Source organism: Lampetra fluviatilis, unplaced genomic scaffold, assembly GCF_964198595.1.
Source record: "Lampetra fluviatilis unplaced genomic scaffold, kcLamFluv1.1 SCAFFOLD_684, whole genome shotgun sequence".
Lineage (NCBI taxonomy): Eukaryota > Metazoa > Chordata > Hyperoartia > Petromyzontiformes > Petromyzontidae > Lampetra > Lampetra fluviatilis.
Window position 1 is genome coordinate 1 of NW_027621660.1, and position 56,152 is coordinate 56,152.

Sequence of the window (56,152 nt, forward strand, 5' to 3'; positions counted from 1 at the left end):
GGTGGGACACTCCCACTGACACTCACTCACTCACCCCCACTCAACAACACACTCACTCATACACTCACCCACCCGCTCACCCGCCCACCTGCTGACCCACTCAGCCACCCACCCACTCAGCCACCCACCCACCCACCCACTCACCCACCCACACTCACCCACTCACCCACCCACCCACCCACCCACTCACCCACCCACCACCCACCCGACCCACCCACTCACCCACCCACTCACCCACTCACCCACCCACCCACCCACCACCCACCCACCCCACCCACTCACCCACCACCCACCCACCCACCCACCCACCCACCCCACCCACCCACTCACCCACCCACCCCCCCACCCCCACCCACTCACCCACCCACCCACCCACCACCCACCCACCCACTCCACCCACCACCCACCCACCACCCACCCACCCACCCACCACACCCACCCACCCACCCACTCACCCACCCACCCACCCACCCACCCACGCACCCACCCACCCACCCACTCACCCACCCACCCACTCCCCCACCCACCCACCCACCCACCCACTCACCCCACCCACCCACCCACTCACCCACCCACCACCCACCCCACCACACACCCACCACCCACCCACCCACTCACCCACCCACCCACCCACCCACTCCCCACCCACCCCACCCCACTCACCCACCCACCCACCCACCACCACCACCCACTCACCCACCCACCCACTCACCCACCCACCCACCCACTCACCCACCCACCCACTCACCCACCACCCACCCCACCCACTCACCCACCCACCCACCCACCACTCACCCACTCACCCACCACCCACCCACCCACCACCACCCACCCACCCACCCACCACACCCACCCACTCCACCCACCCACTCACCCACTCACCCACTCACCCACCCACTCACCCACCACTCACCCACCCACCACTCACCCACTCACACCACCACCCACTCACCCACCACCCACCCACTCACCCACCCACCACTCACCCACCACCCACCCACCACTCACCCACCACCCACCCCACCCACTCACCCACCACCCACCCACCCACTCACTCACCCACCACCCACCCACTCACCCACCCACTCACCCACCCACTCACCCACTCACCCACCCACCCACCCACTCACCCACCCACCCACTCACCCACCCACCACTCACCCACCACCCACCCACCCACTCACCCACACCCACCCACCCACCCACCACCCACCCACCACTCACCCACCACCCACCCACCCACTCACCCACCACCCACTCACCCACCACCCACCCACCCACCCACCCACTTTCCCACCCACCCACCCACTCACCCACCCACTCACCCACTCACCCACCCACCCACTCACCACCCACCCACTCACCCACCCACCCACTCACCCACCCACTCACCCCACCCACCCACCCACTCACCCCACCCACCCACCCACTCTCCCACCCACCACTCACCCACTCACCCACCCACCACTCACCCACTCACCCACCCACCCACTCACCCACCCACCCACTCACCCACCATCCACTCACTCACTCACCCACTCACCCACCCACCACTCACCCACTCACCCACCCACCACTCACCCACTCACCCACCCACCCACTCACCCACCCACCCACCCACTCACCCACCCACCACTCACCCACCACCCACCCACTCACTCACCCACCACCCACCCACTCACTCACCCACTCACCCACCCACCCACCCACCACTCACCCACTCACCCACCTACCCACTCACCCTCCCACCCACTCACTCACCCACCCACCACTCACCCACCACCCACCCACTCACTCACCCACCACCCACTCACCCACCCACTCACCCACTCACCCACCCACCACTCACCCACTCACCCACCCACCACCCACCCACCCACTCACCCACCCACTCACTCTCCCACCCACCCACCCACCCACTCACTCTCCCACCCACCCACCCACTCACCCACCCACCCACCCACCCACTCACCCACCCACTCACCCCACCCACTCACCCACCCACTCACCCACCCACCCACTCACCCACCCACCCACCACCCACCACCCACCGAAATCTCTCCGCGTCCTCCTCCTCCGCAACCTCCATCACTCGCAGCGCCGAGGAGCCGGGAGGGACGCGGACGCTCACCGCTCGCTGAAGACGCCCCGCTCACCGCGTCGCTCACCCGGTACTCCACGTTCACCGCGTCGCTCACCGCGTCGCTCACCACCGCTCCGTGTCGCCCGGCGTCTCGGCGGGCGAGCGGTTCACCTGGGGGGGGGGGGGGGGGGGGGTAGAGGGCTCAGCAACGCGACGTAGACTCAACACTGAGACTCAATACTGAGACTCAATACTGAGACTCAACACTGAGACTCAGCACTGAGACTCAATACTGAGACTCAGCACTGAGACTCAATACTGAGACTCAACACTGAGACTCAATACTGAGACTCAACACTGAGACTCAACACTGAGACTCACTGAGACTCAATACTGAGACTCAGCACTGAGACTCAGCACTGAGACTCAACACTGAGACTCAACACTGAGACTCACTGAGACTCAATACTGAGACTCAGCACTGAGACTCAGCACTGAGACTCAACACTGAGACTCAATACTGAGACTCAACACTGAGACTCAACACTGAGACTCACTGAGACTCAATACTGAGACTCAGCACTGAGACTCAGCACTGAGACTCAACACTGAGACTCAACACTGAGACTCACTGAGACTCAATACTGAGACTCAGCACTGAGACTCAGCACTGAGACTCAACACTGAGACTCAGCACTGAGACTCACTGAGACTCAATACTGAGACTCAGCACTGAGACTCAGCACTGAGACTCAACACTGAGACTCAGCACTGAGACTCAGCACTGAGACTCAACACTGAGACTCAGCACTGAGACTCAACACTGAGACTCAACACTGAGACTCAGCACTGAGACTCAACACTGAGACTCAACACTGAGACTCAGCACTGAGACTCAGCACTGAGACTCAACACTGAGACTCAGCACTGAGACTCAGCACTGAGACTCAACACTGAGACTCAGCACTGAGACTCAACACTGAGACTCAACACTGAGACTCAACACTGAGACTCAGCACTGAGACTCAACACTGAGACTCTGCACTGAGACTCAGCACTGAGACTCAGCACTGAGACTCAACACTGAGACTCAACACTGAGACTCAGCACTGAGACTCAACACTGAGACTCAACACTGAGACTCAACACTGAGACTCAGCACTGAGACTCAATACTGAGACTCAGCACTGAGACTCAACACTGAGACTCAGCACTGAGACTCAACACTGAGACTCAGCACTGAGACTCAACACTGAGACTCAGCACTGAGACTCAACACTGAGACTCAACACTGAGACTCAGCACTGCACCATAGACTCAACACTGCACCATAGACTCAACACTGGGACTCAACACTACCCACAGACTCAACACTGCCCCATAGACTCAACACTGAGACTCAACACTGAGACTCAACACTGCACCACAGACTCAACACTGCACCACAGACTCAACACTGCACCATAGACTCAACACTGCACCATAGACTCAACGCTGCACCACAGACTCAACACTGCACCACAGACTCAACACTGCACCATAGACTCAACACTGCACCATAGACTCAACACTGCACCATAGACTCAACACTGCACCATAGACTCAACACTGCACCATAGACTCAACACTGCACCATAGACTCAACACTGCACCATAGACTCAACACTGCACCCTAGACTCAACACTACCCATAGACTCAACACTGCACCACAGACTCAACACTGCACCACAGACTCAACACTGCACCACAGACTCAACACTGCACCATAGACTCAACACTGCACCATAGACTCAACACTGCACCATAGACTCAACACTGCCCATAGACTCAACACTGCACCATAGACTCAGCACTGCACCACAGACTCAACACTGCACCATAGACTCAACACTGCACCATAGACTCAACCCTGCCCATAGACTCAACACTGCACCACAGACTCAACACTGCACCACAGACTCAACACTGCACCATAGACTCAACACTGCACCATAGACTCAACACTGCACCATAGACTCAACACTGCACCACAGACTCAACACTGCACCACAGACTCAACACTGCACCATAGACTCAACACTGCCCCATAGACTCAACACTGCACCATAGACTCAACACTGCACCACAGACTCAACACTGCACCATAGACTCAACACTGCACCATAGACTCAACACTGCACCATAGACTCAACACTGCCCCATAGACTCAACACTGCACCACAGACTCAACACTGCACCACAGACTCAACACTGCACCACAGACTCAACACTGCACCATAGACTCAACACTGCACCACAGACTCAACACTGCACCACAGACTCAACACTGCACCATAGACTCAACACTACCCATAGACTCAACACTGCACCACAGACTCAACACTGCACCATAGACTCAACACTGCACCATAGACTCAACACTGCACCACAGACTCAACACTGCACCATAGACTCAACACTGCACCATAGACTCAACACTGCACCATAGGCTCAACACTGAGACTCAACACTGCACCACAGACTCAACACTGCACCACAGACTCAACACTGCACCATAGACTCAACACTGCACCACAGACTCAACACTGCACCATAGACTCAACACTGCACCATAGTCTCAACACTGCACCACAGACTCAACACTGCACCATAGACTCAACACTGCACCACAGACTCAACACTGCACCACAGACTCAACACTGCACCATAGACTCAACACTGCACCACAGACTCAACACTGCACCATAGACTCAACACTGCACCATAGACTCAACACTGCACCATAGGCTCAACACTGAGACTCAACACTGCACCACAGACTCAACACTGCACCACAGACTCAACACTGCACCATAGACTCAACACTGAGACTCAACACTGCACCACAGACTCAACACTGCACCATAGACTCAACACTGCACCATAGACTCAACACTGCCCATAGACTCAACACTGCACCACAGACTCAACACTGCACCATAGACTCAACACTGCACCATAGACTCAACACTGCACCACAGACTCAACACTGCACCACAGACTCAACACTGCACCATAGACTCAACACTGCACCACAGACTCAACACTGCACCATAGACTCAACACTGCACCATAGACTCAACACTGCACCATAGGCTCAACACTGAGACTCAACACTGCACCACAGACTCAACACTGCACCACAGACTCAACACTGCACCATAGACTCAACACTGAGACTCAACACTGCACCACAGACTCAACACTGCACCATAGACTCAACACTGCACCATAGACTCAACACTGCACCACAGACTCAACACTGCACCACAGACTCAACACTGCCCATAGACTCAACACTGCACCATAGACTCAACACTGCACCATAGACTCAACACTGCACCACAGACTCAACACTGCACCACAGACTCAACACTGCACCACAGACTCAACACTGCACCATAGACTCAACACTGCACCATAGGCTCAACACTGAGACTCAACACTGCACCATAGACTCAACACTGCACCACAGACTCAACACTGCACCACACACCCCGCGCAGCGCCTGCTACCTGTGTTCCGTGTCTCCGCCTCCTCCGCCTCCTCGTCCCCGTCGACCGCCGCGCTCCCACGCCGGACGAGGTGCGGCTCAAGCGGACCTCCGTCGCCGCCGCGACGGCCAACGCCGTGGTTGCCGTGGTCACCGTGGCCACCGTGGCTAGTGCCGTGGCGGTTACCGTGGTCACCGCCGCGACGGCCGCCGTGGTTACCGTGGTCACCGTGGCCACCGTGGCTAGTGCCGTGGCGGTCACCGTGGTCACCGCCGCGACGGCCGCCGTGGTTACCGTGGTCACCGTGGCCACCGTGGCTAGTGCCGTGGCGGTCACCGTGGTCACCGCCCCGACGGCCGCCGTGGTTACCGTGGTCACCGTGGCCACCGTGGCTAGTGCCGTGGCGGTCACCGTGGTCACCGCAGGTGTGTGTCGCAGCGTCGTAGAAGCTGCGTCCGCTCAGTGCCAGCAGCGCGTGGGCCGCCGCGGCCGGGTTGCCGAAGCGACCGGCCAGAGCGGCGGCCACGAGGCGGCGCTCGCTGGCGCCGCAGTCCCAGCCCGGCGGGGAGATACCCAGCAGGCGCACGCCTGCTGTGAGAGCCTGTGGTGGCGGGTGGCGGGTGGTGGGTGGGTGGGTGAGTGGGTGGGTGGGTGGAGGGGGTGGTGAGTGGGTGAGTGGTGGGTGGGTGAGGGGGTGGTGGGTGGGTGGGTGGAGGGGTGGGTGGGTGGGTGAGTGGGTGGGTGGGTGAGTGGCTGGGTGGGTGGCTGGCTGGTTGTGTGGGTGGCTGGCTGGCTGGGTGGCTGGGTGGGTGGCTGAGTGAGTGGCTGAGTGAGTGACTGAGTGAGTGGCTGAGTGAGTGGCTGAGTGAGTGGCTGAGTGAGTGGCTGAGTGAGTGGCTGAGTGAGTGGCAGGGTGAGTGGCTGGGTGAGTGACTGAGTGAGTGGCTGGGTGAGTGACTGAGTGAGTGACTGAGTGAGTGGCTGAGTGAGTGACTGAGTGAGTGGCTGAGTGAGTGACTGAGTGAGTGGCTGAGTGAGTGGCTGAGTGAGTGGCTGAGTGAGTGGGTGCCTGAGTGACTGAGTGAGTGGCTGAGTGAGTGGCTGAGTGAGTGGCTGAGTGAATGACTGAGTGAGTGGCTGAGTGAGTGGCTGAGTGAGTGGCTGAGTGAGTGGCTGAGTGAGTGACTGAGTGAGTGACTGAGTGAGTGGCTGAGTGAGTGGCTGAGTGAGTGGCTGGGTGAGTGGCTGGGTGAGTGGGTGCCTGAGTGACTGAGTGAGTGGCTGAGTGAGTGACTGAGTGAGTGACTGAGTGAGTGGCTGAGTGAGTGACTGAGTGAGTGAGTGGCTGAGTGAGTGACTGAGTGAGTGGCTGAGTGAGTGGGTGCCTGGGTGAGTGGCTGAGTGAGTGGCTGAGTGAGTGACTGAGTGAGTGGCTGAGTGAGTGGCTGAGTGAGTGGCTGAGTGAGTGGGTGCCTGGGTGAGTGACTGAGTGAGTGACTGAGTGAGTGGCTGAGTGAGTGGCTGGGTGAGTGGCTGAGTGAGTGGCTGAGTGAGTGGCTGAGTGAGTGGCTGAGTGAGTGACTGAGTGAGTGGCTGAGTGAGTGGCTGAGTGAGTGACTGAGTGAGTGGCTGAGTGAGTGGGTGGCTGAGTGAGTGGCTGAGTGAGTGGCTGAGTGAGTGACTGAGTGAGTGGCTGGGTGAGTGGGTGGCGCCCCCCCTCCGTCTCACCTGCATGGCCACTGCGGATCCGTAGACGGACGTCGTCCGCTCGAAGGCCTCCTCCTCCTTCTCATCCTTCTCATCCTTCTCATCATTCTTCTCATCCTCATCCTCCTCCTCCGCCGCCGCCGCCGCCTCCGCCGCCTGGAGCCGGCGCAGGAGGCGGCGGGCGGCCTGCTCCACGTCGCCCGCCAGCTTCGGCGAGAGGCCGGAGCGGGCGGCGGGGCGCGACGAGACGCAGGAGAGGGCCAGCGAGCACATGGACATCGTGCCTGGGCAGAGAGACGCGCGGGGAGAGAGAGACACGGGGAGACACGGGGAGAGAGACACGGGGGGAGAGACACATGGACATCGTGCCTGGGCAGAGAGACGCGCGGGGAGAGAGAGACACGGGGAGACACGGGGAGAGAGACACGGGGGGAGAGACACATGGACATCGTGCCTGGGCAGAGAGACGCGCGGGGAGAGAGAGACACGGGGAGACACGGGGAGAGAGACACGGGGGGAGAGACACATGGACATCGTGCCTGGGCAGAGAGACGCGCGGGGAGACAGAGACACGGGGAGACACGGGGAGAGAGACACGGGGGGAGAGACACATGGACATCGTGCCTGGGCAGAGAGACGCGCGGGGAGAGAGAGACACGGGGAGACACGGGGAGAGAGACACGGGGGGAGAGACACATGGACATCGTGCCTGGGCAGAGAGACGCGCGGGGAGAGAGAGACACGGGGAGACACGGGGAGAGAGACACGGGGGGAGAGACACATGGACATCGTGCCTGGGCAGATAGACGCGGGGAGAGAGAGACACGGGGAGACACGGGGAGAGAGACACGGGGGGAGAGACACATGGACATCGTGCCTGGGCAGAGAGACGCGGGGAGAGAGAGACACGGGGAGACACGGGGAGACACGGGGAGAGAGAGACGGGGAGAGAGACGTGGTGAGAGAGAGACGTGGTGAGAGAGAGACACGGGGAGAGACACGGGGAGAGAGACACGGGCAGAGAGACGCGGGGAGGAGAGACACATGGACATCGTGCCTGGGCAGAGAGACACGCGGGGAGAGAGACACGGGGGGAGAGACACGGGGGGAGAGACGCGGGGAGAGAGACACGGGGGGAGAGACACGGGCAGAGAGACACGCGGGGAGAGAGACACATGGACATCGTGCCTGCGCAGAGAGACGCGGGGAGACACGGGGAGACACGCGGGGAGAGAGACACATGGACATCGTGCCTGGGCAGAGAGACACGCGTGGAGAGAGACACGGGGAGACACGGGGAGAGACGCGGGGAGAGACGCTGGGAGAGAGATGCAGGGAGACACGTGGTGTCTGTGGGTCTCTGTGGGTGTCTGTGGGTCTCTGTGGGTGTCTGTGGATGTCTGTGGGTCTCTGTTGGTGTCTGTGGGTGTCTGTGGGTCTCTGTGGATGTCTGTGGGTCTCTGTGGATGTCTGTGGGTCTCTGTGGGTCTCTGTGGGTGTCTGTGGGTCTCTGTGGGTGTCTGTGGGTCTCTGTGGGTCTCTGTGGGTCTCTGTGGGTGTCTGTGGGTCTCTGTGGGTGTCTGTGGGTCTCTGTGGGTCTCTGTGGGTCTCTGTGGGTGTCTGTGGGTCTCTGTGGGTCTCTGTGGGTGTCTGTGGGTCTCTGTGGGTCTCTGTGGGTGTCTGTGGGTCTCTGTGGGTGTCTGTGGGTCTCTGTGGGTCTCTGTGGGTCTCTGTGGGTGTCTGTGGGTCTCTGTGGGTGTCTGTGGGTCTCTGTGGGTCTCTGTGGGTCTCTGTGGGTCTCTGTGGGTCTCTGTGGGTCTCTGTGGGTCTCTGTGGGTGTCTGTGGGTGTCTGTGGGTCTCTGTGGGTCTCTGTGGGTGTCTGTGGGTCTCTGTGGGTCTCTGTGGGTGTCTGTGGGTGTCTGTGGGTCTCTGTGGGTGTCTGTGGGTCTCTGTGGGTCTCTGTGGGTGTCTGTGGGTCTCTGTGGGTCTCTGTGGGTCTCTGTGGGTCTCTGTGGGTGTCTGTGGGTGTCTGTGGGTCTCTGTGGGTCTCTGTGGGTCTCTGTGGGTGTCTGTGGGTCTCTGTGGGTGTCTGTGGGTCTCTATGAGTCTCTGTGGGTCTCTGTGGGTCTCTGTGGGTCTCTGTGGGTCTCTGTGGGTCTCTATGAGTCTCTGTGGGTGTCTGTGGGTGTCTGTGGGTCTCTGTGGGTGTCTGTGGGTCTCTGTGGGTCTCTGTGGGTCTCTGTGGGTCTCTGTGGGTGTCTGTGGGTCTCTGTGGGTCTCTGTGGGTGTCTGTGGGTGTCTGTGGGTGTCTGTGGGTCTCTGTGGGTGTCTGTGGGTCTCTGTGGGTCTCTGTGGGTGTCTGTGGGTCTCTGTGGGTCTCTGTGGGTCTCTGTGGGTGTCTGTGGGTCTCTGTGAGTCTCTGTGGGTGTCTGTGGGTCTCTGTGAGTCTCTGTGGGTGTCTGTGGGTGTCTGTGGGTGTCTGTGGGTCTCTGTGGGTCTCTGTGGGTCTCTGCGTGTGTCTGTGTATCTCTGCGTGTATCTGTGTGTGTGTGTCTCTGTGTGTCTCTGTGCGTGTCTGTGTGTGTCTCTGTGGGTCTGTCGCCTCATGTGTGTGTCTGCGTGTGTCTGTGTGTCTGTGTGTGCCTGTGTGTCTCTGTGGGTCTCTGTGTGTCTCTGTGTGTGACTGTGTCTCTGCGTGTCTCTGTGTGTCTCTGTGGGTCTCTGTGGGTCTCTGCGTGTGTCTGTGTGTCTCTGTGGGTCTCTGTGTGTGTCTGCGTGTGTCTGTGTGTCTCTGTGTGTCTCTGTGTGTCTCTGCGTGTGTCTGTGTGTCTCTGTGGGTGTCTGTGTGTGTCTCTGTGTGTCTGTCGCCTCACTGTGTGCGTCCCCGGGGCATCGCGTGAAGGCTTCCCGTGATGCGTCGACGAGGATTGAGGCGACGTCGGGATCCACGGGCAGGTCGGAGACGCAGAGAGACAGCGCCGACAGGGACAGCTCGTAGAAGCTGCTCAGCGGACACGCGTCTAGACAGAGACACGGGGGGGAGACACAGGGGGAGACACACGTCTAGACAGACACGCGTCTAGACAGAGACACGGGGAGAGAGACACAGGGGGAGACACACGTCTAGACGGAGACACGCAGAGAGACAGCGCGGACAGGGACAGCTCGTAGAAGCTGCTCAGCGGACACGCGTCTAGACAGAGACACGGGGGGGAGACACAGGGGGAGACACACGTCTAGACAGAGACACGCGTCTAGACAGAGACACGGGGAGAGAGACACAGGGGGAGACACACGTCTAGACGGAGACACGCAGAGAGACAGCGCGGACAGGGACAGCTCGTAGAAGCTGCTCAGCGGACACGCGTCTAGACAGAGACACGGGGGGGAGAGACACAGGGGGAGACACACGTCTAGACAGACACGCGTCTAGACAGAGACACGGGGAGAGAGACACAGGGGGAGACACACGTCTAGACGGAGACACGCAGAGAGACAGCGCGGACAGGGACAGCTCGTAGAAGCTGCTCAGCGGACACGCGTCTAGACAGAGACACGGGGGGGAGACACAGGGGGAGACACACGTCTAGACAGAGACACGCGTCTAGACAGAGACACGGGGAGAGAGACACAGGGGGAGACACACGTCTAGACGGAGACACGCAGAGAGACAGCGCGGACAGGGACAGCTCGTAGAAGCTGCTCAGCGGACACGCGTCTAGACAGAGACACGGGGGGGAGACACAGGGGGAGACACACGTCTAGACAGAGACACGCGTCTAGACAGAGACACGGGGAGAGAGACACAGGGGGAGACACACGTCTAGACGGAGACACGCAGAGAGACAGCGCGGACAGGGACAGCTCGTAGAAGCTGCTCAGCGGACACGCGTCTAGACAGAGACACGGGGGGGAGAGACACAGGGGGAGACACACGTCTAGACGGAGACACGCAGAGAGACAGCGCCGACAGGGACAGCTCGTAGAAGCTGCTCAGCGGACACGCGTCTAGACAGAGACACGGGGGGGAGAGACACAGGGGGGAGACACACGTCTAGACGGAGACACGCAGAGAGACAGCGCCGACAGGGACAGCTCGTAGAAGCTGCTCAGCGGACACGCGTCTAGACGGAGACGCGGGGGGGAGACACGCGTCTAGACAGAGACACGGGGGGGAGACACGCGTCTAGACAGAGACACGGGGAGAAGACACGCGTCTAGATGGAGACACGGGGGGGGGAGACGCGTCTAGACAGAGACACGGGGAGACACGCGTCTAGACGGAGACACGGGGGGGGGAGACGCGTCTAGACGGAGACATGGGGAGACACGCGTCTAGACGGAGACACGGGGAGACACGCGTCTAGACAGAGACACGGGGGGGGGAGACACACGTCTAGACGGAGACACGGGGAGACACGCGTCTAGACGGGGACACGGGGAGACACGCGTCTAGACGGAAACACGGGGAGACACGTCTAGACAGAGACACGGGGGGGAGACACGTCTAGACAGAGACACGGGGGGGGAGACACGTCTAGACGGAGACACGGGGAGACACGCGTCTAGACGGAGACACGGGGAGACACGCGTCTAGACGGAGACACGGGGAGACACGTCTAGACGGAGACACGGGGAGACACGCGTCTAGACGGAGACACGGGGGAGACACGCGTCTAGACGGAGACACGGGGAGACACGTCTAGACGGAGACACGGGGAGACACGTCTAGACAGAGACACGGGAGGGAGACACGTCATGACAGAGACACGGGGGGGGAGACACGTCTAGACGGAGACACGGGGGAGACACGTCTAGACGGAGACACGCGTCTAGACAGAGACACGGGGAGACACGCGTCTAGACGGAGACACGGGGGGGGAGACACGCGTCTAGACAGAGACACGGGGAGACACGCGTCTAGACGGGGACACGGGGGGGGAGACACGCGTCTAGACAGAGACACACGGGGAGACACACGTCTAGACGGAGACACGGGGGGGGGGAGACACGTGTCTAGACGGAGACACGGGGAGACACGCGTCTAGACGGGGACACGGGGGGGGAGACACGTGTCTAGACGGAGACACGGGGAGACACGCGTCTAGACGGGGACACGGGGGGGGAGACACGCGTCTAGACAGAGACACACGGGGAGACACACGTCTAGACGGAGACACGGGGGGGGGAGACACGTGTCTAGACGGAGACACGGGGAGACACGCGTCTAGACGGGGACACGGGGGGGGAGACACGTGTCTAGACGGAGACACGGGGAGACAGCGCGGACAGGGACAGCTCGTAGGAGCTGCTGAGTTGACACTCATCTAGACGGACACACGCATGGCGGAGACACGGGGGGAGACACGCGTCTAGACGGACACGGGGAGACACGTCTAGATGGACACGGGGAGACACGTCTAGACGGAGACACGGGGAGACAGGTCTAGACGGAGACACGGGGGAGACACGTCTAGACGGAGACACGGGGAGACACGTCTAGACAAAGACACGGGGAGACACGTCTAGACGGAGACACACGGGGGGACACGTCTAGACGGAGACACGGGGAGACACGTCTAGACGGACATGGGGAGACACGTCTAGACGGAGACACGGGGAGACACACGTCTAGACGGAGACACGGGGAGACACGTCTAGACGGAGACACGGGGAGACACGTCTAGACGGACACAGGGAGACACGTCTAGACGGAGACACGGGGGAGACACGTCTAGACGGAGACACGGGGAGACACGTCTAGACGGACACGGGGAGACACGTCTAGACGGACACGGGGAGACACGTCTAGACAGAGACACGGGGAGACACGTCTAGACGGACACGGGGAGACACGTCTAGACGGAGACACAGGGAGACACGTCTAGACGGAGACACGGGGGACACGTCTAGACGGAGACACGGGGGACACGTCTAGACGGAGACACGGGGAGACACGTCTAGACGGACACGGGGAGACACGTCTAGACGGAGACACGGGGGGAGACACGTCTAGACGGAGACACGGGGAGACACGTCTAGACGGAGACACGGGGAGACACGTCTAGACGGACACGGGGAGACACGGCTAGATGGAGACACGGGGAGACACGTCTAGACGGACGCGGGGGAGACACGTCTAGACGGAGACACGGGGAGACACGTCTAGACAGAGACACGGGGAGACACGTCTAGACGGAGACACGGGGAGACACGTCTAGACAGAGACACGGGGAGACGCGTCTAGACGGAGACACGGGGAGACACGTCTAGACGGAGACACACGGGGAGACACGTCTAGACGGAGACACACGGGGAGACGCGTCTAGACGGAGACACGGGGAGACACGTCTAGACGGAGACACGGGGAGACACGTCTAGACGGAGACACGGGGAGACACGTCTAGACGGACATGGGGAGACATGTCTAGACGGAGACACGGGGAGACACGTCTAGACGGAGACACGGGGAGACACGTCTAGACGGACATGGGGAGACACGTCTAGACGGAGACACGGGGGGAGACACGTCTAGACGGACACGGGGAGACACGTCTAGACGGAGACACGGGGAGACACGTCTAGACGGACACAGGGAGACACGTCTAGACGGAGACACGGAGAGACACGTCTAGACGGAGACACGGGGAGACACGTCTAGACGGAGACACGGGGGGACACGTCTAGACGGAGACACGGGGAGACACGTCTAGACGGAGACACGGGGAGACACGTCTAGACGGAGACACGGAGAGACACGTCTAGACGGAGACACGGGGAGACGCGTCTAGACGGAGACACGGGGAGACACGTCTAGACGGAGACACGGGGAGACACGTCTAGACGGAGACACGGGGAGACACGTCTAGACAGACACAGGGAGACACGTCTAGACGGAGACACGGGGAGACACGTCTAGACGGAGACACGGGGAGACACGTCTAGACAGACACAGGGAGACACGTCTAGACGGAGACACGGGGAGACACGTCTAGACGGAGACACGGGGAGACGCGTCTAGACAGAGACACGGGGGAGACACGTCTAGACGGAGACACACGGGGGGACACGTCTAGACGGAGACACACGGGGGGACACGCCTAGACGGAGACACGGGGAGACACGTCTAGACGGAGACACGGGGAGACACGTCTAGACAGAGACACGGGGGAGACACGTCTAGACGGAGACACACGGGGGGACACGTCTAGACGGAGACACACGGGGGGACACGTCTAGACGGAGACACGGGGAGACACGTCTAGACGGAGACACGGGGAGACACGTCTAGATGGAGACACGGGGGAGACACGTCTAGACGGAGACACGGGGAAACACGTCTAGACGGAGACACGGGGGGGGAGACACGCGTCTAGACAGAGACACACGGGGAGACACGCGTCTAGACGGGGACACGGGGGGGGAGACACGCGTCTAGACAGAGACACACGGGGAGACACGTCTAGACGGAGACACGGGGAGACACGTCTAGACGGAGACACGGGGAGACACGTCTAGACGGACACGGGGAGACACGCGTCTAGACAGAGACAAACGGGGAGACACGTCTAGACGGAGACACAGGGAGACACGTCTAGACGGAGACACGGGGAGACACGTCTAGACGGAGACACGGGGAGACACGTCTAGACGGACACGGGGAGACACGTCTAGACGGAGACACGCGGGAGACACGTCTAGACGGAGACACGGGGAGACACGTCTAGACGGAGACACGGGGAGACACGTCTAGACGGACACGGGGAGACACGTCTAGACAGAGACACGGGGAGACACGTCTAGACGGAGACACGGGGAGACACGTCTAGACGGAGACACGGGGAGACGCGTCTAGACGGAGACACGGGGAGACACGTCTAGACGGAGACACGGGGGAGACGCGTCTAGACGGACACGGGGGAGACACGTCTAGACGGAGACACGGGGGAGACACGTCTAGACGGACACGGGGGAGACACGTCTAGACGGACACGGGGAGACACGTCTAGACGGAGACATGGGGAGACACGTCTAGACGGAGACACGGGGAGACACGTCTAGACGGACACACGGGGAGACACGTCTAGACGGAGACACGGGGAGACACGTCTAGACGGACACGGGGAGACACGTCTAGACGGAGACACGGGGAGACACGTCTAGACGGACACAGGGAGACACGTCTAGACGGAGACACGGGGAGACACGTCTAGACGGAGACACGGGGAGACACGTCTAGACGGAGACACGGGGAGACACGTCTAGACGGACACGGGGAGACACGTCTAGACGGAGACACGGGGAGACACGTCTAGACGGACACAGGGAGACACGTCTAGACGGAGACACGGGGAGACACGTCTAGACGGAGACACGGGGAGACACGTCTAGACGGAGACACGGGGAGACACGTCTAGACGGAGACACAGGGGAGACACGCGCGTCTAGACGGACCACACGCTGGCGGCGATGAGCGACTCACGCCGACGCAGCCACTTCCTCTCCGTGTCCACCGCTCGCCGCAGGGAGCTCACGACGTCCACCTTCTCGCGGCCGACCCTCACGCCGCTCGCCGTCCGCTCGCCCGCAGAGCGCAGCCACAGCAGCAGCAGCGCCAGCAAGCCGGGTCGGCTGGTGGGAGGGGTGGGGTGTCAATCACTCACTGAGTGTGTGTCACTGTGTGTCACTGTGTGTGTGTGTCACTGTGTGTGTGTGTCACTGTGTGTGTGTCTGTGTGTGTGTGTGTCACTGTGTGTGTGTGTCATTGTGTGTCTGTGTGTGTGTGTGTCAATCACTCACTGTGTGTCTGTGTGTGTGTGTCACTGTGTGTGTGTGTCACTGTGTGTGTGTGTGTGTCTGTGTGTGTTACTGTGTCAATCACTCACTGTGTGTCTGTGTGTGTGTGTGTCACTGTGTGTGTCACTGTGTGTGTCACTCACTCACTGTGTGTGTGTGTCACTGTGTGTGTGTGTCACTGTGTGTCACTGTGTGTGTGTGTCACTGTGTGTGTGTGTCACTGTGTGTGTGTGTGTCTGTGTGTGTGTCAATCACTCACTGTGTGTCTGTGTGTGTGTGTGTCACTGTGTGTGTGTGTCACTGTGTGTGTGTGTGTCTGTGTGTGTTACTGTGTCAATCACTCACTGTGTGTCTGTGTGTGTGTGTGTCACTGTGTGTGTCACTGTGTGTGTGTGTCACTCACTCACTGTGTGTGTGTGTCACTGTGTGTGTGTCACTGTGTGTGTGTGTGTCACTGTGTGTGTCACTGTGTGTGTGTCACTCACTCACTGTGTGTGTGTGTCACTGTGTGTGTGTCACTGTGTGTGTGTGTCACTGTGTGTGTGTGTCAATCACTCACTCACTGTGTACCCGTACCCGTACCCGGCCGTACCCGTACCCTACCCGTACCCGGCCGGGTACGGGTAGGCTACGGGTAGGCTACGGGTAATCGGGTATCTGATTGCGACCTCTGGGATGAAGCCACGTTGCAGGCGCGGGTGGGTTGATTCTAGGAACTTGAATTGTGAGAAGAGACAAGACGTTGGGAAATGAGTGACAAACGGTGACTCACCAGTGACTCGCGGCCTACCCGTACCCAGCCGCACCAGGGTCGCAAACTCTCCCACTCACTCACCCACCCACCCACTAATTCAGCTACTCACTCACCCACTCACTCACGAACTCACCCACGCACCTACTCACCCACTCACCCACCCACTCACCCACTCACTCACTCACGAACTCACCCACTCACTCACTCACTCACCCACCCACTTACTCACCCACTCACCCACCCACTCACCCACTCACTCACTCACGAACTCACCCACTCACTCACTCACTCACCCACCCACTTACTCACCCACTCACCCACCCACTCACCCACTCACTCACTCACGAACTCACCCACTCACTCACGAACTCACCCACGCACCTACTCACCCACTCACCCACCCACTCACCCACCCACTCACTCACTCACCCACCCACTTACTCACCCACCAACCAGGGGTCGCAAACGGGTTTTGATTCCCTACCCGTACCCGGACGCACCAGGGTCGCAAACGGCTACCCGTACCTAGCCGGGTACGGGTAGCCGGGTATCGGGTAGGGTACGGGTATCGGGTAGGGTACGGGTATCGGGTACCCGGTTGCGTCGTCTGGTGGTGCCTTACCTGGCTAACAAGCGCCGTGACCTCGCCAACTTTGCCTGTACTCTCCGTCTCTCTCTCTCTCTTCATTTCCATCTCACTCTCTCTCTGTCTCTCTGTCTCTCTCCGTGTCTGTCTCTCTCTCTGTGTCTCTCTCTCTCTGTCTCTCTCTCCGTGTCTCTCTCCCCATCACACTCTGTCTCTCTCTCTCTCCGTCCCCCCTCCCCTCCCCTCGCTCCGACGCGACCATCCCCGGCAGGGCGTCCTTCAGCATCTTGTGGCGGCAGTGTTGTGTGTAGTGTAGTGTATAATGTACAGTAGTGTAGTGTGTAGTGTAGTGTATAGTGGTGTAGTGTAGAGTGTAGTGTATAGTGTAGTGTATGGTGTAGTGTATAGTGTAGTGTATAGTGTAGTGTATGGTGTAGTGTATAGTGGTGTAGTGTAGAGTGTAGTGTATAGTGTAGTGTATGGTGTAGTGTATAGTGTAGTGTATAGTGTAGTGTGTAGTGTGTAGTGTATAGTGTAGTGTAGAGTGTAGTGTATAGTGTAGTGTATAGTGTAGTGTGTAGTGTGTAGTGTATAGTGTAGTGTAGAGTGTAGTGTATAGTGTAGTGTATAGTGTAGTGTATGGTGTAGTGTATAGTGTAGAGTCTCCGTGTCTCTCTCTTTATTTCCATCTCACACTCTCTGTCTCTCTCTCTCTCCGTGTCCCCCCCCCCACCCTACCCTCGCTCCGACGCGACCATCCCCGGCAGGGCGTCCTTCAGCATCTTGTGGCGGCGACGGATCTCGGCGGCTGCAGCGCCGCTGCTGCCGCCATCGCCCCGGCAATCCTCACCGCCTCCGGCCTGCGCGACGCTCCGAGCCAACTGCAGCAGCGGACTGGGGCACGTGAACAGAGGCTGGCAACGGACACCACCACCACCACCAGCACCAGCACCACCAGCACCAGCACCACCAGCACCGGCACCAGCACCACCGGCACCGGCACAGCCACCACCGGCACCGCCACCACCGGCACCAGCACCACCACCACCGGCACCGACACCACCAGCACCACCGGCACCGACACCACCAGCACCGGCACCGCCACCACCGGCACCAGCACCACCACCACCGGCACCGCCACCACCGGCACCACCGGCACCGACACCACCAGCACCGGCACCGCCACCGGCACCGCCACCACCGGCACCGCCACCACCGGCACCACCAGCACCACCACCAGCACCACCACCGGCACCACCACCACCACCGCCGCGGCCGCAGCTGTGGCCGGTGTTCTCTGCTTGCCGGAGGACGTCCAGAAGGACGTCAATGGCCTCGGTGAGGCCCACGCTGGAGCCTGCCAGAGGGAGAGAGGGGGGGAGGGTGTAGTGTGTAGTGTAGTAGTGTAGTGTATAGTGTAGTGTGTAGTGTAGTGTGTAGTGTAGTGTGTAGTGTGTAGTGTAGTGTAGTAGTGTGTAGTGTAGTGTATAGTGTGTAGTAGTGTATAGTGTAGTAGTGTAGTGTAGTGTGTAGTGTATAGTATAGTGTGTAGTGTATAGTGTATAGTGTGTAGTGTAGTAGTGTAGTGTATAGTGTGTAGTGTAGTGTGTAGTGTAGTGTGGTGTAGTGTATAGTGTAGTGTGTAGTGGAGTGTGTAGTGTAGTGTGTAGTGTAGTGTGTAGTGTAGTGTGTAGTAGTGTAGTGTATAGTGTAGTGTAGTAGTGTAGTGTGTAGTAGTGTAGTGTATAGTAGAGTAGTGTAGTAGTGTAGTGTATAGTGTAGTGTATTACGTAGTGTAGTGTATAGTGTAGTGTAGTGTGTAGTGTAGTAGTGTAGTGTGTAGTGTAGTGTAGTATGTAGTGTAGTGTGTAGTACTGTAGTGTAGTAGTGTAGTGTGTAGTGTGTAGTGTAGTGTGTAGTGTAGTGTGTAGTGTAGTGTATAGTCGTTTCTGTGTGTGCTGAGTCTCTGTGTGTCTCTGTGTGTGTCTGTGAGTCTCTGTGAGTCTCTGTGTGTGTCTGTGAGTCTCTGTGAGTCTCTGTGAGTCTCTGTGAGTCTCTGTGTGTCTCTGTGTGTGTCTGTGAGTCTCTGTGAGTCTCTGTGTGTCTCTGTGTATCTCTGTGAGTCTCTGTGTGTCTCTGTGTGTGTCTGTGAGTCTCTGTGAGTCTCTGTGAGTCTCTGTGAGTGGTGAGTCTCTGTGGGTCTCTGTGTGTCTCTGTGGGTCTCTGTGTGTCTCTGTGAGTCTCTGTGAGTCTCTGTGAGTGGTGAGTCTCTGTGAGTCTCTGTGGGTCTCTGTGTGTCTCTGTGGGTCTCTGTGAGTCTCTGTGAGTCTCTGTGAGTGGTGAGTCTCTGTGGGTCTCTGTGTGTCTCTGTGGGTCTCTGTGTGTCTCTGTGGGTCTCTGTGAGTCTCTGTGAGTCTCTGTGAGTGGTGAGTCTCTGTGAGTCTCCGTGTATCTCTGTGAGTCTCTGTGAGTGGTGAGTCTCTGTGTGTCTCTGTGTATCTCTGTGAGTCTCTGTGAGTCTCTGTGGGTCTCTGTGTGTCTCTGTGAGTCTCTGTGAGTGGTGAGTCTCTGTGAGTCTCTGTGTATCTCTGTGAGTCTCTGTGAGTCTCTGTGGGTCTCTGTGTGTCTCTGTGAGTCTCTGTGAGTGGTGAGTCTGTGTGTCTCTGTGTATCTCTGTGAGTCTCTGTGAGTCTCTGTGGGTCTCTGTGTGTCTCTGTGAGTCTCTGTGAGTGGTGAGTCTCTGTGTGTCTCTGTGTATCTCTGTGAGTCTCTGTGAGTCTCTGTGAGTCTCTGTGTATCTCTGTGAGTCTCTGTGGGTCTCTGTGAGTGGTGAGTCTGTGTGTCTCTGTGTATCTCTGTGAGTCTCTGTGAGTCTCTGTGGGTCTCTGTGTGTCTCTGTGAGTCTCTGTGAGTGGTGAGTCTGTGTGTCTCTGTGTATCTCTGTGAGTCTCTGTGAGTCTCTGTGGGTCTCTGTGTGTCTCTGTGAGTCTCTGTGAGTGGTGAGTCTCTGTGTGTCTCTGTGTATCTCTGTGAGTCTCTGTGTGTCTCTGTGAGTCTCTGTGAGTCTCTGTGTGTGGTGAGTCTCTGTGTGTGGTGAGTCTCTGTGTGTCTCTGTGTGTCTCTGTGAGTCTCTGTGTGTCTCTGTGAGTCTCTGTGAGTCTCTGTGAGTCTCTGTGTATCTCTGTGAGTCTCTGTGAGTCTCTGTGAGTCTCTGTGAGTCTCTGTGGGTCTCTGTGAGTCTCTGTGTGTCTCTGTGTGTCTCTGTGTGTCTCTGTGAGTCTCTGTGAGTCTCTGTGAGTCTCTGTGGGTCTCTGTGAGTCTCTGTGGGTCTCTGTGAGTCTCTGTGTGTCTCTGTGAGTCTCTGTGAGTCTCTGTGGGTCTCTGTGGGTCTCTGTGTGTCTCTGTGAGTCTCTGTGAGTCTCTGTGTGTCTCTGTGTGTCTCTGTGAGTCTCTGTGTGTCTCTGTGAGTCTCTGTGAGTCTCTGTGGGTCTCTGTGAGTCTCTGTGGGTCTCTGTGAGTCTCTGTGAGTCTCTGTGGGTCTCTGTGAGTCTCTGTGAGTCTCTGTGGGTCTCTGTGAGTCTCTGTGAGTCTCTGTGAGTCTCTGCGAGTCTCTGCGAGTCTCTATGAGTCTCTGTGAGTCTCTGTGAGTCTCTGTGGGTCTCTGTGAGTCTCTGTGAGTCTCTGTGAGTCTCTGTGAGTCTCTGTGAGTCTCCGTGAGTCTCCGTGGGTCTCTGTGAGTCTCTGTGGGTCTCTGTGAGTCTCTGTGAGTCTCTGTGTGTCTCTGTGAGTCTCTGTGTGTCTCTGTGAGTCTCTGTGAGTCTCTGTGTGTCTCTGTGAGTCTCTGTGTGTCTCTGTGAGTCTCTGTGGGTCTCTGTGGGTCTCTGTGAGTCTCTATGAGTCTCTGTGAGTCTCTGTGAGTCTCTGTGGGTCTCTGTGAGTCTATGTGGGTCTCTGTGGGTCTCTGTGAGTCTCTGTGGGTCTCTGTGAGTCTCTATGAGTCTCTATGAGTCTCTGTGGGTCTCTGTGAGTCTCTGTGGGTCTCTGTGGGTCTCTGTGAGTCTCTGTGTGTCTCTGTGGGTCTCTGTGAGTCTCTATGAGTCTCTGTGGGTCTCTGTGTGTCTCTGTGAGTCTCTATGAGTCTCTGTGGGTCTGTGTGTCTCTGTGAGTCTCTATGAGTCTCTGTGAGTCTCTGTGTGTCTCTGTGAGTCTCTATGAGTCTCTGTGAGTCTCTGTGTGTCTCTGTGAGTCTCTGTGAGTCTCTGTGAGTTTCTGTGAGTCTCCGTGAGTCTCTGTGGGTCTCTGTGAGTCTCTCTGTATCTCTATGAGTCTCTATGAGTCTCTATGAGTCTCTGTGAGTCTCTGTGAGTCTCTATGTATCTCTGTGAGTCTCTGTGGGTCTCTGTGAGTCTCTGTGAGTCTCTGTGAGTCTCTGTGAGTCTCTATGTATCTCTGTGAGTCTCTGTGGGTCTCTGTGGGTCTCTGTGAGTCTCTGTGAGTCTCTGTGAGTCTCTATGTATCTCTATGAGTCTCTGTGAGTCTCTGTGAGTCTCTATGAGTCTCTGTGGGTCTCTGTGTGTCTCTGTGAGTCTCTATGAGTCTCTGTGAGTCTCTGTGTGTCTCTGTGAGTCTCTGTGAGTCTCTGTGAGTTTCTGTGAGTCTCCGTGAGTCTCTGTGGGTCTCTGTGAGTCTCTGTGAGTCTCTATGTATCTCTATGAGTCTCTGTGAGTCTCTATGAGTCTCTGTGAGTCTCTGTGTGTCTCTGTGAGTCTCTATGAGTCTCTGTGAGTCTCTGTGTGTCTCTGTGAGTCTCTGTGAGTCTCTGTGAGTTTCTGTGAGTCTCCGTGAGTCTCTGTGGGTCTCTGTGAGTCTCTGTGGGTCTCTGTGGGTCTCTGTGAGTCTCTATGAGTCTCTGTGAGTCTCTGTGAGTCTCTATGTATCTCTGTGAGTCTCTGTGGGTCTCTGTGAGTCTCTGTGAGTCTCTGTGAGTCTCTATGTATCTCTGTGAGTCTCTGTGGGTCTCTGTGGGTCTCTGTGAGTCTCTGTGAGTCTCTGTGAGTCTCTATGTATCTCTATGAGTCTCTGTGAGTCTCTGTGAGTCTCTATGAGTCTCTGTGGGTCTCTGTGGGTCTCTGTGGGTCTCTGTGAGTCTCTATGTATCTCTGTGAGTCTCTATGTATCTCTGTGAGTCTCTGTGGGTCTCTGTGGGTCTCTGTGAGTCTCTGTGAGTCTCTGTGGGTCTCTGTGGGTCTCTGTGAGTCTCTGTGAGTCTCCGTGAGTCTCTGTGGGTCTCTGTGAGTCTCTGTGAGTCTCTGTGGGTCTCTGTGAGTCTCCGTGAGTCTCACCGCATGGCTCAGCGGAGGATGTAGAGGAGAATCCCAGCAGCAGCAGCAGCAGGAGTCGATGTGATGCTGATCCAGCAGACATTCTACATCGGACAGCGGGAGAGAGTCAGACAGAGAGCCGGCGAGTCAGACAGACGAACAGAGACAGACACAGACAGACACAGACAGACAGAGACACGCACAGACAGACACAGACAGAGACAGACAGAGAGACAGAGAGACAGACACAGACAGAGACACAGACAGAGACACGCACAGACAGGCAGACACACACAGACAGAGACAGACACACACAGACAGAGACAGACACACACATACACAGACACATGCACAGACACACACAGACACAGTCAGACAAAGACACAGACAGAGACACAGACAGAGACACAGACAGACACAGACAGACAGAGACAGACAGAGACACAGACAGACAGAGACACAGACAGACACAGACAGAGACAGACAGAGAGACACAGACAGACACAGACAAACAGAGACACAGAGACATACACACACAGACACATGCACAGACACAGACAGAAACACAGACAGAGACACAGACAGACACAGACAGAGACAGACACAGACACTGACTCCACGATCGCTGAGTGATGGGGTCGGGTCAAGGGGTCACCGCCCACCCAGGTGACCCCAGCCCCTCCCCTCGTCCCCCACACCCCCTCCCAGCCCCTCCCCTCGTCCCCCCCCACCCGCTCCCAGCCCCTCCCCTCGTCCCCCCCCACCCCCTCCCAGCCCCTCCCCTCGTCCCCCCCCACCCCCTCCCAGCCCCTCCCCTCGTCCCCCCCCACCCGCTCCCAGCCCCTCCCCTCGTCCCCCCCCACCCCCTCCCAGCCCCTCCCCTCGTCCCCCCCCACCCCCTCCCAGCCCCTCCCCTCGTCCCCCCCCACCCGCTCCCAGCCCCTCCCCTCGTCCCCCCCCACCCCCTCCCAGCCCCTCCCCTCGTCCCCCCCCACCCCCTCCCAGCCCCTCCCCTCGTCCCCCCCCACCCCCTCCCAGCCCCTCCCCTCGTCCCCCCCCACCCTCTCCCAGCCCCTCCCCTCGTCCCCCCCCACCCCCTCCCAGCCCCTCCCCTCGTCCCCCCCCACCCTCTCCCAGCCCCTCCCCTCGTCCCCCCCACCCTCTCCCAGCCCCTCCCCTCGTCCCCCCCACCCCCTCCCAGCCCCTCCCCTCGAAAGTAGCTGAGTAGCTGGTAGAGAGTAGCTGGTAGAGAGTAGCTGGTAGAGAGTAGCGGGTAGAGAGTAGCTGGTAGAGAGTAGCTGGTAGAAAGTAGCGGGTAGAGAGTAGCCGGTAGAGAGTAGCCGGTAGAGAGTAGCCGGTAGAGAGTAGCCGGTAGAGAGTAGCCGGTAGAGAGTAGCCGGTAGAGAGTAGCCGGTAGAGAGTAGCCGGTAGAGAGTAGCCGGTAGAGAGTAGCTGGTAGAGAGTAGCTGAGTAGCTGGTAGAGAGTAGCTGGTAGAGAGTAGCTGGTAGAGAGTAGCTGGTAGAGAGTAGCTGGTAGAGAGTAGCTGAGTAGCTGGTAGAGAGTAGCTGGTAGAGAGTAGCTGGTAGAGAGTAGCCGGTAGAGAGTAGCTGGTAGAGAGTAGCTGGTAGAGAGTAGCCGATAGAGAGTAGCTGGTAGAGAGTAGCTGAGTAGCTGGTAGAGAGTAGCTGGTAGAGAGTAGCTGGTAGAGAGTAGCTGGTAGAGAGTAGCTGAGTAGCTGGTAGAGAGTAGCTGGTAGAGAGTAGCTGGTAGAGAGTGGCTGAGTAGCTGGTAGAGAGTAGCTGGTAGAGAGTAGCTGGTAGAGAGTAGCTGGTAGAGAGTAGCCGGTAGAGAGTAGCCGGTAGAGAGTAGCCGGTAGAGAGTAGCCGGTAGAGAGTAGCTGGTAGAGAGTAGCCGGTAGAGAGTAGCCGGTAGAGAGTAGCCGGTAGAGAGTAGCCGGTAGAGAGTAGCCGGTAGAGAGTAGCTGGTAGAGAGTAGCTGGTAGAGAGTAGCCGATAGAGAGTAGCTGGTAGAGAGTAGCTGAGTAGCTGGTAGAGAGTAGCTGGTAGAGAGTAGCTGGTAGAGAGTAGCTGGTAGAGAGTAGCTAAGTAGCTGGTAGAGAGTAGCTGGTAGAGAGTAGCCGGTAGAGAGTAGCTGGTAGAGAGTAGCTGGTAGAGAGTAGCCGATAGAGAGTAGCTGGTAGAGAGTAGCTGAGTAGCTGGTAGAGAGTAGCTGGTAGAGAGTAGCTGGTAGAGAGTAGCTGGTAGAGAGTAGCTGGTAGAGAGTAGCTGAGTAGCTGGTAGAGAGTAGCTGGTAGAGAGTAGCTGGTAGAGAGTAGCTGAGTAGCTGGTAGAGAGTAGCTGGTAGAGAGTAGCTGGTAGAGAGTAGCTGGTAGAGAGTAGCCGGTAGAGAGTAGCCGGTAGAGAGTAGCTGGTAGAGAGTAGCTGGTAGAGAGTAGCCGATAGAGAGTAGCTGGTAGAGAGTAGCTGAGTAGCTGGTAGAGAGTAGCTGGTAGAGAGTAGCTGGTAGAGAGTAGCTGGTAGAGAGTAGCTGAGTAGCTGGTAGAGAGTAGCTGGTAGAGAGTAGGCGGTAGAGAGTAGCCGGTAGAGAGTAGCCGGTAGAGAGTAGCCGGTAGAGAGTAGCCGGTAGAGAGTAGCCGGTAGAGAGTAGCTGGTAGAGAGTAGCTGGTAGAGAGTAGCTGGTAGAGAGTAGCTGGTGGAGAGTAGCTGGTAGAGAGTAGCTGGTAGAGAGTAGCTGAGTAGCTGGTAGAGAGTAGCTGGTAGAGAGTAGCTGGTAGAGAGTAGCTGGTGGAGAGTAGCTGGTAGAGAGTAGCTGGTAGAGAGTAGCTGAGTAGCTGGTAGAGAGTAGCTGGTAGAGAGTAGCTGGTAGAGAGTAGCTGGTAGAGAGTAGCTGGTGGAGAGTAGCTGGTGGAGAGTAGCTGAGTAGCTGGTAGAGAGTAGCTGGTGGAGAGTAGCTGGTGGAGAGTAGCTGGTGGAGAGTAGCTGGTGGAGAGTAGCTGGTAGAGAGTAGCTGGTAGAGAGTAGCTGGTAGAGAGTAGCTGAGTAGCTGGTAGAGAGTAGCTGGTGGAGAGTAGCTGGTAGAGAGTAGCTGGTAGAGAGTAGCTGGTAGAGAGTAGCTGGTGGAGAGTAGCTGGTAGAGAGTAGCTGGTAGAGAGTAGCTGAGTAGCTGGTAGAGAGTAGCTGGTAGAGAGTAGCTGGTAGAGAGTAGCTGGTAGAGAGTAGCTGGTAGAGAGTAGCTGAGTAGCTGGTAGAGAGTAGCTGGTAGAGAGTAGCTGGTAGAGAGTAGCTGAGTAGCTGGTAGAGAGTAGCTGGTAGAGAGTAGCTGGTAGAGAGTAGCTGGTAGAGAGTAGCCGGTAGAGAGTAGCCGGTAGAGAGTAGCTGGTAGAGAGTAGCTGAGTAGCTGGTAGAGAGTAGCTGGTAGAGAGTAGCTGGTAGAGAGTAGCCGGTAGAGAGTAGCTGGTAGAGAGTAGCCGGTAGAGAGTAGCTGGTAGAGAGTAGCTGGTAGAGAGTAGCTGGTAGAGAGTAGCTGAGTAGCTGGTAGAGAGTAGCTGGTAGAGAGTAGCTGGTAGAGAGTAGCCGGTAGAGAGTAGCTGGTAGAGAGTAGCCGGTAGAGAGTAGCTGGTAGAGAGTAGCTGAGTAGCCGGTAGAGAGTAGCTGGTAGAGAGTAGCTGGTAGAGAGTAGCTGGTGGAGAGTAGCTGGTAGAGAGTAGCTGGTAGAGAGTAGCTGAGTAGCCGGTAGAGAGTAGCTGGTAGAGAGTAGCTGGTAGAGAGTAGCCGGTAGAGAGTAGCCGGTAGAGAGTAGCTGGTAGAGAGTAGCTGAGTAGCTGGTAGAGAGTAGCTGGTAGAGAGTAGCTGGTAGAGAGTAGCTGGTAGAGAGTAGCTGAGTAGCTGGTAGAGAGTAGCTGAGTAGCTGGTAGAGAGTAGCTGGTAGAGAGTAGCTGAGTAGCTGGTAGAGAGTAGCTGGTAGAGAGTAGCTGGTAGAGAGTAGCTGGTAGAGAGTAGCTGGTAGCTGAGTAGCTGAGTAGCTGAGTAGCTGAGTAGTAGCTGGTAGAGAGTAGCTGAGTAGCTGAGTAGCTGAGTAGTACCTGGTGGAGAGTAGCTGAGTAGTACCTGGTGGAGAGTAGCTGGTAGAGAGTAGCTGAGTAGCTGAGTAGTACCTGGTAGAGAGTAGCTGAGTAGCTGGTAGAGAGTAGCTGGTAGCTGAGTAGCTGAGTAGTACCTGGTAGAGAGTAGCTGAGTAGCTGAGTAGTACCTGGTAGAGAGTAGCTGAGTAGCTGAGTAGCTGAGTAGCTGAGTAGTACCTGGTAGAGAGTAGCTGAGTAGCTGAGTAGCTGAGTAGTACCTGGTAGAGAGTAGCTGAGTAGCTGAGTAGCTGAGTAGTACCTGGTAGAGAGTAGCTGAGTAGCTGAGTAGCTGAGTAGTAGCTGGTAGAGAGTAGCTGAGTAGCTGAGTAGCTGAGTAGTACCTGGTAGAGAGTAGCTGAGTAGCTGAGTAGTACCTGGTGGAGAGTAGCTGGTAGAGAGTAGCTGAGTAGCTGAGTAGCTGGTAGAGAGTAGCTGAGTAGCTGAGTAGTACCTGGTGGAGAGTAGCTGAGTAGTAGCTGGTAGAGAGTAGCTGAGTAGCTGAGTAGTACCTGGTAGAGAGTAGCTGAGTAGCTGAGTAGTACCTGGTGGAGAGTAGCTGGTAGAGAGTAGCTGAGTAGCTGGTAGAGAGTAGCTGGTAGCTGAGTAGCTGAGTAGTACCTGGTAGAGAGTAGCTGAGTAGCTGAGTAGCTGAGTAGCTGAGTAGTACCTGGTAGAGAGTAGCTGAGTAGCTGAGTAGCTGAGTAGTACCTGGTAGAGAGTAGCTGAGTAGCTGAGTAGCTGAGTAGTACCTGGTGGAGAGTAGCTGAGTAGCTGAGTAGCTGAGTAGTAGCTGGTAGAGAGTAGCTGAGTAGCTGAGTAGTACCTGGTGGAGAGTAGCTGAGTAGCTGAGTAGCTGAGTAGTAGCTGGTAGAGAGTAGCTGAGTAGCTGAGTAGTACCTGGTAGAGAGTAGCTGAGTAGCTGAGTAGCTGGTAGAGAGTAGCTGAGTAGCTGAGTAGTACCTGGTAGAGAGTAGCTGAGTAGCTGAGTAGCTGAGTAGCTGGTAGAGAGTAGCTGAGTAGCTGAGTAGCTGAGTAGTACCTGGTAGAGAGTAGCTGAGTAGCTGAGTAGCTGAGTAGTACCTGGTGGAGAGTAGCTGGTAGAGAGTAGCTGAGTAGCTGAGTAGCTGAGTAGCTGGTAGAGAGTAGCTGAGTAGCTGAGTAGCTGAGTAGTACCTGGTAGAGAGTAGCTGAGTAGCTGAGTAGCTGAGTAGTACCTGGTGGAGAGTAGCTGAGTAGCTGAGTAGCTGAGTAGCTGGTAGAGAGTAGCTGAGTAGCTGGTAGAGAGTAGCTGAGTAGCTGAGTAGCTGAGTAGTACCTGGTGGAGAGTAGCTGAGTAGCTGAGTAGCTGAGTAGTAGCTGGTGGAGAGTAGCTGAGTAGCTGAGTAGCTGAGTAGCTGAGTAGTACCTGGTAGAGAGTAGCTGAGTAGCTGAGTAGCTGAGTAGTACCTGGTAGAGAGTAGCTGAGTAGCTGAGTAGCTGAGTAGCTGGTAGAGAGTAGCTGAGTAGCTGAGTAGCTGAGTAGTACCTGGTAGAGAGTAGCTGAGTAGCTGAGTAGCTGAGTAGCTGAGTAGTACCTGGTAGAGAGTAGCTGAGTAGCTGAGTAGCTGAGTAGCTGAGTAGTACCTGGTAGAGAGTAGCTGAGTAGCTGAGTAGCTGAGTAGTACCTGGTAGAGAGTAGCTGAGTAGCTGAGTAGTAGCTGGTGGAGAGTAGCTGAGTAGCTGAGTAGCTGAGTAGCTGAGTAGTACCTGGTGGAGAGTAGCTGGTAGAGAGTAGCTGAGTAGCTGAGTAGCTGGTAGAGAGTAGCTGAGTAGCTGAGTAGCTGGTAGAGAGTAGCTGAGTAGCTGAGTAGTACCTGGTAGAGAGTAGCTGAGTAGCTGAGTAGTAGCTGGTGGAGTGTCGAGAACTCGGAAGAGCGACTCAGCAAACCACCACCGGCTCTTTCACTCTGTGCGTCTCTCTCGCCCGCTCACGTGATCACGTGATCTAGGGGGAGGATAGGGGGTGGGGGTCACATCACGTGATCGCGTGAACACCCCCCCACCCCCATCACGTGAACAGTGGTGGGGGTGGGGGGAGAATCAGGTGATCACGTGATGTGGTGGGGGGGGGGTTAGTGGAGGGAGGGGGGCGGTCAGTGGGGGGGGGGGTCACATCACGTGATCGCGTGAACACCCCCCCCCACCCCCATCACGTGAACAGTGGTGGGGGTGGGGGGGGAGAATCAGGTGATCACGTGATGTGGTGGTGGTGGTGGGGGGGGTTAGTGGAGGGAGGGGGGGCGGTCAGTGGGGGGGGAGGGGGGCACGTCACGTGATCGCCTCGACAGTCAGCAACGTCACGTGGTCACGTGGTTGCGCAATGGCTCAAAGGTCGTCAAGACCACGTGGGTTGGCGGGGGGGGTTTCTGAGAATTTAGAAAAAAATTCGCCAACGTTTAGTGGGATTGTGATTAGTGGGATTGCGATTAGTGGGATTGTCATTAGTGGGGTCGTGATTACTGGGGTCGTGATTAGTGGGGTCGTGGGGTCGTGCCTTGCGAAATAAGTTAAATATACTTACACTACACTATACACTACACTACACACTACACTATTATACACTACACTATACACTACTATACACTACACTATTATACACTACACTATACACTACACACTACACTATACACTACACTATACACTACACTATACACTACACACTACACTATACACTACACTATACACTACACTACACACTACACTATACACTACACTATACACTACACTATACACGACACTACTATACACTATACACTACACTATACACTACACTATACACTACACTATACACGACACTACTATACACTATACACTACACTACACACTACACTATACACTACACTATACACTACACTATACACTACACTACTATACACTATACACTACACTATACACTACACTATACACTACACTATACACGACACTACTACACTTACACTACACTACACTATACACTACTATACACTACACTATACACTACACTATACACTACACTATACACTACTATACACTACACTATACACTACACTACTACACACTATACACCAGAGGTGGGACAAAGTCATTGTTATGCAAGTCCAAGTCGAGTCGCAAGTCATCAAATTCATGACTCGAGTCTGACTCGAGTCTGACTCGAGTCCAAGTCACATGACTCGAGTCCACACCTCTGCTATACACTCCACACTACTATCCACCACACTACACTATACACTACACTATGAGTGAGTGGGTGGGTGAGTGAGTGGGTGAGTGGGTGAGTGGGTGGGTGGGTGAGTGTGCGAGTGGGTGAGTGTGCGAGTGGGTGAGTATGCGAGTGGGTGGGAGGGAGGGTGAGTGGGTGAGTGGGTGGGTGGGTGAGTGGGTGAGTGAGTGGGTGAGTGGGTGGGTGAGTGGGTGGGTGAGTGGGTGGGTGGGTGAGTGTGCGAGTGGGTGGGTGAGTGGGTGAGTGAGTGGGTGAGTGTGTGGGTGAGTGAGTGAGTGAGTGGGTGGGTGGGTGAGTGTGCGAGTGGGTGAGTGAGTGGGTGAGTGGGTGGGTGGGTGGGTGAGTGAGTGGGTGAGTGAGTGTGTGGGTGAGTGAGTGAGTGGGTGGGTGGGTGAGTGTGCGAGTGGGTGAGTGTGCGAGTGGGTGGGTGGGTGAGTGGGTGGGTGAATGAGTGTGTGGGTGAGTGAGTGAGTGGGTGAGTGGGTGTGTGGGTGAGTGTGCGAGTGGGTGGGTGAGTGGGTGAGTGAGTGGGTGAGTGAGTGAGTGAGTGTGCGAGTGGGTGGGTGAGTGGGTGAGTGGGTGTGTGGGTGAGTGTGTGGGTGAGTGGGTGGGTGGGTGTGTGAGTGAGTGAGTGGGTGGGTGAGTGGGTGAGTGGGTGAGTGAGTGGGTGAGTGAGTGGGTGGGTGAGTGAGTGGGTGGGTGAGTGAGTGGGTGAGTGTGCGAGTGGGTGGGTGAGTGGGTGAGTGTGCGGGTGAGTGGGTGAGTGTGTGGGCGAGTGGGTGGGTGGGTGTGTGAGTGGGCCCGGAAACCCCCCCTACCTCCTCGTGGTGCTGGAGGGCAAAGCTGTGGTGTGGGGGGAGGGCAAACTGAGATTGACCTTTCCCCTCATGGCGTTTGTGACCACCACAGCAGCCAAATGGGGGCTCTGGATGGGTGCGAGGGGCTGGTAACACTTCCACCTTCAATTAATTACGCCTAAACCACGACTGAAAATTTGAATGAATAAGCTTGTGCCGGAGGCCGCAGGATTGGAAGGATGCCCTGGTGGTCCCCTTCTTTAAGAATGGAGACCGCACAGACTGTAACAACTACAGGGGCATCTCACTCATCAGTGTGAGGCCGGGAAAGGTCCTGGCAAGGATTATTCAACATCGCCTTGCTAGGCACGCTGAGGAGAGGCTTGCGGAGCCCCAATGCGGTTTCAGGAAAGGGCGGTCCTGCACAGACGCCATATTTTCTGTCCGTCTGCTACAGCAGAGGTGTAGGGAATTCCAACAAGACCTACATCTCTGCTTTATTGACCTGGTCAAGGCCTATGATACCATCAGTAGGCCTGGGCTCTGGGTTGTTCTTCGTGCTTTCGGAGTTCCTGACCCTCTGCTCACGATCATTAAGGACCTTCATGATGGTGAGCGGGCCCGGGTAAAACTACGTGGCCGGGAGTCGGAGCCATTTCATGTACACCTTGGGGTGCGACAGGGATGTCCTCTGGCTCCCACATTATTTAACATCTATTTCGAACACGTAGTTCGTGAAGCCTTCAATAGCTATACCGGAGGAATTTCCATCTGGTACAGATACAATGGGAGGCTGATCGATGCCTGGTGCGATTAAGGGATGGCTCCCTATTGCTCAACCATGTTTTGTATACCGATGATCTGGTAATTGCTGCTCACTCAGATGAGGAGTTGGAGACACAGAGAGACACAGGGAGAGTGGTTGACTGAGTGAGTGGCTGAGTGAGTAAGTGGCTGAGTGAGTGACTGAGTGAGTGGCTGAGTGGTTGACTGAGTGAGTGAGTGGCTGAGTAAGTGGCTGTGTGAGTGAGTGAGTGGCTGAGTGAGTAAGTGGTTGTGTGAGTGAGTGGCTGAGTGAGTGGCTGAGTGAGTGAGTGGCTGAGTGAGTGAGTGGCTGACTGAGTGAGTGGCTGAGTGAGTAGCTGACTGAGTGAGTGACTGAGTAAGTGGCTGAGTGAGTGGCTGGCTGAGTGAGTGAGTGAGTGGCTGAGTGAGTGAGTGGCTGAGTGAGTGAATGGCTGAGTGAGTAAGTGGCTGTGTGAGTGGCTGAGTAAGTGGCTGTGTGAGTGAGTGGCTGAGTGAGTGGCTGAGTGAGTGGCTGAGTGAGTAAGTGGCTGAGTGAGTGGTTGACTGAGTGACTGAGTGGCTGAGTGAGTGGTTGACTGAGTGACTGAGTGGCTGAGTAAGTGGCTGAGTGACTGAGTGCCTGGGTAAGTGAGTGGCTGTGTGAGTGAGTGAGTAGCTGAGTGAGTGACATAGTGACAGAGTGAGTGGCTAAGTGAGTGGTTGACTGAGTGAGTGGCTGAGTGAATGGCTGAGTGAGTGTCTTAGTGACTGAGTGGCTGAGTGAATGGCTACGTGAGTGGTTGACTGAGTGAGTGGCTGAGTGAGTGGCTGAGTGAGTGGTTGACTGAGTGAGTGAGTGGTTGACTGAGTGACTAAGTGGCTGAGTGACTGAGTGGTGAGTAAGTGGCTGAGTGGCTGACTGAGTGAGTGGCTGAGTGGCTGACTGAGTGAGTGGCTGAGTGAATGGCTGAGTGAGTGAGTGGCTGAGTGAGTGGCTGAGTGAATGGCTAAGTGAGTAGCTGACTGAGTGAGTAGCTGACTGAGTGAGTGGCTGAGTGAGTAAGTGGCTGAGTGAGTGAGTAGCTGACTGAGTGGCTGAGTGAGTAAGTGGCTGAGTGACTGAGTGGCTGACTGACTGAGTGAGTAGCTGACTGAGTGAGTGGCTGAGTGAGTGACTTAGTGGCTGACTGAGTGAGTGGCTGAGTCAATGGCTGAGTGAGTGACTTAGTGGCTGACTGAGTAAGTGGCTGAGTGAGTGAGTGGCTGAGTGAGTGACTGAGTGAGTGAGTGGCTGAGTGAGTGAGTGGCTGAGTGTGTGAGTGGCTGAGTGATTGACTGAGTGACTGAGTGGCTGTGTGAGTGACTGAGTGAGTGGCTGTGTGAGTGAGTGACTGAGTGAGTGGTTGACTTAGTGAGTGAGTGGCTGTGTGAGTGACTGACTGAGTGAGTAGCTGACTGAGTGAGTGAGTGGCTGAGTAAGTGGCTGAGTGAGTGACTGAGTGAGTGGCTGAGTGACTGAGTGGCTGACTGGGTGACTGAGTGGCTGAGTGACTGAGTGGCTGACTGAGTGACTGAGTGGTGAGTGAGTGAGTAGCTGACTGACTGAGTGAATGGCTGAGTGAGTGAGTGAGTGGCTGACTGAGTGAGTGGCTGAGTGAGTGGCTAAGTGAGTGGTTGACTGAGTGGCTGACTTAGTGACTGAGTAAGTGGCTGAGTGAGTGAGTGGCTGAGTGAGTGGCTGACTTAGTGACTAAGTGACTGAGTGAGTGACTGAGTGAGTGAGTGACTGAGTGAGTGGCTGAGTGAGTGACTGAGTGAGTGACTGAGTGAGTGAGTGACTGAGTGAGTGGCTGAGTGAGTGGCTGACTTAGTGACTGAGTGAGTGAGTAAGTGGCTGAGTGAGTGAGTGGCTGAGTGAGTGGCTGAGTGAGTGGCTGAGTGAGTGGCTGACTTAGTGACTGAGTGACTGAGTGAGTGACTGAGTGAGTGGCTGAGTGAGTGACTGAGTGAGTGAGTGGCTGACTTAGTGACTGAGTGAGTGACTGAGTGAGTGGCTGAGTGAGTGACTGAGTGAGTGGCTGACTTAGTGACTGAGTGAGTGACTGAGTGAGTGAGTGACTGAGTGAGTGGCTGAGTGAGTGACTGAGTGAGTGAGTGGCTGACTTAGTGACTGAGTGAGTGACTGAGTGAGTGAGTGACTGAGTGAGTGGCTGAGTGAGTGACTGAGTGAGTGGCTGACTTAGTGACTGAGTGAGTGACTGAGTGAATGAGTGAGTGACTGAGTGAGTGGCTGAGTGAGTGACTGAGTGAGTGAGTGGCTGACTTAGTGACTGAGTGAGTGACTGAGTGAGTGGCTGAGTGAGTGACTGAGTGAGTGGCTGACTTAGTGACTGAGTGAGTGACTGAGTGAGTGAGTGACTGAGTGAGTGGCTGAGTGAGTGACTGAGTGAGTGGCTGACTTAGTGACTGAGTGAGTGACTGAGTGAGTGAGTGACTGAGTGAGTGGCTGAGTGAGTGACTGAGTGAGTGGCTGACTTAGTGACTGAGTGAGTGACTGAGTGAATGAGTGAGTGACTGAGTGAGTGGCTGAGTGAGTGACTGAGTGAGTGAGTGGCTGACTTAGTGACTGAGTGAGTGACTGAGTGAGTGGCTGAGTGAGTGACTGAGTGGCTGACTTAGTGACTGAGTGAGTGACTGAGTGAGTGACTGAGTGAGTGGCTGAGTGAGTGACTGAGTGAGTGAGTGGCTGACTTAGTGACTGAGTGAGTGACTGAGTGACTGAGTGAGTAAGTGGCTGAGTGAGTGGCTGACTGAGTGACTGAGTGAGTGGCTGAGTGAGTGGCTGAGTGAGTGGCTGACTTAGTGACTGAGTGAGTGACTGAGTGAGTGAGTGACTGAGTGAGTGGCTGAGTGAGTGACTGAGTGAGTGAGTGGCTGACTTAGTGACTGAGTGGCTGACTTAGTGACTGAGTGAGTAAGTGGCTGAGTGAGTGAGTGGCTGACTGAGTGACTGACTGAGTGAATGGCTGAGTGAGTGAGTGAGTGGCTGACTGAGTGAGTGGCTGAGTGAGTGGCTAAGTGAGTGGTTGACTGAGTGGCTGACTTAGTGACTGAGTAAGTGGCTGAGTGAGTGAGTGGCTGAGTGAGTGGCTGACTTAGTGACTAAGTGACTGAGTGAGTGACTGAGTGAGTGAGTGACTGAGTGAGTGGCTGAGTGAGTGACTGAGTGAGTGACTGAGTGAGTGAGTGACTGAGTGAGTGGCTGAGTGAGTGGCTGAGTGAGTGGCTGACTTAGTGACTGAGTGAGTGAGTAAGTGGCTGAGTGAGTGAGTGGCTGAGTGAGTGGCTGAGTGAGTGGCTGAGTGAGTGGCTGACTTAGTGACTGAGTGACTGAGTGAGTGACTGAGTGAGTGGCTGAGTGAGTGACTGAGTGAGTGAGTGGCTGACTTAGTGACTGAGTGAGTGACTGAGTGAGTGGCTGAGTGAGTGACTGAGTGAGTGGCTGACTTAGTGACTGAGTGAGTGACTGAGTGAGTGAGTGACTGAGTGAGTGGCTGAGTGAGTGACTGAGTGAGTGAGTGAGTGGCTGACTTAGTGACTGAGTGAGTGACTGAGTGAGTGAGTGACTGAGTGAGTGGCTGAGTGAGTGACTGAGTGAGTGGCTGACTTAGTGACTGAGTGAGTGACTGAGTGAATGAGTGAGTGACTGAGTGAGTGGCTGAGTGAGTGACTGAGTGAGTGAGTGGCTGACTTAGTGACTGAGTGAGTGACTGAGTGAGTGGCTGAGTGAGTGACTGAGTGAGTGGCTGACTTAGTGACTGAGTGAGTGACTGAGTGAGTGAGTGACTGAGTGAGTGGCTGAGTGAGTGACTGAGTGAGTGAGTGGCTGACTTAGTGACTGAGTGAGTGACTGAGTGAGTGAGTGACTGAGTGAGTGGCTGAGTGAGTGACTGAGTGAGTGGCTGACTTAGTGACTGAGTGAGTGACTGAGTGAATGAGTGAGTGACTGAGTGAGTGGCTGAGTGAGTGACTGAGTGAGTGAGTGGCTGACTTAGTGACTGAGTGAGTGACTGAGTGAGTGGCTGAGTGAGTGACTGAGTGGCTGACTTAGTGACTGAGTGAGTGACTGAGTGAGTGACTGAGTGGCTGAGTGAGTGACTGAGTGAGTGAGTGGCTGACTTAGTGACTGAGTGAGTGACTGAGTGACTGAGTGAGTAAGTGGCTGAGTGAGTGGCTGACTGAGTGACTGAGTGAGTGGCTGAGTGAGTGGCTGAGTGAGTGGCTGACTTAGTGACTGAGTGAGTGACTGAGTGAGTGAGTGACTGAGTGAGTGGCTGAGTGAGTGACTGAGTGAGTGAGTGGCTGACTTAGTGACTGAGTGGCTGACTTAGTGACTGAGTGAGTAAGTGGCTGAGTGAGTGAGTGGCTGACTGAGTGACTGAGTGAGTGGCTGAGTGAGTGACTGAGTGAGTGAGTGACTGAGTGAGTGGCTGAGTGAGTGACTGAGTGAGTGAGTGGCTGACTTAGTGACTGAGTGAGTGGCTGAGTGAGTGGCTGACTTAGTGACTGAGTGAGTGGCTGACTTAGTGACTGAGTGAGTGACTGAGTGAGTGAGTGACTGAGTGAGTGGCTGAGTGAGTGACTGAGTGAGTGAGTGGCTGACTTAGTGACTGAGTGAGTGACTGAGTGAGTGAGTGACTGAGTGAGTGGCTGAGTGAGTGACTGAGTGAGTGGCTGACTTAGTGACTGAGTGAGTGACTGAGTGAATGAGTGAGTGACTGAGTGAGTGGCTGAGTGAGTGACTGAGTGAGTGAGTGGCTGACTTAGTGACTGAGTGAGTGACTGAGTGAGTGGCTGAGTGAGTGACTGAGTGGCTGACTTAGTGACTGAGTGAGTGACTGAGTGAGTGACTGAGTGAGTGGCTGAGTGAGTGACTGAGTGAGTGAGTGGCTGACTTAGTGACTGAGTGAGTGACTGAGTGACTGAGTGAGTAAGTGGCTGAGTGAGTGGCTGACTGAGTGACTGAGTGAGTGGCTGAGTGAGTGGCTGAGTGAGTGGCTGACTTAGTGACTGAGTGAGTGACTGAGTGAGTGAGTGACTGAGTGAGTGGCTGAGTGAGTGACTGAGTGAGTGAGTGGCTGACTTAGTGACTGAGTGGCTGACTTAGTGACTGAGTGAGTAAGTGGCTGAGTGAGTGAGTGGCTGACTGAGTGACTGAGTGAGTGGCTGAGTGAGTGACTGAGTGAGTGAGTGACTGAGTGAGTGGCTGAGTGAGTGACTGAGTGAGTGAGTGGCTGACTTAGTGACTGAGTGAGTGGCTGAGTGAGTGGCTGACTTAGTGACTGAGTGGCTGACTTAGTGACTGAGTGAGTAAGTGGCTGAGTGAGTGAGTGGCTGACTGAGTGACTGAGTGAGTGGCTGAGTGAGTGGCTGAGTGAGTGGCTGACTTAGTGACTGAGTGACTGAGTGAGTGAGTGACTGAGTGAGTGACTGAGTGAGTGACTGAGTGAGTGGCTGAGTGAGTGACTGAGTGAGTGAGTGGCTGACTTAGTGACTGAGTGAGTGACTGAGTGAGTGAGTGACTGAGTGAGTGGCTGAGTGAGTGACTGAGTGACTGAGTGACTGAGTGAGTGAGTGACTGAGTGAGTGGCTGAGTGAGTGACTGAGTGAGTGAGTGGCTGACTTAGTGACTGAGTGAGTGACTGAGTGAGTGGCTGAGTGAGTGACTGAGTGAGTGGCTGACTTAGTGACTGAGTGAGTGACTGAGTGAATGAGTGAGTGACTGAGTGAGTGGCTGAGTGAGTGACTGAGTGAGTGAGTGGCTGACTTAGTGACTGAGTGAGTGACTGAGTGAATGAGTGAGTGACTGAGTGAGTGGCTGAGTGAGTGACTGAGTGAGTGGCTGACTTAGTGACTGAGTGAGTGACTGAGTGAATGAGTGAGTGACTGAGTGAGTGGCTGAGTGAGTGACTGAGTGAGTGAGTGGTTGACTGAGTGGCTGAGTGAGTGACTGAGTGAGTGAGTGAGTAAGTGGCTGAGTGAGTGAGTGGCTGACTGAGTGACTGAGTGAGTGGCTGAGTGAGTGGCTGAGTGAGTGGCTGACTTAGTGACTGAGTGGCTGACTTAGTGACTGAGTGAGTAAGTGGCTGAGTGAGTGAGTGGCTGACTGAGTGACTGAGTGAGTGGCTGAGTGAGTGGCTGACTTAGTGACTGAGTGACTGAGTGACTGAGTGAGTGACTGAGTGAGTGACTGAGTGACTGAGTGAGTGAGTAAGTGGCTGAGTGAGTGGCTGACTGAGTGAATGAGTGAGTGACTGAGTGAGTGACTGAGTGGCTGACTTAGTGACTGAGTGAGTGACTGAGTGAGTGAGTGACTGAGTGAGTGGCTGAGTGAGTGACTGAGTGAGTGAGTGGCTGACTTAGTGACTGAGTGAGTGACTGAGTGAGTGACTGAGTGAGTGGCTGAGTGAGTGGCTGAGTGAGTGGCTGACTTAGTGACTGAGTGAATGAGTGAGTGACTGAGTGAGTGACTGAGTGAGTGACTGAGTGAGTGAGTGGCTGACTTAGTGACTGAGTGAGTGACTGAGTGAGTGAGTAATTGACTGAAACAACCAAAACTTCAAATCGGCTTCCGCAGCACGTGACCGACTCCAGCTCCACACCGCCGGACATCAGCGACGTCACTGCCGCCACTGCGCGTGACGTCACTGCCGCTACGGGAACGTCATCGCCACCTTTCGGTCGGGGGACGGCCAGAGTGTGGGGGTGGGGCCGTTCCGACGTCACGACAATGGTGACGTCACCGTCGCGCGTTGAATCGATGACGTCATCTAGCGGGGATTTTTCCAGTCACCGCCCCCCGGATCATGTCATCGCTTTTAATGACAGAACGCGTGACGTCACGCTGCTGGGTTACATGACGTCATTTTTGTTTCTTCCATGGGTCATGACGTACCCGTTGCTGTGGTGACGTAGCTTGGGCCCAGGCGCAGGAAAGACCTCGTGAGCGTCTGTCTCTGTGTGTTTGTCTCTGTGTGTGTGTCTCTCTCTCTGTCTCTCTGTGTGTGTCTGTGTGTGTCTCTGTGTCTGTGTGTGTCTCTGTGCGTGTATGTGTCTGTGCGTGTATGTGTCTGTGCGTGTCTCTGTGTGTGTGTCTCTGTGTATCTGTGTGTGTCTCTGTGTGTCTGTGTGTGTCTGTGTCTGTGTCTCTCTGTGTCTGTCTGTGTGTGTGTGTCTCTGTCTGTGTCTCTCTGTGTCTCCACGTGTCTCTCTCCCTCCCCGTGTCTCTCTCCCCCCGTGTCTCTCCCTGTGTCTCTCTGTGTCTCCCCGCGTCTCCCCGTGTCTCTCTCCGTGTCTCTCTTCGTGTCTCTCTCCGTGTCTCTCTTCGTGTCTCTCTCCGTGTCTCTTTCCCCGTGCCTCTCTCCGTGTCTCCCTCTCTCTCTCCCTGTGTTTCTCTCTCCCTGTGTCTCTCTCACCCCGTGTCTCCTTGTCTCCACAAAGACCCACAGACTCACACAGAGACCCACAGACTCACACAGAGACCCACAGACTCACACAGAGACCCACAGACTCACACAGAGACCAACAGACTCACACAGAGACCCACAGACTCACACAGAGACTAACAGACTCACACAGAGACCCACAGACTCACACAGAGACCCACAGACTCACACAGAGACCAACAGACTCACGCAGAAACCCACAGACTCACACAGAGACCCACAGACTCACACAGAGACCAACAGACTCACACAGAGACCCACAGACTCACACAGAGACTAACAGACACACAGAGACCCACAGACTCACACAGAGACCCACAGACTCACACAGAGACCCACAGACTCACACAGAGACCAACAGACTCACACAGAGACCCACAGACTCACACAGAGACTAACAGACTCACACAGAGACCCACAGACTCACACAGAGACCCACAGACTCACACAGAGACCAACAGACTCACGCAGAAACCCACAGACTCACACAGAGACCCACAGACTCACACAGAGACCAACAGACTCACACAGAGACTAACAGACACACAGAGACCCACAGACTCACACAGAGACCCACAGACTCACACAGAGACCAACAGACTCACGCAGAAACCCACAGACTCACACAGAGACCCACAGACTCACACAGAGACCCATAGACTCACACAGAGACCCACAGACTCACACAGAGACCCACAGACTCGCACAGAGACCCACAGACTCGCACAGAGACCCACAGACTCACACAGAGACCCATAGACTCACACAGAGACCCATAGACTCACACAGAGACACATAGACTCACACAGAAACCCACAGACTCACACAGAGACCCCACAGACTCACGCAGAGACCCACAGACTCACACAGAGACCCACAGACTCACACAGAGACCCACAGACTCACAGAGACCCACAGACTCACACAGAGACCAACAGACTCACACAGAGACCCACAGACACACAGATACCCCACAGACTCACACAGAGACCAGCAGACTCGCACAGAGACCCACAGACTCACACAGAGACCAACAGACTCGCACAGAGACCCACAGACTCACACAGAGACCCCACAGACTCACACAGAGTCCCCACAGACTCACACAGAGTCCCCACAGACTCACACAGAGACCCACAGACTCACGCAGAGACCCACAGACTGACACAGAGACCCACAGACTCACACAGAGACCCACAGACTCACACAGAGACCCACAGACTCACACAGAGACCAACAGACTCACACAGAGACCCACAGACTCACACAGAGACCAACAGATTCGCACAGAGACCCACAGACTCACACAGAGACCAACAGACTCACACAGACCCACAGACTCACACAGACCAACAGACTCGCACAGAGACCCACAGACTCACACAGAGACCCATAGACTCATACAGAGACCCATAGACTCACACAGAGACACATAGACTCACGCAGAAACCCACAGACTCACACAGAGACCCCACAGACTCACGCAGAGACCCACAGACTCACACAGAGACCCACAGACTCACACAGAGACCCACAGACTCACACAGAGACCAACAGACTCACGCAGAAACCCACAGACTCACACAGAGACCCACAGACACACAGAGACCAACAGACTCACACAGAGACTCACAGACTCACACAGAGACCAACAGACTCACACAGAGACCCACAGACTCACACAGAGACCCACAGACTCACACAGAGACCCACAGACTCACACAGAGACCAACAGACTCACGCAGAAACCCACAGACTCACACAGAGACCCACAGACTCACACAGAGACCAACAGACTCACGCAGAGACCCACAGACTCACACAGAGACCAACAGACTCACACAGAGACCCACAGACTCACACAGAGACCCACAGACTCACACAGAGACCCACAGACTCACGCAGAAACCCACAGACTCACACAGAGACCCACAGACTCACAGAGACCCACAGACTCACACAGAGACCCACAGACTCACACAGAGACCCCACAGACTCACACAGAGACCAGCAGACTCACACAGAGACCAACAGACTCACGCAGAAACCCACAGACTCACACAGAGACACCACAGACTCGCGCAGAGACCCACAGACTCACACAGAGACCCACAGACTCACACAGAGACCCACATACACACACAGAGACCCACAGACTCACACAGAGACCCATAGACTCACACAGAGACCCACAGACTCACACAGAGACCCACAGACTCACACAGAGACCCACAGACTCGCACAGAGACACACAGACTCACACAGAGACCCATAGACTCACACAGAGACCCATAGACTCACACAGAGACACATAGACTCACGCAGAAACCCACAGACTCACACAGAGACCCACAGACTCACACAGAGACCCACAGACTCACACAGAGACCCACAGGCTCACACAGAGACCCACAGACTCACACAGAGACCCACAGACTCACACAGAGACCCACAGACTCACAGAGACCCACAGACTCACACAGAGACCAACAGACTCACACAGAGACCCACAGACTCACCCCACAGACTCACACAGAGACCAGCAGACTCACACAGAGACCAACAGACTCACGCAGAGACCCACAGACTCACACAGAGACCCACAAACTCACACAGAGACCCACAGACTCACACAGAGACCCACAGACTCACACAGAGACCCACAGACTCACAGAGACCCACAGACTCACACAGAGACCAACAGACTCACACAGAGACCCACAGACTCACACAGAGACCCCACAGACTCACACAGAGACCAGCAGACTCACACAGAGACCAACAGACTCACGCAGAAACCCACAGACTCACACAGAGACCCCACAGACTCGCGCAGAGACCCACAGACTCACACAGAGACCCACAGACTCACACAGAGACCCACAGACACACACAGAGACCCACAGACTCACACAGAGACCCATAGACTCACACAGAGACCCACAGACTCACACAGAGACCCACAGACTCACACCGAGACCCACAGACTCGCACAGAGACCCACAGACTCACACAGAGACCCATAGACTCACACAGAGACCCATAGACTCACACAGAGACACATAGACTCACGCAGAAACCCACAGACTCACACAGAGACCCCACAGACTCACGCAGAGACCCACAGACTCACACAGAGACCCACAGACTCACACAGAGACCCACAGACTCACAGAGACCCACAGACTCACACAGAGACCAACAGACTCACACAGAGACCCACAGACACACAGATACCCCACAGACTCACACAGAGACCAGCAGACTCGCACAGAGACCCACAGACTCACACAGAGACCAACAGACTCGCACAGAGACCCACAGACTCACACAGAGACCCCACAGACTCACACAGAGTCCCCACAGACTCACACAGAGTCCCCACAGACTCACACAGAGACCCACAGACTCACGCAGAGACCCACAGACTGACACAGAGACCCACAGACTCACACAGAGACCCACAGACTCACACAGAGACCAACAGACTCACACAGAGACCCACAGACTCACACAGAGACCAACAGACTCACACAGAGACCCACAGACTCACACAGAGACCAACAGATTCGCACAGAGACCCACAGACTCACACAGAGACCAACAGACTCACACAGAGACCCACAGACTCACACAGAGACCAACAGACTCGCACAGAGACCCACAGACTCACACAGAGACCCATAGACTCATACAGAGACCCATAGACTCACACAGAGACACATAGACTCACGCAGAAACCCACAGACTCACACAGAGACCCCACAGACTCACGCAGAGACCCACAGACTCACACAGAGACCCACAGACTCACACAGAGACCCACAGACTCACAGAGACCCACAGACTCACACAGAGACCAACAGACTCACACAGAGACCCACAGACTCACACAGAGACCCCACAGACTCACAGAGACCCACAGACTCACGCAGAGACCAACAGACTCACACAGAGACCCACAGACTCACACACAGACCCACAGACTCACACAGAGACCAACAGACTCGCACAGAGACCCACAGACTCACACAGAGACCCACAGACTCACACAGAGACCCACAGACTCACACAGAGACCCACAGACTCACACAGAGACCCACAGACTCACGCAGAGACCCACAGACTCACGCAGAGACCCACAGACTCACACAGAGACCCCACAGACTCATCGCAGAGACCCCACAGAGACCCACAGACTCACACAGAGACCCACAGACTCACAGAGAGACCCACAGACTCACACAGAGACCCACAGACTCACACAGAGACCCACCGACTCACAGAGAGACCCACAGACTCACACAGAGAACCACAGACTCACACAGAGACCATAGACTCACACAGAGACCCACAGACTCACGTAGAGACCCACAGACTCACGCAGAGACCCACAGACTCACACAGAGACCCATAGACTCACGCAGAGACTCAGACTCACACAGAGACCCCACAGAGACCCACAGACTCACGCAGAGACCCATAGACTCACGCAGAGACACAGACTCACACAGAGACCCACAGACTCACGCAGAGACCCACAGACTCACACAGACCCACAGACTCATACAGAGACACCCACAGACTCACACAGAGACCCACAGACTCACACAGAGACCCACAGACTCACACAGAGACCCACAGACCCACACAGACAAACAGACTCACACAGAGACCCACAGACTCGCACAGAGACCCACAGACTCGCACAGAGACCCACAGACTCACACAGAGACCCACAGACTCACACAGAGACATACAGACTCACACAGAGACCCACAGACCCACACAGAGACCCACAGACTTGCACAGAGACCAACAGACTCGCACAGAGACCCACAGACTCACACAGAGACCCACAGACTCACACAGAGACCCACAGACTCACACAGAGACCAACAGACTCACACAGAGACCCACAGACTCACACAGAGACCCACAGACTCACACAGAGACCCACAGACTCACACAGAGACCCACAGACTCGCACAGAGACCCACAGACTCGCACAGAGACCCACAGACTCACACAGAGACGCACAGACTCGTACAGAGACCCACAGACTCGCACAGAGACCCACAGACTTGCACAGAGACCCACAGACTCACACAGAGACCCACAGACTTGCACAGAGACCAACAGACTTGCACAGAGACCAACAGACTCACACAGAGACCCACAGACTCACACAGAGACCCACAGACTCACACAGAGACCCACAGACTCGCACAGAGACCCACAGACTTGCACAGAGACCAACAGACTCGTACAGAGACCCACAGACTCGCACAGAGACCCACAGACTCACACAGAGACCCCACAGACTCACACAGAGACCAGCAGACTCACATAGAGACCAACAGACTCACGCAGAAACCCACAGACTCACACAGAGACCCCACAGACTCGCGCAGAGACCCACAGACTCACACAGAGACCCACAGACTCACACAGAGACCCACAGACACACACAGAGACCCACAGACTCACACAGAGACCCATAGACTCACACAGAGACCCACAGACTCACACAGAGACCCACAGACTCACACCGAGACCCACAGACTCGCACAGAGACCCACAGACTCACACAGAGACCCATAGACTCACACAGAGACCCATAGACTCACACAGAGACACATAGACTCACGCAGAAACCCACAGACTCACACAGAGACCCCACAGACTCACGCAGAGACCCACAGACTCACACAGAGACCCACAGACTCACACAGAGACCCACAGACTCACAGAGACCCACAGACTCACACAGAGACCAACAGACTCACACAGAGACCCACAGACACACAGATACCCCACAGACTCACACAGAGACCAGCAGACTCGCACAGAGACCCACAGACTCACACAGAGACCAACAGACTCGCACAAAGACCCACAGACTCACACAGAGACCCCACAGACTCACACAGAGTCCCCACAGACTCACACAGAGTCCCCACAGACTCACACAGAGACCCACAGACTCACGCAGAGACCCACAGACTGACACAGAGACCCACATACTCACACAGAGACCCACAGACTCACACAGAGACCAACAGACTCACACAGAGACCCACAGACTCACACAGAGACCAACAGACTCACACAGAGACCCACAGACTCACACAGAGACCAACAGATTCGCACAGAGACCCACAGACTCACACAGAGACCAACAGACTCACACAGAGACCCACAGACTCACACAGAGACCAACAGACTCGCACAGAGACCCACAGACTCACACAGAGACCCATAGACTCATACAGAGACCCATAGACTCACACAGAGACACATAGACTCACGCAGAAACCCACAGACTCACACAGAGACCCCACAGACTCACGCAGAGACCCACAGACTCACACAGAGACCCACAGACTCACACAGAGACCCACAGACTCACAGAGACCCACAGACTCACACAGAGACCAACAGACTCACACAGAGACCCACAGACTCACACAGAGACCCCACAGACTCGCAGAGACCCACAGACTCACGCAGAGACCAACAGACTCACACAGAGACCCACAGACTCACACACAGACCCACAGACTCACACAGAGACCAACAGACTCGCACAGAGACCCACAGACTCACACAGAGACCCACAGACTCACACAGAGACCCACAGACTCACACAGAGACCCACAGACTCACACAGAGACCCACAGACTCACGCAGAGACCCACAGACTCACGCAGAGACCCACAGACTCACACAGAGACCCCACAGACTCATCGCAGAGACCCCACAGAGACCCACAGACTCACACAGAGACCCACAGACTCACAGAGAGACCCCACAGACTCACACAGAGACCCACAGACTCACACAGAGACCCACCGACTCACAGAGAGACCCACAGACTCACACAGAGAACCACAGACTCACACAGAGACCATAGACTCACACAGAGACCCACAGACTCACATAGAGACCCACAGACTCACGCAGAGACCCACAGACTCACACAGAGACCCATAGACTCACGCAGAGACTCAGACTCACACAGAGACCCCACAGAGACCCACAGACTCACGCAGAGACCCATAGACTCACGCAGAGACACAGACTCACACAGAGACCCACAGACTCACGCAGAGACCCACAGACTCACACAGACCCACAGACTCATACAGAGACACCCACAGACTCACACAGAGACCCACAGACTCACACAGAGACCCACAGACTCACACAGAGACCCACAGACCCACACAGACAAACAGACTCACACAGAGACCCACAGACTCGCACAGAGACCCACAGACTCACACAGAGACCCACAGACTCACACAGAGACATACAGACTCGCACAGAGACCCACAGACTCACACAGAGACCCACAGACTCACACAGAGACCCACAGACTCACACAGAGACCAACAGACTCACACAGAGACCCACAGACTCACACAGAGACCCACAGACTCGCACAGAGACCCACAGACTCACACAGAGACCCACAGACTCACACAGAGACCCACAGACTCGCACAGAGACCCACAGACTCGCACAGAGACCCACAGACTCACACAGAGACGCACAGACTCGTACAGAGACCCACAGACTCGCACAGAGACCCACAGACTTGCACAGAGACCCACAGACTCACACAGAGACCCACAGACTTGCACAGAGACCAACAGACTTGCACAGAGACCAACAGACTCACACAGAGACCCACAGACTCACACAGAGACCCACAGACTCACACAGAGACCCACAGACTCGCACAGAGACCCACAGACTTGCACAGAGACCAACAGACTCGTACAGAGACCCACAGACTCGCACAGAGACCCACAGACTCACACAGAGACCCACAGACTTGCACAGAGACCAACAGACTCGTACAGAGACCCACAGACTCGCACAGAGACCCACAGACTCACACAGAGACCCACAGACTCACCCCACAGACTCACACAGAGACCAGCAGACTCACACAGAGACCAACAGACTCACGCAGAGACCCACAGACTCACACAGAGACCCACAAACTCACACAGAGACCCACAGACTCACACAGAGACCCACAGACTCACACAGAGACCCACAGACTCACAGAGACCCACAGACTCACACAGAGACCAACAGACTCACACAGAGACCCACAGACTCACACAGAGACCCCACAGACTCACACAGAGACCAGCAGACTCACACAGAGACCAACAGACTCACGCAGAAACCCACAGACTCACACAGAGACCCCACAGACTCGCGCAGAGACCCACAGACTCACACAGAGACCCACAGACTCACACAGAGACCCACAGACACACACAGAGACCCACAGACTCACACAGAGACCCATAGACTCACACAGAGACCCACAGACTCACACAGAGACCCACAGACTCACACCGAGACCCACAGACTCGCACAGAGACCCACAGACTCACACAGAGACCCATAGACTCACACAGAGACCCATAGACTCACACAGAGACACATAGACTCACGCAGAAACCCACAGACTCACACAGAGACCCCACAGACTCACGCAGAGACCCACAGACTCACACAGAGACCCACAGACTCACACAGAGACCCACAGACTCACAGAGACCCACAGACTCACACAGAGACCAACAGACTCACACAGAGACCCACAGACACACAGATACCCCACAGACTCACACAGAGACCAGCAGACTCGCACAGAGACCCACAGACTCACACAGAGACCAACAGACTCGCACAGAGACCCACAGACTCACACAGAGACCCCACAGACTCACACAGAGTCCCCACAGACTCACACAGAGTCCCCACAGACTCACACAGAGACCCACAGACTCACGCAGAGACCCACAGACTGACACAGAGACCCACAGACTCACACAGAGACCCACAGACTCACACAGAGACCAACAGACTCACACAGAGACCCACAGACTCACACAGAGACCAACAGACTCACACAGAGACCCACAGACTCACACAGAGACCAACAGATTCGCACAGAGACCCACAGACTCACACAGAGACCAACAGACTCACACAGAGACCCACAGACTCACACAGAGACCAACAGACTCGCACAGAGACCCACAGACTCACACAGAGACCCATAGACTCATACAGAGACCCATAGACTCACACAGAGACACATAGACTCACGCAGAAACCCACAGACTCACACAGAGACCCCACAGACTCACGCAGAGACCCACAGACTCACACAGAGACCCACAGACTCACACAGAGACCCACAGACTCACAGAGACCCACAGACTCACACAGAGACCAACAGACTCACACAGAGACCCACAGACTCACACAGAGACCCCACAGACTCACAGAGACCCACAGACTCACGCAGAGACCAACAGACTCACACAGAGACCCACAGACTCACACACAGACCCACAGACTCACACAGAGACCAACAGACTCGCACAGAGACCCACAGACTCACACAGAGACCCACAGACTCACACAGAGACCCACAGACTCACACAGAGACCCACAGACTCACACAGAGACCCACAGACTCACGCAGAGACCCACAGACTCACGCAGAGACCCACAGACTCACACAGAGACCCCACAGACTCATCGCAGAGACCCCACAGAGACCCACAGACTCACACAGAGACCCACAGACTCACAGAGAGACCCACAGACTCACACAGAGACCCACAGACTCACACAGAGACCCACCGACTCACAGAGAGACCCACAGACTCACACAGAGAACCACAGACTCACACAGAGACCATAGACTCACACAGAGACCCACAGACTCACGTAGAGACCCACAGACTCACGCAGAGACCCACAGACTCACACAGAGACCCATAGACTCACGCAGAGACTCAGACTCACACAGAGACCCCACAGAGACCCACAGACTCACGCAGAGACCCATAGACTCACGCAGAGACACAGACTCACACAGAGACCCACAGACTCACGCAGAGACCCACAGACTCACACAGACCCACAGACTCATACAGAGACACCCACAGACTCACACAGAGACCCACAGACTCACACAGAGACCCACAGACTCACACAGAGACCCACAGACCCACACAGACAAACAGACTCACACAGAGACCCACAGACTCGCACAGAGACCCACAGACTCGCACAGAGACCCACAGACTCACACAGAGACCCACAGACTCACACAGAGACATACAGACTCACACAGAGACCCACAGACCCACACAGAGACCCACAGACTTGCACAGAGACCAACAGACTCGCACAGAGACCCACAGACTCACACAGAGACCCACAGACTCACACAGAGACCCACAGACTCACACAGAGACCAACAGACTCACACAGAGACCCACAGACTCACACAGAGACCCACAGACTCACACAGAGACCCACAGACTCACACAGAGACCCACAGACTCGCACAGAGACCCACAGACTCGCACAGAGACCCACAGACTCACACAGAGACGCACAGACTCGTACAGAGACCCACAGACTCGCACAGAGACCCACAGACTTGCACAGAGACCCACAGACTCACACAGAGACCCACAGACTTGCACAGAGACCAACAGACTTGCACAGAGACCAACAGACTCACACAGAGACCCACAGACTCACACAGAGACCCACAGACTCACACAGAGACCCACAGACTCGCACAGAGACCCACAGACTTGCACAGAGACCAACAGACTCGTACAGAGACCCACAGACTCGCACAGAGACCCACAGACTCACACAGAGACCCCACAGACTCACACAGAGACCAGCAGACTCACATAGAGACCAACAGACTCACGCAGAAACCCACAGACTCACACAGAGACCCCACAGACTCGCGCAGAGACCCACAGACTCACACAGAGACCCACAGACTCACACAGAGACCCACAGACACACACAGAGACCCACAGACTCACACAGAGACCCATAGACTCACACAGAGACCCACAGACTCACACAGAGACCCACAGACTCACACCGAGACCCACAGACTCGCACAGAGACCCACAGACTCACACAGAGACCCATAGACTCACACAGAGACCCATAGACTCACACAGAGACACATAGACTCACGCAGAAACCCACAGACTCACACAGAGACCCCACAGACTCACGCAGAGACCCACAGACTCACACAGAGACCCACAGACTCACACAGAGACCCACAGACTCACAGAGACCCACAGACTCACACAGAGACCAACAGACTCACACAGAGACCCACAGACACACAGATACCCCACAGACTCACACAGAGACCAGCAGACTCGCACAGAGACCCACAGACTCACACAGAGACCAACAGACTCGCACAAAGACCCACAGACTCACACAGAGACCCCACAGACTCACACAGAGTCCCCACAGACTCACACAGAGTCCCCACAGACTCACACAGAGACCCACAGACTCACGCAGAGACCCACAGACTGACACAGAGACCCACATACTCACACAGAGACCCACAGACTCACACAGAGACCAACAGACTCACACAGAGACCCACAGACTCACACAGAGACCAACAGACTCACACAGAGACCCACAGACTCACACAGAGACCAACAGATTCGCACAGAGACCCACAGACTCACACAGAGACCAACAGACTCACACAGAGACCCACAGACTCACACAGAGACCAACAGACTCGCACAGAGACCCACAGACTCACACAGAGACCCATAGACTCATACAGAGACCCATAGACTCACACAGAGACACATAGACTCACGCAGAAACCCACAGACTCACACAGAGACCCCACAGACTCACGCAGAGACCCACAGACTCACACAGAGACCCACAGACTCACACAGAGACCCACAGACTCACAGAGACCCACAGACTCACACAGAGACCAACAGACTCACACAGAGACCCACAGACTCACACAGAGACCCCACAGACTCGCAGAGACCCACAGACTCACGCAGAGACCAACAGACTCACACAGAGACCCACAGACTCACACACAGACCCACAGACTCACACAGAGACCAACAGACTCGCACAGAGACCCACAGACTCACACAGAGACCCACAGACTCACACAGAGACCCACAGACTCACACAGAGACCCACAGACTCACACAGAGACCCACAGACTCACGCAGAGACCCACAGACTCACGCAGAGACCCACAGACTCACACAGAGACCCCACAGACTCATCGCAGAGACCCCACAGAGACCCACAGACTCACACAGAGACCCACAGACTCACAGAGAGACCCCACAGACTCACACAGAGACCCACAGACTCACACAGAGACCCACCGACTCACAGAGAGACCCACAGACTCACACAGAGAACCACAGACTCACACAGAGACCATAGACTCACACAGAGACCCACAGACTCACATAGAGACCCACAGACTCACGCAGAGACCCACAGACTCACACAGAGACCCATAGACTCACGCAGAGACTCAGACTCACACAGAGACCCCACAGAGACCCACAGACTCACGCAGAGACCCATAGACTCACGCAGAGACACAGACTCACACAGAGACCCACAGACTCACGCAGAGACCCACAGACTCACACAGACCCACAGACTCATACAGAGACACCCACAGACTCACACAGAGACCCACAGACTCACACAGAGACCCACAGACTCACACAGAGACCCACAGACCCACACAGACAAACAGACTCACACAGAGACCCACAGACTCGCACAGAGACCCACAGACTCACACAGAGACCCACAGACTCACACAGAGACATACAGACTCGCACAGAGACCCACAGACTCACACAGAGACCCACAGACTCACACAGAGACCCACAGACTCACACAGAGACCAACAGACTCACACAGAGACCCACAGACTCACACAGAGACCCACAGACTCGCACAGAGACCCACAGACTCACACAGAGACCCACAGACTCACACAGAGACCCACAGACTCGCACAGAGACCCACAGACTCGCACAGAGACCCACAGACTCACACAGAGACGCACAGACTCGTACAGAGACCCACAGACTCGCACAGAGACCCACAGACTTGCACAGAGACCCACAGACTCACACAGAGACCCACAGACTTGCACAGAGACCAACAGACTTGCACAGAGACCAACAGACTCACACAGAGACCCACAGACTCACACAGAGACCCACAGACTCACACAGAGACCCACAGACTCGCACAGAGACCCACAGACTTGCACAGAGACCAACAGACTCGTACAGAGACCCACAGACTCGCACAGAGACCCACAGACTCACACAGAGACCCACAGACTTGCACAGAGACCAACAGACTCGTACAGAGACCCACAGACTCGCACAGAGACCCACAGACTCACACAGAGACCCACAGACTCGTACAGAGACCCACAGACTCGCACGGAGACCCACAGACTCGCACAGAGACCCACAGACTCGCACAGAGACCCACAGACTCGCACAGAGACCCACAGACTCACACAGAGACCCACAGACTCACACAGAGACCCACAGACTCACACAGAGACCCACAGACTCGCACAGAGACCCACAGACTCGCACAGAGACCCACAGACTCGTACAGAGACCCACAGACTCACACAGAGACCCACAGACTCGTACAGAGACCCACAGACTCGTACAGAGACCCACAGACCCACACAGAGACCCACAGACTTGCACAGAGACCCACAGACTCACACAGAGACCCACAGACTCACACAGAGACCCACAGACTCGCACAGAGACCCACAGACTCGCACAGAGACCCACAGACTCACACAGAGACCCACAGACTCGCACAGAGACCCACAGACTTGCACAGAGACCCACAGACTCGTACAGAGACCCACAGACTCACACAGAGACCCACAGACTCACACAGAGACCCACAGACTCACACAGCGACCCATAGACTCGCACAGAGACCCACAGACACGCACAGAGACCCACAGACTCGCACAGAGACCCACAGACTCACACAGAGACCCACAGACTCGCACAGAGACCAACAGACTCGCACAGAGACCCACAGACTCACACAGAGACCCACAGACTCACACAGAGACCCACAGACTCACACAGAGACCCACAGACTCGCACAGAGACCCACAGACTTGTACAGAGACCCACAGACTCGTACAGAGACCCACAGACCCACACAGAGACCCACAGACTCACACAGAGACCCACAGACTCGTACAGAGACCCACAGACTCGCACAGAGACCAACAGACTCGTACAGAGACCCACAGACTCGCACAGAGACCCACAGACTCGTACAGAGACCCACAGACCCACACAGAGACCCACAGACTCACACAGAGACCCACAGACTCGTACAGAGACCCACAGACTCGCACAGAGACCCACAGACTCACACAGAGACCCACAGACTCGTACAGAGATCAACAGACTCGCACAGAGACCCACAGACTCACACAGAGACCCACAGACTCGTACAGAGACCCACAGACTCGCACAGAGACCCACAGACTTGCACAGAGACCCACAGACTCGTTCAGAGACCCACAGACTCACACAGAGACCCACAGACTCGCACAGAGACCCACAGACTCACACAGAGACCCACAGACTCGTTCAGAGACCCACAGACTCACACAGAGACCCACAGACTCGTTCAGAGACCCACAGACTCACACAGAGACCCACAGACTCACACAGAGACCCACAGACTCACACAGAGACCCACAGACTCACACAGAGACCCACAGACTCGCACAGAGACCAACAGACTCGCGCAGAGACCCACAGACTCACACAGAGACCAACAGACTCACACAGAGACCCACAGACTCACACAGAGACCCACAGACTCGCACAGAGACCCACAGACTCACACAGAGACCCACAGACTCGCACAGAGACCCACAGACTCACACAGAGACCCACAGACTCACACAGAGACCCACAGACTCGCACAGAGACCCACAGACTTGCACAGAGACCAACAGACTCGTACAGAGACCCACAGACTCGCACAGAGACCCACAGACTCACACAGAGACCCACAGACTTGCACAGAGACCAACAGACTCGTACAGAGACCCACAGACTCGCACAGAGACCCACAGACTCACACAGAGACCCACAGACTCGTACAGAGACCCACAGACTCGCACGGAGACCCACAGACTCGCACAGAGACCCACAGACTCGCACAGAGACCCACAGACTCGCACAGAGACCCACAGACTCACACAGAGACCCACAGACTCACACAGAGACCCACAGACTCACACAGAGACCCACAGACTCGCACAGAGACCCACAGACTCGCACAGAGACCCACAGACTCGTACAGAGACCCACAGACTCACACAGAGACCCACAGACTCGTACAGAGACCCACAGACTCGTACAGAGACCCACAGACCCACACAGAGACCCACAGACTTGCACAGAGACCCACAGACTCACACAGAGACCCACAGACTCACACAGAGACCCACAGACTCGCACAGAGACCCACAGACTCGCACAGAGACCCACAGACTCACACAGAGACCCACAGACTCGCACAGAGACCCACAGACTTGCACAGAGACCCACAGACTCGTACAGAGACCCACAGACTCGTACAGAGACCCACAGACTCACACAGAGACCCACAGACTCACACAGAGACCCACAGACTCACACAGCGACCCATAGACTCGCACAGAGACCCACAGACACGCACAGAGACCCACAGACTCGCACAGAGACCCACAGACTCACACAGAGACCCACAAGACTCGCACAGAGACCAACAGACTCGCACAGAGACCCACAGACTCACACAGAGACCCACAGACTCACACAGAGACCCACAGACTCACACAGAGACCCACAGACTCGCACAGAGACCCACAACTTGTACAGAGACCCACAGACTCGTACAGAGACCCACAGACCCACACAGAGACCCACAGACTCACACAGAGACCCACAGACTCGTACAGAGACCCACAGACTCGCACAGAGACCAACAGACTCGTACAGAGACCCACAGACTCGCACAGAGACCCACAGACTCGTACAGAGACCCACAGACCACACAGAGACCCACAGACTCACACAGAGACCCACAGACTCGTACAGAGACCCACAGACTCGCACAGAGACCCACAGACTCACACAGAGACCCACAGACTCGTACAGAGATCAACAGACTCGCACAGAGACCCACAGACTCACACAGAGACCCACAGACTCGTACAGAGACCCACAGACTCGCACAGAGACCCACAGACTTGCACAGAGACCCACAGACTCGTTCAGAGACCCACAGACTCACACAGAGACCCACAGACTCGCACAGAGACCCACAGACTCACACAGAGACCCACAGACTCGTTCAGAGACCCACAGACTCACACAGAGACCCACAGACTCGTTCAGAGACCCACAGACTCACACAGAGACCCACAGACTCACACAGAGACCCACAGACTCACACAGAGACCCACAGACTCACACAGAGACCCACAGACTCGCACAGAGACCAACAGACTCGCGCAGAGACCCACAGACTCACACAGAGACCAACAGACTCACACAGAGACCCACAGACTCACACAGAGACCCACAGACTCGCACAGAGACCCACAGACTCACACAGAGACCCACAGACTCGCACAGAGACCCACAGACTCACACAGAGACCCACAGACTCGCACAGAGACCCACAGACTCACACAGAGACCCACAGACTCGCACAGAGACCAACAGATGACTCAACAACAACAATTTACACCCCTAAGATTTTCCAATCTCTTTCTCCACAGGAGCCGGATTGGACCGCCCAGGGAGATAGAGAGACACACAGACATACGGAGAGAGAGACACACAGGGAGAGAGAGAGACACAGGGAGAGAGAGACACAGGGAGAGAGAGAGACACAGGGAGAGAGAGACACACAGGGAGAGAGAGAGAGACACAG

The 56,152-nt window shown here is 55.8% G+C and overlaps 1 protein-coding gene across 1 annotated transcript; it reads right to left on the minus strand.

The window, feature by feature from the left end:
* Positions 1–2,051: 2,051 nt before the first annotated feature.
* Positions 2,052–27,043, minus strand: LOC144955541 (uncharacterized; the record flags this gene model as incomplete). Its single annotated transcript, XM_078885730.1, has 8 exons — positions 27,020–27,043; positions 22,804–22,886; positions 18,200–18,818; positions 15,808–15,956; positions 10,199–10,345; positions 7,346–7,608; positions 5,639–6,218; positions 2,052–2,254 (listed from the first exon to the last, which is right to left on the minus strand). Coding segments are annotated over exons 2-8 (2,043 nt in total), but the record flags the coding sequence as incomplete, so codon positions are not given.
* Positions 27,044–56,152: the final 29,109 nt, after the last annotated feature.